At 36.8% G+C, this 72,089-nt stretch overlaps 4 protein-coding genes across 8 annotated transcripts; 2 read left to right on the top strand and 2 right to left on the bottom strand.

Moving 5' to 3' along the window:
• Nucleotides 1-33,944: 33,944 nt before the first annotated feature.
• Nucleotides 33,945-39,888, bottom strand: LOC121297182 (cyclin-G1-like). 2 transcript variants are annotated; one of them, XM_041223291.1, is made up of 7 exons: nucleotides 39,644-39,887; nucleotides 38,946-39,212; nucleotides 38,467-38,720; nucleotides 38,210-38,288; nucleotides 37,984-38,082; nucleotides 37,385-37,585; nucleotides 33,945-36,410 (listed from the first exon to the last, which is right to left on the bottom strand). In XM_041223291.1, the coding sequence occupies exons 2-6, from the start codon at nucleotides 39,210-39,212 to the stop codon at nucleotides 37,397-37,399; spliced, it is 888 nt and encodes a 295-aa protein (XP_041079225.1). In that variant the 5' UTR covers nucleotides 39,644-39,887; the 3' UTR covers nucleotides 33,945-36,410; nucleotides 37,385-37,396. The 2 variants fall into 2 exon arrangements, with proteins under 2 accessions (XP_041079225.1, XP_041079226.1); XM_041223292.1 differs by lacking the exon at nucleotides 37,984-38,082 and having other exon boundaries at nucleotides 39,644-39,888.
• A 424-nt stretch (nucleotides 39,889-40,312) lies between these two features.
• LOC121297627 (cyclin-I-like) lies at nucleotides 40,313-45,357 on the top strand. Of its 3 annotated transcripts, none has more exons than XM_041224086.1 (7): nucleotides 40,313-40,912; nucleotides 41,856-42,012; nucleotides 42,195-42,329; nucleotides 42,794-42,868; nucleotides 43,021-43,161; nucleotides 44,291-44,379; nucleotides 44,795-45,357. In XM_041224086.1, exons 2-7 carry the CDS (start codon nucleotides 41,899-41,901, stop codon nucleotides 45,030-45,032), a joined length of 792 nt encoding a protein of 263 aa, XP_041080020.1. In that variant the 5' UTR covers nucleotides 40,313-40,912; nucleotides 41,856-41,898; the 3' UTR covers nucleotides 45,033-45,357. The 3 variants fall into 3 exon arrangements, with proteins under 3 accessions (XP_041080020.1, XP_041080019.1, XP_041080018.1); XM_041224084.1 differs by having other exon boundaries at nucleotides 40,616-40,912; nucleotides 44,291-44,521; XM_041224085.1 differs by lacking the exon at nucleotides 42,794-42,868 and having other exon boundaries at nucleotides 40,532-40,912; nucleotides 44,291-44,521.
• A 3,228-nt stretch (nucleotides 45,358-48,585) lies between these two features.
• Nucleotides 48,586-67,596, bottom strand: LOC121297626 (septin-8-A-like). Of its 2 annotated transcripts, none has more exons than XM_041224082.1 (11): nucleotides 67,456-67,596; nucleotides 67,366-67,419; nucleotides 61,906-62,020; nucleotides 61,227-61,422; nucleotides 59,333-59,519; nucleotides 57,961-58,122; nucleotides 57,523-57,619; nucleotides 56,185-56,353; nucleotides 55,831-55,963; nucleotides 55,198-55,388; nucleotides 48,586-49,588 (listed from the first exon to the last, which is right to left on the bottom strand). In XM_041224082.1, exons 2-11 carry the CDS (start codon nucleotides 67,393-67,395, stop codon nucleotides 49,534-49,536), a joined length of 1,335 nt encoding a protein of 444 aa, XP_041080016.1. In that variant the 5' UTR covers nucleotides 67,396-67,419; nucleotides 67,456-67,596; the 3' UTR covers nucleotides 48,586-49,533. The 2 variants fall into 2 exon arrangements, with proteins under 2 accessions (XP_041080016.1, XP_041080017.1); XM_041224083.1 differs by lacking the exon at nucleotides 48,586-49,588 and adding an exon at nucleotides 51,742-53,919.
• A 790-nt stretch (nucleotides 67,597-68,386) lies between these two features.
• LOC121297498 (ankyrin repeat domain-containing protein SOWAHA-like) lies at nucleotides 68,387-71,614 on the top strand (the record flags this gene model as incomplete). The annotated part of the gene is made up of 1 exon (XM_041223846.1): nucleotides 68,387-71,614. A coding segment is annotated over one exon (1,863 nt), but the record flags the coding sequence as incomplete, so codon positions are not given.
• Nucleotides 71,615-72,089: the final 475 nt, after the last annotated feature.

The raw sequence follows: 72,089 nt of genomic DNA, 5'->3' as shown, positions 1-72,089 counted from the left end.
ATATATATATATATATATATATATATATGTGATATATAATCTTATTATATATCTATTCTATTTGGGATGAAAATGATGCACATAAAAAAGTATAAGTGAGTATAACACAATACTACTTGTTTGACACAATGTTACGAGATTCATCACAGTTGTAATTAAACAGTTGGTAAAATTGTAACATAGTTACAATGTACATTTTTTCTGTAGATCCTGTCTGGCTTTGGGAGGTTACGCTGTAGCAATGAATCTTGATGAATCTCTATATTTTTATCCCTGCCGCCAGCAGTAAGTAAGCTCCTTCACCTCTTGTCAATAGAATAAATACCGTGCGCAACTTCAGACCTGTTGCCATCCACAATTTGTATGATAATTATAATTTTTTCGATACAATAAAGCGCAGGTTAAGGAAATACAGTTTAAAGAAAACAAGACTAGTTTTTAGATTGGCCTGACCCTCATGGCATCTTTTATTTCATGATTAGAGGGGTTCTGTATGGCATACACAATGTGTAACTCGAATCTTGTGACTTCTGACTCTTTTAAGAGTGATTGCAGTTGGCACATCAGTAGATTTAAAATATTATCTCATAATTGAAAGCAGCAAACGGCTGACATAGTTAAATGTTTTTATAAGCAGTCCTCTGATGAAAAAGGAGGCTGCTGTGCTTTCTCCATTGACAAAGCCTCTGTATTAATCAAAATATATCAGATTCTATTAAAATAGTTTCACTTAAGGTAAATGCTATTCTGGAGTTATATTGGGTTTTCCTAGGCAACCACTAAGAAATCTTTGAAGAGCTAGTAATTTATAGGCTATGATATTTTAGACTTAATTTGTGATTATTCTAAAGCAGAGATGGAATAGGTACATTTAAATGATTAAATACCACAAGACCTTGTTAGAGGATTAATTAGTTTAATTGGAACCAAGGCCTGGATTGGAAAGGCAAAAGTTGTCTTCCCCTGTATATTTGTTTTAATACTGTGTCCATTGCACAGTTTAAAAAATATGCTTTTAAGAGCTAAAATCTTTCTGGAAAGCAATGCAAACATATTGATATACATTTTAAAGTGAGATTTGAGTCCTGCTAATTGCAGTTGCTATGTATGCATTCTTCTGCTAGGAATATTTGTTTAAAAGTATAATCTTGGCTGTTCTACATTAAAATGAATTAGCTATGAAATAAGATGTCTTCATCATGCCTTCATAATTCTACTTGGTCTATCAATTATTGTTCATCTATTTGGGGTCTAAACTGAATGTATGATGCCAGTGATTCAGTTAAGAAATATTTTGAACTGAGTTTATCCTATAATAATCAGATGTTCAGGACTGCAAGGGACTGTCGCCAATTGGTTTTGAAATAATTATGTTGTGCATGTAGTGTAAAAAACTGTCCAACATTCACCCTAATTTATGAAACATTTATAAAATGACTGCCAATGTTTAGCAAAAATGTTGTGCCACTAGCAAAGATATACTCAAAGGAGTGGTGACAGTACAATGTCTATGAAAAGAAACCTACAGTACAGGGTCGACTACATAGTTTCGAAACAATCTATGTTCTGATGGCCACTTGCCCTTATAGAAAAAAATAAATCAGGTGTTCCCTGTTGAAAGCTTTACCTTCCACCCTGAGTATTTCAGGTTCTGCCACAGGCACATTCGTTCCATCTCACTACCCATGGTAAGGTAACCTAGCTATATGTTTGCTAATGTAAGGCTGTCTAGAATCATTGTGTATTCCACAAAAAAAAACAGAAAACAGGACTTTTGTAAGTAACTAATTTTACAGCAACAACACAAAGATGATTTGTAGTTAATTTAAGGGAGAAGGTACAGAAAAATGAAACGATGTTCTCTGCTTCTAAAAGAACACACACACGCAAATCTTACACACCAGATAAACTGTTATATACAGCTGTCAGAACATGTTGTTCTTTTCTGACTATGGAACACAATTTGTAAAAGCAAAGCAAACCTACATTGATTAGTTAATGTTCAAAGATAGGTAGCAGTGTTTCCTGCAGGGCCACGTTGACAAATAAAGTGAGATATTGGAACATCATGCATAGAGTGTTGCTTGTTATTGTGGGAGATGTCATCTGGTGTAGTTTGGGGTTCTGGCTGCTAAAGCTGTGCAGAATGAGGTCTCTTATTATAAGAAGGACACACTAGATGCAATTTTATAACCTCATTATTAAGGCTACAATTTCTGCGAAATGTGTTGTGTATAACTGTAGTAATTTTGAATGTGGCAAACATTATTTTTTCTGCTTTAATATTGCACTTGATTGTGAAATATCTAAGATTGTACTTTTTGAATTGTGTTATATGTTCTGGGAATTTCAGTCCACAGGACAGAACTATAAATAATCCTTAAAGGTGATAAAAAATAATTGTGCAAAAATGCCTGTTCAAAAGGGTAGAATCTGAAGTAATGGATCTCAGTGCTGCTCTGAACATATCCAAACTTTGGAGAGTGAACTTTATTAGCCACCCTCTCTCCTGCTACCATCAGCTCATGTGACCTCTCACCCTACAGAAGAAAAGATTCATTCACACCAACCCTGCCACTGATCAGCACAACACCGTGCAGCATGGATGGCAAATGGTGCCACCGTGCACTAAAGGTGCTTAATAAATAGCTTAGAGCTCACTTCCAACCCACTATAGTGACAGACGACTTGACACCAGACAATAGAAAGCTCCAATCTGTCCCATCGTCTTCACAGCATAAGATGCTAGTTGCATCCACAAGAACCTTGGTAGCTTTAAAGCTGTTTAAACTAACATCAGAAAACAGAAACCATCACAACCACAACGGAGTAATCATCAATTCTATATCCTGTGCTTATTGATGAATAAACCAACAGAACTCAAGATTGATTTGTCACTCATGAGCCTCAGCAAATGCATTTCCTTGATTTTGTACCTTGATGTATTAGGAATGTAAAATATCACCTGCCTTCCCCAAATACAAAGTTCTGAGGTTAATCATGATAACATTTGTATTGTGAATCCAGGTTTAACAGATTCAGGCTGCCATGTGCATTAATTTTCAACTGAGGTTTCCAATTTTCCTCCTTGTCACAAGGCTCCACCTCACCTGCTCACATACCAGTAATGTCTTCTTCCAGCACATCATCTACCCTGTTCAACTAGAGGTTTCCAGGGAGAAAAGCTCAAATGGAAGACCAGTTAGACAATACTAGTATTCACAGAACCACTAATCCTTTTTATTGTTGAGTTCCTGGTAAGCAGGGACAACAAACACAAAGCAGATCATGAAATAACTATTATTTAGCTAAAGGCACAGCGCAGATGGTAAGCACATCTGAAAAACTCTATTTTAGACATTCCATCTTTTTGAAAACTTGAACGTCAATCACTAAATGACCCTTTTCAGACAACAATGCTCCTCTGAACTTCTCTCTCAATGACACAAGTACACAGTGACAAGTCCCAGCTACAGTGTCACTAACTCACATAAACACAAATCACACAACAATATATAGACAGAAATAAGTGTTGTGTTGTTGTTTTTTAAGGAATTAGAGAAATATATTCACGGTTAAGTCATGTTTTTTTACCAGAATTTATCATGTAGGAATGTGTCACCAAACAGTGTATATACCCGGCTAGCCTCTATTCCAAACAAAAACTATTATACAGAATATACCTGTATTTATACAACAGTTTACAGTCATTCTGGGAATATTTCAATACATGTTGCTACTATTGATGAGAATGTAATGTGTTTTTTTTTTTGCTTTTTTCTCATGCGCCAAATTGAAAACAGTTGTCATTAAACATGAAAGATTGAAACATCCAATTACCTTATAGTGCATACTGCCTTATAGTGCATTTCTTTCTTCATATCATCACACTTTTTTACCTTATTTAAAGAAAATATATCCCTACAATTCGTTAAAGGTTTTTGTTTTAGAAAGATTAGTTCAAGAGACACAAATCCATGTTAGAAACACATTTAACAATATGCTAGCTTTTTTTAGCCACCAGAAACTACACAGTAGTACAAGTTGCAATCTGTTAACAGCCATCACAGACCGTTAACAGGGCTGGAGCCCAAGTCAGTAAGCCAGATTGTTACTGCAAACCTTAAGATGCTATGTGGTTTCAATATGGTGTGTGAAAGACCAGACTCTCTGTTGATGACAATGAGTAAGCAATGGGTAAATATATGTCTTTCTCTTCTGGAGGTCTGTTCTCAAAACCATCACAAGTGCAATAAGTTTGGTGACCTTGCCTCAGTTGCTGGTTGGGTGGCTGTGGAGAGCTTTCAAGTCTATATTGATGTTCAAAGGCAGAGCTTTTTCAGAACGCTAATTTGGGTTCAGCCCAGAACAATGACCAGCCATAACAAGCATACCATCTCTTCACATCTCCATTTTCATCAGACCTTAATTTCCAAAGAAAAACACAAAGAGGTGTGTCTTATTTAAATACAAAGTCATCATTTTATAAATACGACAGCAACGATTGTCTGGAAAGGCGTTTCTGATTTGTCAAAAATCAAGCGAATCAAAATGCTTTATTTAATGCTGTCATTTGTTTTCAATCACAACAGTTGCTGTCCTGACTGAAAATCCTACACCATATATCCACATTACTTATACAATGAGTGATCAACACACTTTGAAACCATGTGATTGCCATACAATTCATTCACAATCATGTTTCCAAAACATGATGATCGCCTTTTACATAGGTAGCGTGAGTAGGATAGCTGTAATAGTGGGATGTGAAGCAACATCAGCTGACGTGTTAATTCAATTAGCTGTACCCAGAGGAAGCTACATCTGTCTGTGGTGGGTGCAAGCTGGGATATGTTTCATGTTCTCATACACTGTACTGAGCAAAGTAATTAAAAATAGTTAGGCTAAGAAGAATATGTTCACCTCACATGCCTTATTGGGTCAAGCTGCTGGCATATAAATTAGCTGTGTAAGTGCTGAGCATAATATTCTGGAGAGAAATAATATAGCATGATGCTGTGGACTGTAGTCTACAAGACAGCCTTGGTAAAATCTTTTGTGTTTGTTTTTGGGGTTTTTTTTGGCAGACCTAGGTATCTATAATTCATTAGTATAGTATAATATTAAACCTAATACAAGTATCGTAGTTTTGAAGTTTGACCCCATACATCTGAGTCTTAAAATGACTGCATATATAACTCTCTGATGATGTTTTGACAATTGTTTTGACAATTGCCTCCATAATTGTTCATCTTAGGCCAGCAGAAGGCATAAATCGATCATCTGCATTGACCTAATTTCAAAGTGCAATGGTCATTTAACTTGATGGTTGTCATTCTTAGATATTCTGTTTATAAGTCAAAAGACAACATTCTATGATGGGCTGAAACACTACCAACAACAAAGCATGAACAACATTTGTTGGCATGTTTTGCAAGCGACTGTTGCCATTTTGGTTGAAAGCTAAGTTCTAGTTTTTGAATGGTTTATAAATGTTACCTTACTTTTTATATTATTTCTTTTAATATCATGCTGTGACACACTCTGTTGCAAGGTGACGCTGGATATTGATTTTTTTTTTTTTTTTTTTTTTTTTTTTTAAATGAACATAGCAGATGACACTTACTAAATTGTGCTTTACTTAACTCACTTCAGATACAGACATGGGAGGATACAACGACACTGAATTGCTCAAATTCAATGACTTCTGGAAAGCAGTTATTTGGTTTCCCAAAAGACCCGGTAAGAATGAAATAAATGGGTGGTTAATTGCTGGCAAGATTTTATACCTACCTGATTTTTCAGATTATGCAAGGATCACTTTTAGGTGAGCCAGTTTGAAGAAATTGTAGTCCTCTGCAGAAGGAAAGAAGCTAAGCCCAAATGCTGTCCCTCTAGTATCTTCACCCATCCCTGTGAAAGAACTGAAAATAAAATTGGAAAGTGCTGATAAGATGACCCTTGACGATCATGGCTATGCTTGGATGCAGCTATGCAATGAAACCGGAGAGCCTGAAAGCAATAAGGAATACAATAAAGAAGATTACATCTGTAGGAGGTTTGATCAGCACAAGGCACATTTAGAACGGCAATATCTGAACAACGCTATACTGCAAAGAGAGAGGTTGAAGAAATACATAAAATAGAAAAAATCCTACAAAATGTCCTGTTTGAGGATCGGCGGGGCCCACCTCACACTAACAAAGCACTTTAGTCATGCTATGTGGTCTTGGAACATGATTTTTTAAGAGAATTAGGCTATCCACTCCCTGCACTCAGGACTCTGTGTAACAGAGTTGAACTTTTAGCTCCATCTGTTGTACAAGAATAGATGAGATTTGCACTGAAAAATCTCCTCTCACTTTCCTGCCAAGTTCTAGACCTGCTACTCTTGTTGGGAGTTAGAGATGGTAGGATGATATATTCAAATATAGACTATAATATATATATATAATATATATATATATAATATATATATATATATAATATATATATATATACAACTGAATTATTCGGTTCATCTTTCTGTGAGAAATAGTGAGATATGGTAAAATATATACTGTTTATCTTGCAATGTGTGAAGAAAAGGAGAATCCTTTCATTGGATGGACTTCAAGCAATACACCTGATGGGCATCTGAAAATTCTGCAATGTAAAACACCTGTGTATAACTTACTTAGAGAGAGAGAGAGAGAGACTGGAAAATAAATGTGTCATTGAGGGGAAGTCTGGTTTCATTATGCTGTTAACAGTTTAAACACAAAATAAATATTTATTACCTAGCAAACAAAACCAGAACTTTGCACAATATCAGCTGAGGGCCACTACTTGTGCTTGCAGGTGTGCTGCCCGATAGATCTTTGCTGCAGTAGAAGGCTATCAATGGCATATATTTCAGCTTTTATTTAATCTTTATATTTGGAATACCAGTTATATTTTTCTCAAACTTTTTTTTTTTTTTTTTTTTTTTTTTTTTAAATGGTTCAGATTCTTCAGAGCTTCAGGCACCATATCTCAAAATTCGCTGTCAAATTTATTTCAATGTGGGGCCTTTTGATCTTCGACTGCTGGAGCAGCAATTACTCATTGCAATTCAAACTTGTGCCTGCTTTAAATTTGTTTTTTTTTCAATTGTGCCTGACATTAATGACTGCTCCCCTAAACGAAATGTTATAAATCAGTGAATTCTCCAGTGAAAATGAATTCAAATAGAAGTAATAGTACATTCATTTACTTAGATAATAAAGTAACTTTTGACACTGAAACAGTGCATACCTTTTCAAATTCCACTTTTAGAAGGTGTGGATAAATATGTATTCTTAATGATGCAGGAGTATTTAGAACCCATGAGCCAAAGTGTTTATACGCAAAATGGTAATTTGCGTTTTATAATACTACTGTGGAAATCTAAAACCTGAAGAGTACAGCAGCAGCCAGGTTTGCGGCAGTTTAATTACCACTCTGTATGCTTTGCTAGTTATGTATATCTTATCTGACTTATAAAATGGTGTTTCGAGTAACAGTCTTCTGCATTTGAAAAAGATCCCCATTTTGGAAGAGTTTTGAAAATGGAACCACGTTCCTCCAACAGCGGTATTGAATCAACACTGCCATCCTTAGGCCATATTAGGTACTGAAATTATCTCAATGTTATGTAGGAGAAATTAAAGGCAACACAGCACAGGGAGACACACCTGTGCTTGTAATTAAATGAGAATATGTGGAGTTATTTAGTTGTTAATAAAATGTATTAGTTTAGTGTTCAGTGCTATCGACTGTACTTAAAGGTTGTGCAGAACTTGAATCTAAAGGTTTAAGCAGGCAGAAGTAGGTCTGCTACAGGCATTCAATCTGTGATTTTACAATGGTAGCCCAATCTGAACTGTTGTACTCAAAAGCACATTCACTTGATAAAGGCAGCTGTGCCTTGCAATCAGTTTCATTGAGGTGCCAGTACTAAATTAACAGTTTTTCCACATGTTACTGTAGAATTGCTATTGTATGGTTATACATTACTTCAATGATGCTGAGTTTTTAATACAGTACTTCACTATATAGGCTGTATATTGCAGTGTATCAGGAGACTATGCGTAGCTTTCTACAGTTTTAATTATCAATTTTGCTGTTTAAGGCCACTATACAAATGTGTTATAGTTATTTAAATTTAGAATGTCAGTGGTAACACTGCACTGATTGCCAAAAAACATCAGGTATTTTCATCTTGTTTGTTTTGTGTAAAGCTCTTTTTCTAAAATCTGCATTAACGATATTGACACCGTAATTGGGATATTGCATTCGAAGATGATCCCCCCCCCAGGATGATTAATTTACAAATGATTTACTTAAAGTTTTCATTCTCTACTGTTGCAATATAAGCAGGACATACTGGTACAGAGCAATAATGGATATTATTTATAGTTAATGTTTTATAAAATGCAGTCTTCTGCGCAGTAAGGATTAAAATGCTTGCTTACAGATAATTATGCAAACCACCAGCAACATATCATTCATAGTAATTGTTTTCTCTTCTGTTCATTAAATGCAAACAAGATTAGAATTATAGCAATGATTCTGCTGCTAAATATACTTCTTAATCCTGCTTGCCTCTGTAGAGAGAAACAATTGTTGAAGTAATATTGCTGTTGAGTTTTAAATCTGCATAACTTTTCATTTGGGCACCAACACTAAAAAGGCACTAGAAGAAAGCAAAATGTTTTCACCTGCCACGGCTGATAAGAATATTAAACATCCATTAAACATACATGAATCTGCTTAATGGCAAGTCTCTTTTGTAACTGCAGCACTGTCAGTAATCATGGGGTCTATTCAATGGATCTCCACAGTGGCCAATTCTGGTTAAAAACTGTCACTTTTCAGCGATATGAAGTCTTCATCAATGTCATAGTGTATATGACTAAATACAGCATTGGTTCAAGGTGCAATAAAAACTGAAGATGTTACTCCATATGTCCAAAGTGTTATTCACAGTGAACTTATCAAATCAAGTCTTAAGGCAGAAAAATAATAATCTGTAAGGTTTAGATCTTTATGTTTACACCCCAATCTACCATCCATGATTAATACTGCTGCAGATCCACCCAACTGGCATTTCAGAACTGTAATAGAAACATGAAGTTTATATAGAAATGTAGTACTCAAAATATTAACAGGATTTCTCAGCGCTGCACATGTTTAATCGTTGCAGTAGCACAACAATTGCCCATCGACATGTGTTAATGATTTCACTGATGAAATAGTTCCATTGACACTCAGATCGAACTGAGAGTGTTAGAAGATAAAACTGATGTGTAAAAATTGAGCTTGGGTGTTACATTTTGCAAGCCAGATTTAAATGGACTTTGATCATCATTTTCCAAAAAAAACTGTCCTTCTATGATACTGACCAACTATTCACTGGGGTTGACAGCTTTAGCGAAAATCGTGTTTATCCTCAAAATTTACCTAAGGTGAGACTAGAACTAAACTTTTTTGACAGTGTGCAGTTAATTAGATTTTGGTTCAGGAAGTTTGGTTTATTGTCCAATTGCTGCCTTTGTTTATTCTTAACTTGATGATGTAACACAATATATATTTTTGGCACCATTTTAAAATGTCTTCTGCCATGTGGTCTATAAGGATTCTTGCCCTCTCACAGCTGTTTGTGAATATTGTCTTTCACCTCTTTAATCTTTTATTTATGGCTTCATTCAGTGTCCATTTAATGACTCTTATAATATTATTATTGTTTATTTTTTTATTCATAGTACACCTGTACTAGTATGCTATGCTTTGGTTTGCTTTGCCATGTAAGGCACTATAGAAAAGTAATGTTGTTGTGAAGCACTGGGTGAGTCATGCTATGACAGTTTGCTGATCCAATCTAAGCACAGTTCACCACACTTTGTTACAGTGACCCCTGCTGGTCAGATGACCAACGAGCCTAGCAAACTTCCCAGGCTGGGCCTTGTCTCCAGGGGTCACTAGCTTTTGATCTTCAGCCCTCCTAAATAAGTAAAAATAATGATCAATATGTAAATAAATCAAATTAAATACTAGCCAAACACATGCAGGTTTATGTAAATGTCTTTTTTTAAAACCTTTTTTTTAAAAGGTTTAAAAAATGCCCTTGTATTTTCACAGAGAACATTTTGGAGGATTAACAAAATCTGTTTTAATACTGGCATTGTTAATCTTTCATGAAGGCAAGATGAAGGTCAGGAGCGAATAATCAGCTTTTGAATGTGTATAATGAAGCCTCTTAATCAATACCATTAGGATTCTTGCTGTGTTTCAGTTATCACTTCAGGCAGTAATATCCCTGGGGCAAAGAATCTGTGTGTTCCCTCTGGTTTTGATTGGCTGATGATTTTGGGGTGCTAGTTTCCTAGGACCTGGTGTACATTATAGGCTGCATTTACTGTTGGAAATCTGGAGTAATCTGAAGGCACCTTTTAAGATAATGGAAATCATTTGCTGACATACTTTTAAGTAAAATGACAATCTGAAAGTATGGCTGCAAACTGAGCTTTCTTTAATCTAGTGCTAGCAGGTGTTCAAAGGAGCAATTAGCAAAGTTCCTAATTAAAGTCATTATTTAACTGTTTTGTAACATTTCTATATTATTATAATTCTGTATTTAGTTTGTTCACAGCAGAAACAAAAAGCTTTGATTGATATTTCACATTGGAAATCCTAGACAGGAGCCCCAGAACATGCATGTTTAATACCGCATTTACAAGGTATTGAAAACCACATCACACATTATGTATGAGCTCAGCAGGTATGAGATTTGGGTTGTGATTGTCAGTGGAAATTATTCACATTACACAGTATCTATGGCTGCAGCAGGCTCACAGAATCCTGGATTCTAAACCTCTAAAACATTCAAATGTCACATTTTGCTATACACAGCTTTGAAAAACTAAAACGTTTATGCATAAGCAGAACCATACAATGAACATGCCCCCCCAGCCCCAGAATATGTACCAGTATTACAAAAAACAGAAAAGTGGGTGGGAGAGAGGTTGACAGAAACAATCATCAGAAAATGCAACCTACTGAGCATTCCTGAGCAAAGTGACAGTGAGCCATTTAAGAGACTGAGAAGCAGCCACAAAACAATTACTTATACAGCACTGCTGAGATACAGCATGACCAAAGGGAAGACTAGAGGCTTTGAGCTGCATTCATTTTCTTTTACAGTTCCAATGCATTAATACCCCTTGTGGTATCGATTCATTTGTTAATAAGTCAACATCCTGCAATGAAATTAATAATTTACCTGCAGATGCAATGGGAAAAGACAGCTTCTTAAATAGCTTTTAAATAGCTGCTTTACCTTAGTCACATCAGCTCAGTCTCCCAACAGTTACAAAGGGGAGAACTAAGGAAGTAACATTCAATGGTGCTGGACAGCCCTCTGCTCAGAATTTAAATAAGACCATCAGGTACAGAAGCAGCAGCCACTGATCCAGTATCACCACTCACAAAGTGTGAGCACAATGTCAAAGATCTCAGTGTCGTAGCTGGAAAGTGAGATCAAAGTAAACCTGCATTTCTTTAATAGTATATCAAGTTTACACAGCAATTAAACACAAACTAACAGAAGAGTCTACAGTTCAGCATGAAGCAAAACCAATTAGAGCTACTGGCGTTGTTGAAAAAATTAGACTTAAGCTACATTGTGTACAGTCAAAATTACAATATAGATCCACACAGAAACACTGTGCATTGCACAACAAACTAGACCAACAAAAATGTGTCGTGTTTTTTTTTTTTTGGTTTGTTTGTTGTTTGTCAATTAAAATGCCTTTTGATGCAAAAAAAAAAAAACAGTTCAATGCTTTCCAAATGTAAATATAGTTTTGCTTTTGTTTTTTAGAACCAGGTAGAAAAAAGCACTAGAATCAACATGCTAACAAATAGAAAGAGTTCATTTCTCATGCTAGTCTTCAATATTGCACTTCTCATCTGAGAAAAGTTTGCATGGCTAAGATATCCTGACAGAAAATAATGTGACCGCACAACTGTGAAAGAGCATTCTTGTTCAGGTGGGTCACTATGGAGCAAACCAAGCAAATAAGAGTTCATCCAAGGCAATATAAGAAGGTGTGTTAAGTTCAAAGAGCAGCCTTTGAATGTGTGCATTTGGGGTGTTTTGATGAGTGCACACAGCTGAGTGCTGTCAGATCAAAGCATATAAGGATTCAGAACCTGATCATTTAACACATGCATGTTTTTGACAGGTTAAGTACAGTTTTATTGCATGCTACCACTCAGGGGAAACTATTGCATGTATACTGTATTGTATAGTTTGACCAATAGTCTATAAAATGTAATTGCAGCAATGGAAAAGTAAAATACAGGTAGGAGTCAAAACACGCCCTAAGCATTTTTTGTTGCGCTTTTAATGAAAAAGGCCCTGGCAGCTTCTGCTCCAGATTTCAAGATTAATGCCAATACTGATGAGCCATTGAAGGAAATGACTGCTAAATAATCCGTATTGTCAGTAAATGTGGCAAGCTAAGAATTTTCACATTAAATCAATGAACACGTGAACCATTAGTTAAAATACTTCATAGAAGAAATGTAAACTATGCTTCCATAACCAGGATTAATGGATGCGTAAAACATGCAACCACAATACGCTTTAAGCCCCCCTGGGGGACCTTGGTATTTTTAGATTAAAAATTCCTGTAATAATGACTGAATTAAACAGATGAAGGTTATATGGGGGCAGACGTATTGCTGGTATAACTTCAATGATATCTCATAAATATGTTTTTTTACAACGCACAGAATGTAGTTTTAAAACTCAGAGAGCATAGAATTGTTTTTCTAAGGTACTGAACACTGAAAACCGATGAGACATTGAAACAGCTTTTGTAACTAGGATATTATTTTGAATATCCTTCTTTCTTTAACATATTTGTTAACGTCTAAGTACGGAAATACTTGTTACTATAATAAACACCCAATTCTGTGGTCGGATTTGCCTCTAGTCATTGCTCTGCTTGTCCACTCTTTTAAAGTTTTGCTTTAAATCTTTTTTTTTCTTTTTTTTTTTGTAACATTGTACTATAACAGGCCTAAAGCAATATCACAAAAAAAGGTGGGTTTATTTATTTAGAGAGCTTTTTGTTTTTGTTGAATAAATATACAGCCAGCTTGACATTCCTGGAGAGTCTTGGAGCTTTTGTATTTTTTTTTTTTTTTTTTTTTTACTGTGCGCAAATGAGTAAAGCTTTGAGAATCACCCTCTGTGTGTAGAAAGAAGCATGGCACATGCTACCTACAGTAAGTTACCTTAAGCAGTAGCATGGTATTAAAAGAAAATGGTTAACACTAGAAATGATACACTTACAACAGAAATAATAATAATATGGAACAGGTAGTGTTGTGTGATGGACTAACGATATGGATTCTGATCTCTAAAAGTAAGAACTGGGGTTCAGTGGTTAAGGACGCAGGTAGTACAATGGGACAATTTATAACATTTAATGAAATGTTATTAGAAATACATCATGCTGCACCTTTAAGGAACAGATTCTCCTTAACAATTTTTTGCTTATCAATTTATTGGAAACAGAGTCTATTCATATGAACTGTGGAAAGTGGAAAATAAAATTATAACCTTCTTTAATCTGTTGCTATGCTCTCTCGACAGTCTGTAGAGCTCCCTGGGACCCATTGTACCGTCATCAAAGCAAGTGGTATTCTAAAGAGTCTTTGGAATACACTGTGAATATTAGCCTGACTAAACTTGTAGTAATGTATCAAAAATCCAGCTTGTCCTGTCCTGTCTTTATTTCATTGGTTCTTATCACATTACTGCAGTTAACAGGCTACCAGACTCTTTTCCGTTCCTTCCAATCAAACTATTGAAACAAGCCATCCTTCACAGTCATAAAACGATGGAATGTACACTCGATTTGCAGTTTAAAGATAAACTGCAAGAGAAAAGTTTCACAGCTGACCCATCATTTATGAGCTGGTTCATATTTCTTCTTGCTCTTTTTATTTAAAGGAAAACAGAATACACTGTTTGTAGAATAATATTTTTGGTCTTTTCATCATTATAGAAGTGTTTGGGTGAGTTGGTGCAGTCCCCTCTGGTACCTTGCTAACTTATTATGAATATATATATGACGAAAACTATCAAGTTCAGAAATAAACAGAATGCATCCTGCTTTCTGTCTATTTGCAGCGATTTTCTTTATCTGATTATGCATTCATTGAAGTTCAGAACAGTGACAATCCATGTACAGGAATCCACACTTACTCATCTGCTTGCAGTTGCATTGCATCTTAATCCAGGGTAAAGTGGGCTGCAGAAACTGCAGCCACAGCAGAGTTTATCCTTATTTCATTAAGCCGGTTTTCCCACCATGGCAAGAAGCGTTCCAATTGTTTTTATTTTCAACTTTCCCCAGCTTAATTGAATCTTATTAACGATGGCATTCAGTGAAGACCAGCAATGAGTGGACAACAGGGCTGTTAACCTCAAACAGCATTGTAAAAATAACTTCAATGAAACACTAAACAACACTGTGGTCTTGTCCAACAGTGTAGTGCAGTGTGCATTTTAATAAAATAGGATCCAGAGACTCCTTAAGTCTAAACAGTTTCAGAATACTAATGCACAAATAAGTGTTAGCCTCCATGTTCTCTATCCAGGGCCTTGCAACAACAATACTGTAATGTACTGAGTCTGCAAGTCCTCTACATATCCTTACCAAACTAACTAGTTCTGATGCTTAGTGGACAGGTTGGATGTATTGGAAAATAGTTTATCAACCTAGTTTGGTAAATCTTTGTGGTGACATGGATGAAAAACATTAAGACCATACAAACTTTTTACAGGAGCAAAACAAAATCCAGTGTTAATTATTTTAATACAGTGCTGATGATTCCTTGAAAGGATTCATTCTGATTTAACAGTCCCTTGTATACTGTTTACTGTCTGGTTTTATAGTGAAACCACCATGGTACACAATAGATATGTTCCTAGATGTGAATTGTGCCATAACAGAGATTATTCCAATTTGAATAATCTTTGTTGTGAACGTGAAGGCATGAATATGAATTGTAATTTGCTGTAGAGGAGTTCATTTTTTTTTCTTTCCACTGCAATGAAATCACAATGGAATAATGTGTGAAAGAACATCAAGCAAGGTTACAGAAATAATACCTACACACAGCTGGTGCTTTGCCTTAGTAAAATAAATGTATTAGGTTATATCTAGGGCCTCTGGTTTTCAGGTTTTATTTTTGATTACCTGATGTCCCTTTAAACATATTTTGAGCCGATTCGCTTTCTTAATCAAACACTAATTACTAAAGGAAGTTGTTTCTTTTTACCCTCATATCTTGATTGAGTTAAAAAACAATGTGCATTGATCTCACCTGATTCTATTTGAACCTAGTTTTTGTTCTGGCTCTAATGGCCGAATTCAGTTTATTAATTTCCACTGCGTTGGTTTCTACTAGTGAGCCACTAATTTAAACAATCTGGTATTCAGTTAAGGCTTAACAACTATTAATTAAGGTTTAAAGGAAGGGAGAGATGGAAAATAAAAACTGAAAACTAGAAGCCCTAGTTATATCATAGCATACCACCACAGTAGCAACAATGCAGCAAAGACATCAGGTATAGGATTCGATTAGTTTTGCCACCAATGTCAATTAGAGGTCAACCAAAGCCAGGTGACTGAGGACTATCTTCTACCCCAAAGTCAATCCTTGGCACTACCACTTTCTCTTCTAGCAGAAAGATAACACTGTGAGAAAAACTCTGGTGATCCAGACCTTAGAGTAAATATTATAATATGTGCAGTTGATACACATTTTTATAGTGGCTCATACTTGTCATACATAATTTTTTGTTGCCATGGAAATGACAAGAGACAGACAGATTGATTAAATAAAACATGTGTCACCATAATAGATCTGAGACCAGTCTCGTCAGAACCGTTCTCAGGTGAACTGGCCTAAGCTCTGTTGTCGTCTGAACACAGCATCAGAATCTTTTAGCAGTATAGCAAGATTGGTGTACTCAGGGTTGGGCTGGCTTTGTGGTGTTGCTACATAAACCATAAAAGGCTAGCTGTGCTCTGATTGGCTGAAAAGACATTGATCTTTGCCTATAAATAAATAATCAGACATCTATTTTATTCTACATGTCATTGCTTATTACTTATTGCTTAGTTGTTTAACATTGTATAATGCTCAGTCGTGCTGGATATCAAACTGGCACATGCTGCAATAATGTTGTTCTCACAGGGCTCCAAAGCTGACAAGACGTTCTCCAGGTTGGGTCAGGGAGCGTAAAATTTGAAATGTGCAGCTGAATGTATCAAGCTGTCTTGAGCAGCACTGTTTGTATTGCAGCATGTGGCTGTCACTGCTGCTTTTCAGCGTTTGCTTACAGCACACGTTATGCCTCAGCGAGTTTTCAACATGTTAGATCCCTCTGGAGCACAAGGATAGCGCACAAGCTCAAGCCATGTCACTCAAGGCACCCTTTATAATAAATGAGAAAACGAAAATACTGTATAAGAAATTAATATCGCCAATCGAGATATCTAATATTCTGAATTATTAATTGGAAAAACTCTGTGTGCCAAGAAAGCTGAAACAAAACAAAAGAAGCATTTCAGTGGGGATGAAAACATTTACAAGAAAATAGAAAGCTGATATTTGAAACATATCCTTATATACTTCAAATATGTCATATATGTTTCAAACTGTACGGCGCACTATGCCTTTAAATCTGGTCTGGGTCAATGACGGTTTCTTAAGGACGACAGTGGCAGAATGTAGCTCGGGAGTGGTCTTGTGTATTGCTCGTTGTAAAAAGATTGCATTTATTTATTTTTTCCATTCATTTAATTATTCTTCTGATAGTAAACACTGGGATTGCACTGCGGTTTATAGTTTTAAGTTTTGTGTGTTGCTATGTTGATTTGCAACTGCAGTAACTAATTGCAATCACTTCAGAAACCCCATAACATTTGTATCTTCTGCCTGAATGCACAAAAGCTATTTCCATTTCAAACCATTTAAATTCACAGAAGTTCTGAGTCAATGTTAAAAAGGAGGTCAGTGGTCTCGAAGCTTGACTTAAACCACATCCGATGTTATTGAGTATGGCTCATCCATTTAATTACCACCATACTCCTTCAGGAATTTTATGAAACACCTGCTTTATCTATATTTAACTGGGGGGTGGGGGAGCAGTGTGTTCATAATTAGCAGCAACTCATTATGAATGGCTTAAAAAAGAAAGGGTAATAAATAATGCATTTATTTGAACTTCAATGGTATTTAGCTGTTAAAAGTTATTCTGGGTGAGGTTAAAACAATCCTCCGGAAACATCCGACCTGACACATGAGAAACAGAGAGGTGATCATCCATCACTATGTGAAGATCCTGCAGTAAGATTGCTAATGCTCTTTCAACACTTCTGCTATCTACTCCCTGTGGTCTGATGACAGCACACTCAAGGTGGTTAACCAGAAATGCCCTCATCCGACTGGCTTCAGAAACAGCATGCACTCTAATTGACAGTCACTCGGTGTTAGGTGAATCATATATAATTCATAAAACAGCAAACTCGTGAATTCTGAATAATAGTCAGCCGGGTGACACAGGGTCTTGCAAACAGCTGACGGCTCTTTTTGTTAAACAGAATAGAACTGTAAGAATTAAAGGACGTTGAAGGAAGTGCTTCTATCACTGCACAGGTTTCGGTAAAATTAAATAGCTTTCGTCCACACGCAACAGATGGGCAAGTGGTTTAAAACCATTTCTTTTGATTTGCTTTAATTATTAGCATTCATTACAGTATTGTCCAATCAGAACCTACAGAGATGGGGTTGGGATTCGCTTTTGAAACCAGATCAGTCTCCATTCATGCTGTAAAAGACATATCCCCCCAACTCTTTGCAACAGCTTGTTTTACTAATATATTCTGCGGATCATGGCTGCTCTTTATAGCAATGTACAATTGATTGTTTTTCATGCAGTCGGCTGATTTTTTAAATTTACACTTCAATCTTTTTTAATGCTGTTATCCAGATTGTTTTTGCTGGTGATCTGAGCCCATGTAATCTGCTGGGAAAAGTGAAATGTCAATATCATGATCCCTGGCTCAAACACTGGCTCAGAAACAGTTTTATCTCTCTGTAATATTTATTTTTGTATCTAATGTAATTGCTGTTACATTCCGAATATTGGTCTCTATATGCTACCTGTCACGGTTTTCCTATTTTATTTTTCATCTGTAGAAAAGAATACAGCAGAAATTTTTATAAACACTGATTCTGTTTTAGAATGTCATGTAGGAAACCAAAATGTAGAAACAACACCCTCCCTCTTTCATAGCACTCTAATTGATTTGAATTCACTCCACACCTTGGGCTTGAAATACACTGGTTAAAACATTTAACTTGGAGCAAACCCATTGAAATGAACTATACTGTCTGCATCTCACACCTGCTCATTATAATACTAACTATCTTTTTGCATAGGGAGCAGTAGGATTCAAAACTAGAACTTGCTGACAACCCATTCTCTGCCTTCTGAAATTGTCATCTTATTTTATCTGTATAAAATAGTAACAAGGCTTTGTTCTACTCCAATTGCATCTTATATAATGCTTTTGCAGAACTTAAAAGGTTAAAGTTGTGTTATAAATCATAGGGGAAGACTTAAATTAGCCCTGGCGAGACATATGCCATTGCTGCCATCTACTGAAAATCATTTCCAGTGCTGGATCTTCAAAATCCAATGATTTATTGAGTGTTTCACATTTGGAAGCATCTGTGTAGGAATTAGGAGCTACAGTAAATACATTTAAGTCTCCACTCAGTTGTATCAAATTGTATTGACAATTGTATCAAATTACAAAGTGTAAATTAAAATAATACCAGTCATTAAAATACCTACCACAGCATACTAATCCAAAGGGCTTGTTTGCTAACTAATAAGTATTATGTTTGGTTCAACTTGATTTTACAGAAAAGCTTGACACCCTTATAAGTAGTGCATGATGTGCTACTGATTACATGCAATGTAACACTATCAATATTCACAGCAGCAAGTGGCATTTCAAAAAAGCAAAATGCTTGATATGCCCAGATGTACAAACTTGAATTAGTATGACCTCATGTCAATATCAGTGTTCTCAACGGAAAAGGAAAATACACAATGAACTGTGATATTTTTTGAGCTCGATTTTAATCTCAAGCCAGTGTTCTCCTGCCACAATTCAGCTTGAGTGGCACGCACCTGCCTGCTGAAAATCAATAACAGGAATATAAGTGGTTTGGCACACTGTTCAACTAAAAGCCAGTAGAATACACGCTTAGTGTACATTGTACAAGCCTTTACAGAAATGAAAGGGTCCACAATTTGAGAGGATACCGACACGTTTACATGATATAGACACAAAACGGATTTCAAAATGGACTGCTAATACATGACTGAATAATTTCATCTTGGTAGATGGTGCAGTTAGTGTGTGGTATTATTCAGAGCTAAGGACAGACAGACAGACAGATGGTCCTGGTTTGTAACATGAACTCAACTTCTGACTCACTGTATAACCTCTGAGAGCAAGTCACTTTACCTTTGCCTCATGTCTGCCCGGGAGCAAAATTGGACCCAAGCAGGACCGTGCTTTTAATGAGATGTAGCATTTCATCAGGGTTACTCAGGTGGGGGTTGTGAAATGGATTCAGGTCTTTCAATTTGAAAAGTAGATGGTGATTGAGTAAAACCATCGTTCTTATAAGATACCAATTCCAACCCATTCGGAAACAGAGAATACAAGATACCAATGTGAGCTAGTCAAGGACACTAAAAATATACTAAAGCACTTTACCTGTAGCAGTTTAAAATGTTGAGTAAACCTCTCTGCAAATTGTTTCGATCTTCTGTTAAAGACACTGCAGTTCCTTAAGGAGACACCTAATGAGTAAAGACCCCAAAGCCTTACATTTATAAAAGATTAATTCTCAAACTGAACGCAGTAGGGATTCAAGGAAACACATGTACATGGATTAGGGAGTGGTTAACATGTAGAAAACAGAAAGTATTGATTAGAGGAGAAACCTCAGAATGGAGTGTGGTAACCAGTGGAGTACCACAGGGATCAGTATTAGGTCCTCTGCTATTCCTAATCTACATTAATGATTTAGATTCTGGTATAGTAAGCAAACTTGTTAAATTTGCAGACGACACAAAAATAGGAGGAGTGGCAAACACTGCTGCAGCAACAAAGGTCATTCAAAATGATCTAGACAAGATTCAGAACTGGGCAGACACATGGCAAATGACATTTAATAGAGAAAAGCGTAAGGTACTGCATGCAGGAAATAAAAATCTGCATTATAAATATCATATGGGAGATACTGAAATTAAAGAAGGACTCTATGAAAAAGACCTAGGAGTTTTTGTTGACTCATCAATGTCTTCAACTAGACAATGTGGGGAAGCTATAAAAAAGGCCAACAAGATGCTCGGATACATTGTGAAAAGTGTTGAATTTAAATCAAGGGAAGTAATGTTAAAACTATAAAATGCATTAGTAACACATCATCTTGAATATTGTGTTCAGTTCTGGTCACCTTGCTACAAAAAATATATTGCTGCTCTAGAAAAAGTGCAAAGAAGAGCGACCAGAATTATTCCGGGTTTAAAAGGCATGTCATATGCAGACAGGCTAAAAGAATTTAATCTATTCAGTCTTGAACAAAGAAGACTATGCAGCAACCTAATTCAAGCATTCAAAATTCTAAAAGGTATTGACAATGTCGACCCAAGGGACTTTTTTGACCTGAAAAAAAACAAGGACCAGGGGTCACAAATGGAGATTAGACAAAGGGGCATTCAGAACAGAAAATAGGAGGCACTTTTTTACACAGAGAATCGTGAGGGTCTGGAATCAACTCCCCAGTAATGTTGTTGAAGCTGACACCCTGGGATCCTTCAAGAAGCTGCTTGATGAGATTCTGGGATCAATAAGCTACTAACAACCAAACGAGCAAGATGGGCCGAATGGCCTCCTCTCGTTTGTAAACTTTCTTATGTTCTAATTGCATTGCATGCTTGACGACAGGGGATAGATATGTGTGTGGCTGACCTTTTGGATGAGCTTTGTTAAAATGGTATGTAATGAACTATCTCCAGTATTTGATTGACTTGTATAGTACTCAATATTGAATAGTAATAATATTCAACAGGAAATTAATGTGGACCTTTAACATAATTAAACTTGAGTTCCTGACATTTGAGATAAAGTGTTAAAAATATTTTTTTAACTGTAAATACACCTCCGCAGTCCGACCTCTTGTTATAAAATCAATAAATAAATAGTATTATTTATTATTCATTTCTTAGCAGACACCCCTATCCAGGGCAACTTACAGTTGTTACAAAGTATCACATTACAAATAATAGCAGTTACAGAATAAAATCAGTGGTAAGAGCAAATTCAAATGACAATAAGAAAATAAGAAATACAGTAAATAATTACGGTTACGAATAAGAGCAGTTAAACTTAAAACATTTTTTTAGAAGAGTAAATTCAATTAAGAGTAAGTAGTAAGTACAGCTCATGAGTAATAACGATTTCAAATCAGAGCAATTACAAAAAAATGTGACTAAGGTTACCTTTAAGAGTAAAATCAAGTACAAGATACAGAAAGTATAATTATGATTGAGAGCAGCAGTAGAATACAGCAAGCGTGGCGCAGTTCAGTGCAAGTAGAAGATGATGCAAGTGCTGATACAGTTGGGTGCCATATAGTCAAGTATAGTCGAGAGGTTTACAGATGCTGTCTAAAAAGGTGTGTCTTAAGGAGTCAGCGAAAGCTGGTCTGTGACTGAGCAGTCTTGATATCCGTGGGTAGGTCGTTCCACCACTGAGGGGCAAGGGTGGAGAAGGTGCAGGCTCTGAAGGCAGGTGGGTGGAGGGGGGGGGGGGGGGGGTTACAGCTAATCTGCCGGTTGCAGGGGAGCAGTGGGAGGCAAGAGGGTGTGTAAGAAGAAGAACAGTCTGGAGGTAGGAGCATGCAGAAAGGTCTAGACAGTGATAGGAAAGTACAAGAGTTTTTAATTGGATGCAGGAGGTGATAGGAAGCCAGTGAAGGGAGCGGAGCAGCAGAGTAGAGTGGGAGAAACAAGGAAGGGAAAAGACAAGGCAAGCAGCAGAGTTTTGGATGAGCTGGAGCGGATGGATAACAGAGGCAGGGAGGCCGGCCAGGAGGGAGTTGCAGTAATTAAGGGACAGTACCAGGGCCTGAACTAGGAACCGTGTGCAGTAGTCGGTGAGGAAGTGGCGAATTCTGCGTATATGTTGCTGAGGAAATGAGACAGGATGCGTGTCAGAGTAGAGATTTGCTGAGAGTAAGAGAGGGAGGGGTCGAGGGTGACACTGAAGTTCTTGGTGGATGAGGAGGGAGAGAGGGTGATGGATCCAAGAGGAATAGAGTTAGAGATCAGAAGTGATGGAAGAAGAGGGGGGAGAAAATGGGTCTGATTTGGAGAGGTTGAGGTTAATATGATGCAAGTACATCCAGGAGGAGATGGACGAGACACAGATAGAGATACGGGAGGAGGTGTGGGAGTCAGAGGGGGGAAAGGAGAGGAAGATTCGGGCATCATCATCATAGAAATGATACAAGAAGCCATGGGAGGAGATGAAGGGACCCAGGGAGTGAGTGTAGAGAGAAAACAGGGTTCCCAGGACTGAGCCTTGAGGGACGCCTGTAGAAAGAGAGCAAGAGGCTCTCCATGAGCAGTTACCAGACTATCCAGACAAGGAGGAGTGTAGCCTACCATGGACAGGATGCTATGTTTATATTTTTTATTGGTAATTGATTGGAAATGATAAACATCATAAAGAACTGCCAGATGCTTGAGAAAGTGGGAAAAGTTTGCATACTGCATCAGGAAATCAAACAAGATCAATGAGCACAATGATCACACAAATGACAGTTGAGTTGAATGTGATGTGTGGGAGCTTCTCTTCTGAGCATTGTTACGGGATGTACAGCTCAGAAACCAAGCCAGAAGGCAGCCGACAATTGCATAGTGACAGGATCATCTCACCCACATCATGTTGAGAGAAACAGAAGACATCATAATGACGTTAAAGGCTAGAAAGCATTCAGTATATATTTTTAGAAACTCTGGGAACTTAACTGGGCAGGCTGGTCACACAGTTTTAAAACACAGAATGGAAAGCTATATAGTATATAGTAATAATCTTTATTTTTATATAGCGCCTTTTATAGTGGACCACCGTCACAAAGCACTTTACAAGATACATGACTAGGGTGTGTGAACTATGCATCACGTCTCACCCGAAAGACAGAGCACAAGCAGGTTAAGTGACTTGCTCAGGGTCACACAATGAGTTTGTGGCTGAGCCGGAATTTGAACTGGGTACCTCCTGGTTACAAGCCAGTTTCTTTAAGCACTGGACCACACAGCCATATTTACAATATACTGACCATGCTTCCGTTTAGGCCCTGAATGTTCAACATAGTCATATTTTCACTATTTCCAGGACTTCCATTTAATAGTATATTTTAGAAATCCGGGACTTACAAGTGTAAATATAGATTAGTATAAAGGTCCTGAATAAATTATTTAAAAATATAAATATCTAATATATTATATATTTATATAAGTAGTATGTGTGTGTGTGTGTGTGTGTGTGTGTGTATGTATATATATATATATATATATATATATATATATATATATATATATATATATATTATATATATATATATTTATTTGTGTTGAATATTAACACAGACTTATATTTATTTTTCTACTGTACGTAAAAAAAACCTAGGCATAAATGTTATAATGTTGAAAAACAAATAAACCTACCTGTAATGGAACAAAATCCTTAACAACCATGAAAAATACTGCTTATTATTATCATATTTTACCATACCATATAGTTCATAGTTTATAAAGGCACTAACCTTCTGGCCTGTATGCCACTTTTTATTAACACAACTTTATGAAGAGGCATGTCAGGTTTCTAGCCTCAGTCACATAACATCAGCATCACTATTATACTTGACTGTAAGTAAAATACATATACTGTAATTATGACTTCACATTTTACAATGCCTGTGCGCTATGCACCATTACCACTTTCAGATCTATGAAGCCATGATTTACTGTAGAGAACAGTGCCAGCAGGTGACCTCATAATTATTCATTCTGATTGCCTGGTGTTTCTCTCCTCTTTATAAAAAGCATTGCCCTAAGTTAAAAATAATAATAATCTTTACATTTGATTTGATATTTCTAAAGAAAAGGAAAAGTTTAAAAGTTATAATTCAATTGAATTTTCAGCTGGTGCTTGTTTAGGTTTTACATCGTTTTACATGGCACAAAACCTTCTGTTTTTATTTCTAAACTGTTAAAAGCAACCCAGGGCACTTGGGAAGCTATTATTTTAACTTAAAGTGTAATCTGCACCCATAGTAGTGGTTACCAAACAAGACATTAGTAGCCATGTAATTACATGGTAATAACTAGATAACGGCCAATGGCTCTTTCCCTTACAATGGTAACCACTGTGTGATTATTACAACATAATAGCATGCCCATGTAGAGATAGATTTAAAGATAAGGGTTTAAGAATAGTGTTTCATAAAGCCTTGAACTGTTGAAAGAACGATCCGTCAGTTTAAAATACTGTAGATCTATATACAGCTTTTCCACTTAACTGTATGATAAGCATGTCCAGTTCTCTATAATGTTGTAGTTGTAGGCATTCAGGCAATTCAAATGTGTTTTCACTTCCTTCGGTAATGGATAGGTTATTCCAGCACAGAAACGGTTAACCAAGTTAATATTACCTTTGCAGTGAAACAACATTAGATCATACGTGGGATGTTTATAAATTAATAAGCGTCATTTAAAACGCCTACATATTCCTTCTGTTTCATTGCTTTGTGCTAATGATTTCAGGTTTTAAATGACAGTAGTTAAAGTAATCATGGTTTTCAATGATCTTTTAACAGCATGTACTTTGAAACTCTTAAAGAAACTTGTCAACGTTTTCACTGATTGTATGCACTGACTGTATGGTGTCTTCACAACTGGATCTATTAAAGATTCCACATCAGATTATAGATAATAAAAACATGAGGATGTTGGATAACAAGAACTCTTAGAGACTAACTTTGTTTTTTATTTGAATTTTCAATTCCAAAGCTAATTAGTGTCGCATTTAAAGTACTCTGAAACAAATGTTTCGGTGATCTTTTGAACCGGGTTCTAAAATGAAAAAAAAAAAAAACTGTTACATCCAATTAAAAAGGCAGCTCGAAGTAAAAAAAAAAAAAAACCTTGACAGATCTGCTAGTTTTGCATGTGTAACACCAGACCATTTTCATATCTTTATTATTTTTCATTTTTTTTACAAATATCGTCAACACAAAAGGTTAACAAATGGATCGTGTGACTAGAAGAGGAGCTTCAGAAGTTGTGGAAATTTCAAATGTCCGAGAATAATTAGCGTTATTATTCCTTGTTTACAATTACCCACCGGTCAGAATCTTTAGATCCCAAGTTAATTAGCACCTCAATTTAATTAGATGACAGAGCTGGGAGCGAATGTTTAATTACCTTGCTGTCAGCGGGGTGCTGCCAAATAGAAGCTGTCTCACCAATTAAAATCTGTTGATAAATGTATAAAACTTTATTGCAGGGAAATGTAATGTGTTTTTTTTTTTTTTAATATTCCATGATTGGCTGATCACACACAGAGTGGTTTGTGACACCAAACAATGCTCGATGGTATACATTAGAAGGCAATTATGTTCATGGAACCAGGGTAAGTAATATTCTATATGGCTCATTAAATCGCATCTGAAAGTGATAGGGACCCTAGAATTTTGGCAGTGATTCAATGTATTATTCTCAGTAGATAAGGTTTGTGGTGTAGTAGCATCTCGGTCAAGACTGAAATAGCAAATCCAGACATGGAAGACTGCGATTCAGCTCTTCTTTAACTCTCCAACAAAACAAAAGCAGCACCCAATCTGCACATATCTCAGTGCATACACATGAATCACAACCTGCTGCGCCCAGACTCCTCTTTGCACTGTGCTCATCCTTCTCTGCACAAACAAGCAACAAATCCTGACATGTCTTCTCAGGTGGCTAATTGGCTGACTGATCAGCCAACCAGGAATTGCATGCCTAGCATTCTCGGGCTGATCAATCAGATAATCAACCACCCCAGAAAGACACCACACTGAACCAATTACCTTAATTAACATGTGGCAGTGCAGAGTGTGGCCATCTTGGCCACCCACCACCACCCCCACTCCTGAGCTGCCTGCCATAAAAACATATATTTTAATGTGCTGGGCCTCTGCTCTGTCACAAGGTTATATGTGCAGGACACTAACTGCTCATAATTTATGGAAAGGACATCTTAAAGCAGACCCCACAGCAAAAGGTTTCAGATGTTTCTCCAATATAATTACAGTGTTAAAAGGCGTTAAAAGAGAGCTATCATTCTGGGGACCACACAAGCTCCTTGAGAAAGGGAGTTCATTGCTTCCCTCACAAGCACTCCATCTGTGGCACACTGCAGCAAAGCAGAAGGTCGAAATGACTTCCAATCTCAATGCTGTTTAAAGATGCAGTCAGGTATCCAAGTTTCGATCATCTATGGAATGGGCTAAAATTTCTCTTGGGACACAATTGAGGATTATAACAGATCCTTTCCAATCAATCAGGCAGCTGGCTGCACATTTGAAAGCGGTTGGCAAGTGAAGGTTATAGAACAGCCAGCAGCTGTGCTGCAACAATAGGTCATTCTTGTACTGCAGTTAAGTTGCAGTAACCTGTAACTTTCTCATTGGAAAGAGGCTCACTGTTGTTTTCAGATAATGGACGCAATAGTAAAAACACAACCCACAAACCCCTGCAAGACTTTTTTTATTCTATTTTCATGCCTAACTGATACACACAGAGTTATTCAAGTCTAAAAGAAATGTCCACCCTCTGCAAAACATAGCCCTGTTCCAATGAAATTTGACAAGGCAGTAATGAGGAATATTTCCCACAAACACATTGCATTAAACATTGTTGATGTGTACCTGCAATCTTTGTAACATGAGTAATGTTAAGACTCCCCCATTCTAGTCAATGAAGTTTAACATGAATATATTGCATTGTTCCCATACAACACCTTTTCCTTTCTAAAGGTCCTGGAACAGACAGAAGCATTGCAACTAACAGGAAATAATAAGTCTTTACTTGCAAGGCAACTATTGATTGGCCTGGTTTCTGGTAAGCAAGGCAGGTTGGTGGTTTTAAAGAGACTCACGACTCTCAATGGACAAATGGGAAGGAAAGTAGGTTAAGATGCACGTATAAACAAAACTGGAGGGGAGACTTGTCCTTTAAAGAAAGCAAGGTAAATTAACCACACAGTGTCACCTATTGTGAAGGTCTCCTGGTTGCAGCTGAAATGTTCTGCAGCAGCACAAAAGGATTGGGCTTGATCAGTTTCTAATAGAAAAATGTTTCTTAACATTTTATAGCAACACTTCAAAATAAAAACAGAAACTCCAGTGGGTCTATTTGGAAGCAAGTGTGAAGAAAAGGTTTTTGGTAAGGCAGAAAATAATATTGACAGTATAAATCTTCACTAATGCCTCCTTCCTGCAAAACATTTCTACCATTAAAGAGGTTTTATTTCATTTAGAGAATATGCTTTTCTATTTGCTTCAAAAAAAGGTCCTGTGTTAATTTCACTTGAATAAGAGTTTACTTATTATTGCCATATGTATTTATAAAAGTAATATTTGTTTTGTGAATACTGAGTGGACCTGAAGCTATAGTCATTAATTAACTACCTATGTCATTTTACAAGTTAATGCTTTTAGTCTTTACATGTACACCTGTAGCTGTGTTACAACTGTAGTTTAAAATAGAATGCTGCCATCTGAATTCACAGGAGTACTGGATGTTTTGTGCTGTAACTTGAAGCAATGGCTACTGTTGAAACCTTACCACTGAATGTGCCTACTCGATGTTCAGTTCACATTGAAAGCCTACATCTAAAGGAAACAGTGGGTATATGTTTTTTTTGCATAATATGGTGATGCAAAATAATACTGAAAAACAATGAATTCCTTTGAAGCTGTTTTTTTGTTGTAACACTGCAGCCTGGTGCATCAGGTGCATGTTGGGAGTCATCCTGGGGCATTTTCTAAGAAAAGAAAAAGCACTGCAATATCAAAAGCAGTGCACACTTACCCTGGGTGGTTACAATACAGAACGACAAAGTGCTTCCAAATGAATTAGCCTGTCTCTTCTCTGCATGCCTCCACATCTTCTGTATCCCTGTGGAATATTTTCTGTTTCATTTTTAACCTTTAGAGTCTTTGGACCATTTATTTATATGTATTTAGTTGTATGTAGTTGAATGACATTAAACAGTAAATCATATGGGTGTCATACATATTTTACATGCCATTGTGTGTGTGCTATCCATCTCGATCATATTATTATGCTTATGTATTCTGCTTATCAGAGTAATAATATTGATGTATTGCATATTTCATAGCTAATACCCAGAACAGGATTTAGATTATTCAAACTGTATATTACTTATGCACAGGCAATATTTAACTCCAGCATCGATAAAGTATTTGAGTGTTATAAAACTAGAAAGTACTTAATAGAAGTAATTGCTTGATTTTTTTTTTTTTTTACCGTGGGATTTCATTTCCTGTTTCTCTACATGAAAACTCTTACACATCTCCCCTAATTTGTGTCACTGTCAAAACCCTAAATCACTATGAATCATAAGAGCAACACTATGCATTTTAAAGTGCCAATGCTCTTGTTCACATTACTCTTCATTAAAACTGTATGGGTCCACTAATGGATAGACCCTGTTCTTCAGGCATCTTTGCATCAGGGCATCATTATTAAAGCATGACAGCCTCCAGGCTAAAAGCAACAGCTGTAGATTGGTTTACATTATTTTAGAAATAGCTAATCAGGGTGTCAGTGGGACAATCAGAAAACTTTTGGCTGGAGAAACCTGGGTTTGAATCTTGACTTACTGAAGCGAGTATAGGAGCCTCAATCCTTAATACAAAGTGGCACACAATTTGCCACAGTTGACATTGGTCCCCTGAAGGGTAGGTCTGTGGTCTGCATGAGGGGAAGCACACATTGACACTGCTTACACTACTGTATCCCCTGCTCAAGAATCCAAGACATCATAGCAATAAATAGGAAATAAATAGTTTCCCATTATAACAAAAAATCTATTTCTGGGCATAGTGTAGTGTTTATGAGACCAGAATATGGTTGAATCCAATAATGTATGTGAGATCAAAAAGGCTTTTTTTTCTAATTTCTGCATTGCAGTTATTTCTATCTGCAGTACCTAGAAGGACAAGACCATTTCTGCCCTGAGCTCAGCCACATGCTGTTTGATTTTTAAAACTTCTGGGATCAGCATCTGAAAGCATGCTTTAAAACATTTAAACGCTTTAATAACATACAACATGTTTCATCAGTCACAAGAACTGGTAAACTTATAAAAGCTATTGTCTGATCTTTTACATGTTCCAGATGAATACTCTTTAACACTAACTGTCATATTAATTTGTGCATGGTGTGCTGTGAGTTTGGCTGACAAGCTACATGTTTAGCAAGAGCAGATTCCTGGAGCAACACTGCCATCTAAGTACTGTTGTAAACAAGCATGAAGAAAAGTTGACGATAGTGGAAAATATTAATAAATATTCCATTAATAAAGTATCTTTTTCCAGTATGTTTAAGAACAACTTGGTGTGAAGTATCAAATATCAGTTATCTAATCTATTTCTCTTGCTTTGTAGAATCTATACAGCATTTCTATAATAGTGTAGACATGTAAAAATAAAAATAAAAAAACTAAATCGGACCTCCTCTCGCTCGGAAATATTCATATTGTAGCGTGCACGGGGAAGGCAGCAGCAGGGCTGGTAGGTGACGTAATCACATACAAAGACATAAGCCCGATATACGCTCCTTGGAAGGGAGCCGGCTCTTTTGTACAACGGTATCGGCGCTATGCTTTAGGGGCAAGAGGTCCTGGGTTCGTGCCCGCCCTCCGCCTGTGTGTGGATTACCTTGCCCTGTGTGAGGAGCCTGCCTTGCGGGAACCGGGAACGCTACAATATGTACTGCCTTTGTGGGGATAAAATCAAACAGACTTATCTCTGCAAGTTCCTAGTGTGTACCTTTAAGCACAGAGCAGTTGCCAATGCCTAGTCTTAAGTTTATGATGAAGTACTACTGGCAGCAAAGATGCTGACCTAATTTTTTACTCCAGTGTATAGCTGTTATACCATTTTGTCTACATAACTCAACTAATGGAAAAACTACTGAAAAGGTAAGTTTAAGGGTGAGGTTGTGATGGTTTTCCTATTGAAATTATTTTTAATTAGTCAAGGTTACTCCAGAATATCATCTGGCCTACTGCCACAGTTAGGGAGGACACACTGTAAATTAAAAAAGGGTTCAGGTCCAGCTAGGAACAGCACTTCAGTCTTAGGTAATCATTTTAGAATTTGGGGGACACAAACACTGTATGTGTAACTCACTGTAACCACTCAGTGGAATGCAAACCTCATGTCCCACAATGAACCATAAGGGCATTTCAGTAAAGCTGTTCCACCAATTATCACCTATCAATAACTGTCTTAAAAACACAGCACAGCTGGCTCTTTGACAACAGTTACAATTATCAACCCATGGAACAAAATATCTGGTGACATAAAACTTCTGGAATAAGTGGGACACTTTTTTCCTCACTGAAATACATTAATGCACTACCTCTACTTTACCGCTGGGTGGTGTAAGTAGATCTTATAAACGTGGCCTTTTTATTTACTTCGTTTTTTCTTTCCATTTATTTCTTTTCGAACAAATGTGCTTCTTCAACTGTGTAAAAAAAAAAAAAAAAAAAGCAAAAACACAGACCTGTAAACATGTTATTTTATGTATATCATATATTTATTTTATAATATACGTACTTGTTTTCAGAATGTAAAACTATGTGAAAACGTGTCAAACGTAATGCAACCGTTCTGTACTGTTACAGTTGAAATATAAACGACCTTACATTTGAATGTAATTACAATACTAAACAATACCACTTTCTGCAAAGCTCCTGTCTGGCCTCCATGAATGTTGCAGAAGTCAAATTATTTGTACAAAATGGAGCTTCACGTGACGAGTTCATTCATGCGACAGTCAGACGCTTGTGAATTACGTCATCACGCTATAACGTCTGTTTGAAACAATATTTACAAATAAGTAGAAAGTGGAATATAAGTTTTCTCAGTCATAATCGACTCAACAAATTGATAGACAATCTCCAGCGATTGCACCGAGTCACTGATTAATATTTTTTTTTTAGGTTTTCTTTTTAGGAAGCGGAATATTTGGGTTCCAGCGTTTAAAGATAATTGGCAAAACAAAAACAAAAAATCATATTTTGATGAAAGAAGCGGTGTGATTCCTTGTAAAACGCCATGGGTTCTGTGGTACCAAACCAAGGAGGACGTGTATATTGAAGTTAATGTCCCCCCAGGAACCTCTTCCAAAGAAATCAAATGTAATCTGAGCAGCAAAGAAATATCACTTTCTGTGAAAGGACAAGAAATCTTCAAGGCAGGGTTTTTACTTTCATACGTCATAGTATTATTAGTATTATTATTATTATTATTATTATTATTATTTTATTATTTAGCAGACGCTTTTATCCAAAGCGACTTACAGAAAATTAAACAAAATATAAAAGTATAGAAATTACAAGCAATACAAAGCGCGAAACAAATACACATACACAATATATGCAAATTAATTGTAAATAAAGAAAATACAAAAAGCTCTATAAATAGGAATTTACAAATAAGTTAATTGGTTTCTTGAGAACTGAACTCTCATTGACTTAGAGTTGAATTAAAGAATCCCCTTTGATAGTTCAACTATGATAACTTCTACTTTGTTGGACCTGCACGTATATATATATATAATATATATATATATATATATATACTCGATATATATATATATATTACAAAATTAATGAGTATTACATTATAGGGAAAGTCATGTTGAGAACGGTTGTTCTAATTTACCAATTTCTATTAGAAATCTATCTATTAGAGATTCTACTAGTGAATTATAATATTGTCTCATGCATATGTAAGATATATAAGCCTATCTATGCCAGATGTAAGGGATTTTACAGTTTATTTTTGTGAACATGCTTTTTTTGTTATTGCAGTCTTTTTTTTCTACACAGAATCCTGGTTTCGACTTCAGCGGTGCCGATATTTCTGGGAACTACGCTGGAGGTGGACACTTGCGAGTCCAACTCTCAGTCTAGGACATTGTGTGGACACTGGGTAACTTGCAGCTTTAAAACATGTTTCACAAACAAACTAATCTACAGCATAATGATGAGTGGTGAAGAATGTAGATGCTTTCTTTTACCTCTTTAATGATTGTAGGTGTCATTAAACAGACAGCTTCAGAAGACATTAAAGCAAAATTACTAGCAACTCTAGCCTGCCTCTGTGGTTTCTGGGTCTCGTGTGTCTGTTGGTGCAAGAATTTCATTGCAACCACATATAAACCCACTTCTTCCTGTTGACCCACAGGTTTTTAAACTTAAGTTTTACTGATTCACCTGAGTTTTGTTAAATGCGTGGCTCAGCAGGTGTTATTAAATATGTGTTGCACTGGAAATTGACTGAAACTACCTTCAGAGAGGAATATTAGTTATAAATGAGATGTCCAACCACATTGTGGAGCAAAGAAAAATGTATGGAAGTTAATAAAGATTAAGTTTGTAGTAATTTACTTTTAGTTACTAGGTTTAAAATTTTGCATTTTAGCTTACAAAGATGTCTTGCGCTTTCATTGGTACAAAGACTAATTTGGCTTCTTGCGTTGTCAGATTTGTCTACTCTGAAATAATAAACAGATGTTTAGAAAAGCAGAACCAAACAGTACTGTTAGCAGGGAGTCGATCAATCAAACATCCCTGCAGCGCAGTATTGAATCTTCCCAGTACTAACTTCCCCAAAGTCAGTCAACCTTAAGAACAGCAGAGTTGCAGGTAAGTGCAACATGTGTAGATTCGGCTGATCTGGTTTGTATTCATCATGTGCTCACTGTACCAGTGAATTGTGTTCGTTTTATATTCCGTTTTTTTTTCTTAAATACTGGTTTACAGGGTATCTTAAATGTGTCAAGTTGTGCTGGTATACTTTGAGGTTGAAAACAGAGAATCATTCCACTTCCTGCACAGGTGACTTTTCAGGATACAGCTGTGCAATATAACTGGTGAGAACCAAGGATTTAAAACATGAAATACTTACACTAGCTGCTCATTATTGTACAGTGACCCTTTTCAGAGTTACACCACACAGGTCTGCAGTACTTCTTGCATTTTAAACATTTTACCAGGAAAAAACTAAATCCAAAGTATTTCCATGAGCTTCCTGGTGAAATATTTGATCGAGTGACCTTGAGACCAACTCTTGAGTTAAGCTGTGGGAGTTAATAAAAAAGAGAACTCCTTTAACTTACCAGTAACTGCTTCTGTGGTGCCCCGGATAATTCAGATTGTAGCTAAAGTCACAGTCTTAGCTTGGTTCAGTCTGATGTATTTTACATTAAACTATTTGAAACTTTTTTGTTTGTTTGTTTGTTTTTTGTTTAAAACATATCCAGATGTTTAAACATCTTTTCAGGTGTCAAATGATTTCCTATAGGTCAGGTCATGATCCAATTTCATTAAAATAATTATATGATTAAATTCCATGTAGGCATCACAATTGTTCCTATCAGAGGAAAATAAAACAAGGGATCACATTTCAATAGTTTTATTGAAAGGTCATACAGAAAAAAAAAGTGAACAATACTTCGTTCATGACAGTCTTTACCCTGAAAACAAGTAATTTCCCACAAGTCTGCCACATTTCTCAGCTGGCGGACTATAAGCGTAAAGCTTGGAAATTCAACATTGCACGTCTTTCTAAGTGAGCAAGACACCAGCTTTCTATTGTTTCTATTTGTCTTAATCTTAAATTGTATTTAAAAGGAATTTCAGCAACATCAAGGCACAACAAAAGCATACATAGTTTCAGTTTCATGCCTTTGTGGGTGTACTTCTTAACTATCAAAATGCTCTTCACTCAGTAGGAGCCACAAAAAAAAAAAAAAAACATTAACTTAATTGTAAAGCCAGATTTCAGGTAAAAGTATTTCGAGTGACTGATACAAAATGGCTTTGAACAATTTCTGGTTAAACCATCAATTTACTGTTCATCATTCTATTCTATACCAAAAGGCAAACAAAACAAAAAAAAAAAAAAAAAGGGGGGGGGGGGCAATTTTGGAGAGATACTGCCTGCAAATGTACCTAAACTTCTAAATGTTAATACGATATTAATTGCAATAACCTAAAATATGCCTCTAACTTTAAATTTGATAGCGGTAACGTAGGGTACAAAAAAATTTAAACACTCTAGGCTAGTCTGGTGTGACTACCATGATCTAGATCACTGTTTAAATGAGCTTTACAGAGGCATCACTGCACCTCAACATAAGCAATATGATGATAATGCTTAAGAACATTGAACAACAAAAGAAAAAACAAAAACATACACTGAAAACAAAAAAATGTTAACTGAACAGGAGTCTCCCTAAGAGCCACTTAACATTTTAGGTGATTAAAAGATGTGTTTTTCATGTTAAACAAATACAGGTGCTGTTAAGCCGCGCCTACAACTTGAAAAACATGTAGTGTTGTAGGAAATAGAGAAAACAGGTTGTCAATCATTTGGGCACCAAAAAGAAAATGTTTGAGCAGATGTCGCTGCTCTGTGCCCCTCACTACACCACTCCTATGAGTGGTGTATTTCATCTGCTGTAAGGATCGCAATTTAATATCTTACCTAAAAGATAAAACTCGAACAACTATAACCTTGGGTAGGAGTGTGTATTAGGATTGCTCAGCTACCTAGGGTGGAAGTTTAAGGGTTTTGGGTTCAATTTTCTTGGTTTCTGATGTTCTAATCATTTAGCTCACAAAACCCTTCTTCCTCCTCTTCCACATAGTGGACTGAGGACCTAGGTGGTTCATAACTTTACTGCTCTTAAACCCTCATCAGTGCAAAAGGCGATGTAACCAAGAACCATGGCACTGACTAAAGTGAAAACATACACAAAAATAAGCCTTCAAAAATCAGTGAAGCAAAGAACAAGGCTGAATAAATATGCTATACATAAAAAAAAAAAAAAAAAAAAAAAAAGAAGACCCAAGTCTATTTTCATGATCTAAACTGAAGCAGACCTTTTTACTGTACTGATGTTATTAAAAGTGATCAATTATATAAAAAGGACAGTGGCATTTAGATCTGCTGCAGTGCAGATCATGAAGAAATAAACCCCAGTAATAAAGCGTACATTAAAAAGGCAAAACAAAACCTTAAATACTACATCATACTGGAAAAAAAAACACTGAAATACTTCATCCATTTACTGCTTTTTTTTTTTTTTTTTTTTTTTTTTTAAATTTAAGACCAACCTTGTTCTTCAATTTACATGTAATGAAGGCTTTACATTTAAACAGCGAGCTTCTTCAAAAATTATATAGTTTAAAGGCTATTACCAGAGTTGTTTTTTTTTTTTTTTTTTTTTTTTACATTGATGAAATTAATCCTAATATATACAACAGCTCATGGCTAAAATGGAGCACGTGCTGGTACAGTATACAAACATAACAGAAAGGCTCTTTGTAGTAGAGTCTAACCATCATCTATACAATGGCTCTTCATCACAGCTGTTCAAAATGCTTAGCCCTTTAGTGGTAGTAGCCAAATCTGTAGCATAATACAATCGTACTCAAAGTGCAAATACTGCAAAAAAAAAAAAAAAATGGACAAACCAGTTTAAAACTTCAGTTCACTTAAGTTAAACTTCCATGTCAAACAACTTTAGGAAGCAACTTTAAGAACATGAAATTTGCATGATATAGACCATTGGATATCACAGCTTTTAAGATCACTATCCAAGAAGTGTTTTTACATATACTGTAGGTTTATACAGTGTTATCACTTCAAAATAACTGTACAGGATGTATATTTTAGCACTTCTTGGCTGCATCAAATATGACCAGAATACCAACTTCCCCATAAACAGTGTTATCCCAAAAAAATAAAATGCAATTTCTAAACATCTGCCTGTACTAAAATTGTTCTTTAACAATTTCATCTGAGGTTTTTCTTGAACACATTAATTCTTCAGGCATCAAGTACCACCACATCAGCACCTACAAAATAAAAATAGTACAGTATCTATCAATACAAGAGGTTTAATATAGTGCTCCTCAATCATTGATAATTCATAATCATATTGGCAGTAAAATGTACATGCACCATTTGTCACAGCTCAGTTTTTCCAATTGTTTTATACAAGTCAGACAACAAAATAAGAACGAGGGAGTCATGTATGTATTTAGTTAGAATATGCATGCAACATTATGCACACTTTATTGGGACAGATTGGGCTCTTTAATGAGAACCACAAATCTAGCATGCAGTGAATGACAGCACTGAAATGAGACCGCTCAGCAGCTAACCTTTCAATCTACCTATCACTAGCAGTTCAGCCTTGAGGAACAGCTCAGGGATTCTCTCAACCTGCAGTCGGACCTGCTAGAACTTGCTAGGTAATTCTTGCATGCAAGAACTTAAATCATTGTACTGTTTTAATATACTTTTTGCACGTAGAGTGCTGAGAACACTCCACGACCCTGTACTCATTTGTGCAACACAAGCTAAGATCTGGGTGAGAATGCTGAATGCACTGGGATGTTGGCAGCTATTCAAGGTTGTGTTATGGTATGAGGAGTTCTAAATCAAAAGGTCAGAGCAACCAGCTGTCGCCTGCTGCTTCTTCCCAGACAATATAGTGCCTGAAGATGAGCAAGTTTGGAAAGAGTTAATGGAATAAAATGAGGTAAACTGGCAAGCAGGACAGTGAAGCTTGGGAACAGAAAACATCAGTAGACGCTAGAGCCTCTCCACTTCCCAGGAGAACGGGGAAGATCTATTCTTTGACTTCCGACTTAATATAGTGCCACTATTACCAGTTAAGTAATGAGACTTTTGTTGTTGACTACGACTGTTGGTGGTAATGTTTTTAAATACACATCTTGCAAGCGTGAATTCACTTTGATTACCAGGTATTCAAGCTGGTCCAATGACTCTGGACCTCTCATACTGTAATGGAGTCAGAAGGTACCTTTTCTCTTGGTTACGCAGTCTCTGGAATCGTTGGAAGGTGCGCTATCCTGTAATAACTGTGCTTCAGCTGCCGAGCAGTCCTCCCCGATACGATCCACCTCAGTTTCTGATTGCTTGGCTTGGCACACTTGGGTGAAGAGTATTCAGCAAGGCATTTAGCAACCAGCTCTCTCCAGTAGAACAGCTCTCGGCACGAAATCTAGAAGAGCAAAACACATACATCAGCTAAACACTATCCGCAATTTACAACATTTTATAAAATGCATTGAAGACTGGAGAACAGGAATGTAAGAGACTAACATTTTAATACTGCAAGAGAGTTAAGTTAGGAGCTGCAAGTGCAATACAGCCAAGGCAATCCGTTCTGAACCAATACCTTGTGTATGAAGACATTAAATGGTTGACAATCAGGAATTGATGTCCAGTGCTTTGGTATCTACCCAAAGTGAACTACTTTATTCTAATCTATTTAAGTTCTGGAAGGTCTTAAATAGTTGCATGGTATATTTTACAAGTCTTGGCAAGCCTGGGTGTAATCAGACTAGTCTCTGCAGTATGTAGTTTCAGACAGGCATGCCTGTTCCCAACAACACTTACATTGGACTGCTGCTGGAGACTCTGCAACAAATCTGCCAATTCATGAAGCTTCTGCTCTTGGATCTCCAGAGCTAGTATAGCCAGAGCTAGCAAAGAGGGCTGGAAACACAGACAGAAGCATAAAGCAAAATTAACCATTTAGCTACTTCCATGTTACATATTAAAAGTATTACATTCTACATTAACTCGCAGTTCAGAAATGAAAATGAAGTTGGTTCTTTCTTACCTTTGCTTTTGAGAAAGCAAAGCAGCAGTGGCATGCTTTTAGCTGAGCTTCAAGCCGTTCAACGTTCAGCAGCTTTTTGCTGTTAAGACAGGGCGAAAAACACAAAGTTTAATATTCAAAGTCAGAACTCCCACCTTGAGAACTGCAATTATTTTGGAAGCAATTTGTATCCTCAAATGCCATTCAACATACCACTTTCTATTTCCACATTTAATTGGCAGTGTTAGAGTTGACACTTCAAGGTTATTTTAGCCTACCTTTCAGAGACGGATTGCTCAGTGATGTGCGAGTGATACAGCCTCAGCAATTGCAAGGCAGTAGTAGATTTTATTTTCCAGTAGAGTTTCTCTATTATGATTTTCTCCATTCTCATCATGTCTGAAACGGTGAATCTCCGCTGGCTGATTCGGATTAAGTCACTGGCAAGCGGGACATTCCTCTCCTCCTCCACAGATTTCACAGCCAAGTAAAAACAGCACAGCCCAACGCAGGATAAATGCTTTGGTTGCACCTAAAAGAAATTGATCAACATGTTAAAACTAAACCAATGCACAGCAAAAATAGAAGTTGTCCTAATCAATTTACAGCTGTGACTTAATAGTAACGAGAATATTGAATATTGCCTTTTGAATTTGTATTCCACTTCCAACTAAAATAGCAGTATATCAATACCGCTCTGTGCAATATAAGTAAACTAATTCCATTTTTAAGTTTACAGTAACATATTGTTACCTACCTTCATTTGAGCCAAGAACCGATCAAGCAGATTCACAGCAAGAGAGAACGTCTCTGCACTAAAGCCGAAGAACCGAGTTAAAGATAACAGATCTTTGATTTCAAAATCTCTCAGCCTGGCCGTCATTCTCAAGCCACTATCGTTGGCCGATTCAATTAACCTCAAGCCACACAGTTTGGGCTGGTATTTTGCCTCTTGATCCAACAGGGCCTTCAGCTGTATAGCGAAGGGCAAGGCTTCAGATCCCGGTACAACAGCGTCAATCATCTAAAAATATGAGAAAGACACATTGAGAATAACGCCTTGAACGTTTCTGAAAAAAATGACATGATCTGGAGTGCATCCTCGCAGGCAGACTTGAGTAAATAGAGTGAACCAAGCTTCCCAACTCGCAAGGTCCCCTATCCGACTGCGTGTTAACTAAATGCCAGACATGTCTCGACTTGCCCTCACCCATATGAATGAATGAGGAAAGCGTATTTCAAACAACATCTATAATCAAATCTAAGAAATCAACCAACACACACCCAAATACAATCTAAACTACTGATGTATGACATAGCACATTGTCGGTTTTTAAATAAGTGCTATCAATCGCAGTGTGCTCGAACTTAGTTAAGTTTGCGGATTCACCCGTAATCTAACTAAAGCATTAGAATATGCAAGTACTTAAACTAAAAACAGCAAAATGAACTTACCTTTAAGACCACTGGTGAAGTTGTTTTTAAAGATGAAAACAAAATATAAACTTTATAAATAAATAATAAAACAAAGATTTAATCTTACTTTTTCCCAAAAAGGTTACTTAAAGAAGCGACCGCAAAGTATGGATAGTATTAAATACCTAAATGTTTTAAATGTGTAAGTGTATATATATATATATTTTGTTCTTTTTCAGGTTAAGCAAACTTGTTCCTTTTTTTTCCCCCCCCCTAACACACCACCCCGTACCCTTGGCTAAAAGCAAAAAATGTCGGACTTGCACAACTATATAAATCTGCTCCTATCACAAAGCCCAACCTCTGCTGGCCTGTGATTGGTCACTTGGAGTGCACTGTGGAATTTTGCAGCACCTTATTTGTTAATACGGTTATCATTCAAGTTAGTGACCACGCCTTCTTTGATGTCTGATGTCTGACCTAGTGACAATCTCACGTGATCAGCCACCGGTTTAAAGCAGTACAGACACTTTTCATCAACACTGACAGCGCCAGTCTTGGACTAGACTAGACTGCACAGTACACTATACACAATTGACAGTATCATAATTTATAATATATGTTTTTGTTATTAAAGTCAATAGCATGCATAATTATTTATTATTTTTTATTATTATTATTATGGGGTGGAGAAAGCGTATGAGACCAATACCGACGTATATCTGGTAGCGGTTTCAGACACCGATCAGCACTAATCTTGGCTTGGACTAAAAGTAACATTGGATGGTCAAGATTAGTGCTGTTTGGGGGGGGGTCTGTAAAACCAGCAGCAAATGTTTACACCCCCTGTCTTTAACACGGCCTATCTGACCCATTATAAAAAAGTTTTTGTGGGGTGTTTATATGGCAGCTGCTTCATTTGTTCCTCAAACAACTCACGTAGCCAAAGTGACGCTGAATTGGAGGAGGAGCTGTGGGTTTGAAATTGTATATATACTGTAATACCAAGAAAGAAAAACACCAAAAATATGTTCAATATTTTTTTTTTTTTTTTTTTTTTTTTTGCACTGCCTTTGTTTACATTTGGTTTTGTATTGCTATAGTTTTGACCGCTTTTTATGATGACCCCACTGTTTTCGGTTGGAAGTGAATACAACAAAATATCGAATATCCCCTTTTGCATTCAACAAAGGTGTTTTTTTTATTTTTTTATTTAATTTTTCTTTGTTCAAAAGCCAAAGGAATAATAAAGGGATTTATTAAATGTGCCGTAGGTCAGAGAAACTATTCGTGTTTTTGTACGGGGAGGTAAGTTTTGTTTATTAAAAAGTAACTAAATATTGCATTAATTTATTAAACTACTCTGAACACCGAGCGGGATGACCCGCCCACTACATAAAGATTGACAACGGTTTATGTAGTTAATCTTGCAAATTCTAATTTTTTTATTTTATCTTTTGCTTAATTTTAAATGTAGAATTTTTATGCATTTTGTTTTGTTTTGTAAACCAAAAAAAAAAAAAAAAAAGCTAACGTCATATTATTTTCTGGCTACGTTGCTTCGCTTTAATGTTGTTTGCTTTCCTAAATTGAAAGTAAAAAAAAAAGTAAACACGATTCCAAAATTCGCACTTTTAACATGCCAGTAGTTTAACAGAGCGTATATATTATGTACTTGTTGAAATGTCCCTGCATTGTGAAATACTTTATCAAGTAATTATTTCCCTAGATGGGTGTCACGAAAGTTTTATTGCCCAATCCATGTTTTTTTTTTTTTTTTTTTTTTTTTTTTTTTTAAAGAGCACTTTTAAAGTTCAGCTATTTGTCAATAAATTAAGGTTTAGGATTACATACAGTACAGTTAACAATCCATTACAGGTTGTACATTTTAAAAAAAATTAATAAATAAAAAATTGTAAATTGGTTTGAGTAAATGCTTGTGCAGCGGGGACGCTAAAGACGTGATGTTTTTCATTTGCGGGGGGGGGGGGGGGGCGATGGTTATAGATAAGGTTTACTCTGCTTTTGCAAAGCTCATTTCATCATTGTACTGTTTACATTTTTTACTGTACTTTCAAATAACAAATATTGTACACAAAGCCTGTACAATATAAACCATAGGCCTTCATCAGTGTTATGGGTTCGAACCTGACGTCATTTGTTGCCCATAAACTTGACTAGCAGTTTATTTTTTCTAAAAACACACACATTTTTACATTTTAGTTGTGATGTACTATAATGTATTTTCCAGGTAGCAGGGCCCTCAAAGGAAACTGGCCAGTCTTGGAGGTGTTATGAAGTGTCCCAGGTTAGTGGAAAGTCAGAAGCTGGATTTCCAGCTAGGAGAGGCCCTGGCCAGGGAAACTCGACTCTGGAAGGCATTGGTCTTCAGGAATGGCAAGATTCAGGTAAAGCCAGATTGCTTTGTTTCTCGTGGCTTCCAGGTAAAACTATGACAGTAGAAGAAGCCAAAAACAAGGTGTGTGATGCAGAATGTTCTCAGTGAAAGTATGATTCAGTTTTGCGCAGCATTCTGACCTGTGTACTGTTTTTATTGTTGTTAATGAGATTATTTGTGTTTTCCTATTAGGGTACAGATATCTCTCCCACACAGCATGATGAGGTGGTTTTGTGGCTCTTGGAATTGTGCTCCCGCTTTCATTTTTACCCAGAAACCTTTGCTCTTGCAACCAGCATTCTCAACAGACTTCTGGCATCAGTCAAGGTGAGAAAATCACCCACGTATTCTGAAAAGACATTCTCCAGTGGCAAGGTAACTTTAATCTGCTCCTAAATGGCACAAATATAAGCACATTTGGACTGCAGGCACAGTAAATAAACCTTTATTTTTACCACAGGAAAAAAAAGCTTTTGCTTAAGTAGCAAAATGGCAAAATAAAGTTTTCTGTTCAGTGTATTCTTTTAGAAAAACGAAACTTGGTAACCCTATTGCATTTCCATCACAAATGTACACTATTTATATTTTCTTTCTTAAATGCATTTTTTTGATGTTATTGCTACAGTAACAGCAGTAACTACAGTAAAATTCTATTCTACTCCCGCTGATTTCAAAATGCAATTACTGCTTATGTCTTTTCATATTTGATATTGATATATAGTGATTGATCTATCATGTCAATTGTTAAAAGTAGTTCATACAGTATTTAAATACAAATACATATTTTCTAGGCACAGCTTAAATATCTTCGATGTATTGCCATCACCTGCATGATCCTTGCTGCAAAGTCCAACGAGGAGGATGATGTAAGTTTTTAAATGCGATGTGTAGCGATCACTAACTCATAACTATAGTGTACAGTATGATTATTTTATGATTGTGCGTTTAATACAAAAGAAGACTGCGGTTTGATGGAATCTTAGCTTTATTGTGTTTTTTTTTTTTTTTCGTGTAATAGGTGATTCTGTCAATCAAGGACCTTGCAGTGCAGAGTGGATGCAACTGTTCTCCAGCTGAAATTCTGAGAATGGAGAGGATCATATTAGACAAACTGCACTGGGACCTTTACATTGCAACAGGGGTTGACTTCATAAACATTGTAAGCAATACAAAAAAAAACTGAAATGCTGAAACACATCAAGGAATTTCAGAAGTCTGCTTTAAATAAATAAAACAGATGCGGAAAAAGCACAAAACTGTGTTTTTATATTTATAAAAAGGCAATTGGATAGGTAGTTCTCAGTACAAGCCAGTTTACTTTAATTGGGCCGTGAGATTGAAGTATAGACCTATCTTCATGGGAAAATGACATCTCAGGGATATTTTCCTGGTGAAATATTTAAATAAATAAATAAATAAAATATAAAAATAAATTATTTGAGTCTGCTACCTTGGACTCTTTGACTATCTCTAGCAACACTAGCATTTCTCACAACACTTTTCTTGAACCACAATTAAGAAATAGAACATTTCAGTGGAAAATATAGTTTCTTCCAAAAATCAGATTTCTTTGTAAACCAGAAATCTAGAGTTAAGTGTAATTACTGTGGGGGTTGTTTTTTATGGCACCACGTACTGTATAAATGCATTAATTACACCGGAACAAGGTTTAGAAGCCACCTTGGTCTCTAACAGCATTTTTTTTTTTTTTTACATTACACACAAGAATGCACTAAGACACGTCTAAATCCTATTAACAACTACATTCCTCAGTTCAAAAAGAGATGTTACAGACAGTGTTCAAATTGTTATTGTGGTAATGCCTACTCTAAAGTAAACATAAGGAAATTGAGACGAACCTCCAGTGGGTTGAGTTCTGGGCATCTGAAGTCACTAAAGAGATTAAAAATGACCATAATAGTAAAAGATTCTTACAACTATTCTCTACAGCTTATTGGTCCTTTTCAATATTATCCTTAACATAAACCTTCATGGCCCATTTGCTACACAGTGAAGCTTTAGAAAGCTGCTAACAATGTTGCAAATACAGTACAGACAGCAGGATGAGAGAAACAAGTCTGGCAACTACAAACAGGCTGATAAGTAAGACCATGTTAAAACCTCTTCCATTGTTCAATACAATAACAGTCTTGATTGGTCGATTCACATAGTAAAAGGGAGGACTTCCCAACAGCCCTGATATTTCAATGTTGGGTACAAGACAAATAGCAAGCTTAGTGCCGATGGCGGTTATAGGCGGTGGAATAATGAGAATCTCTGTGTTCCAGTTCCATGCCATGGTGATGTCCAGCCGACCCCATCTTCCAGACCTCCTAGTTCAGAAGAACCCTTCCCTCCACGCTGCGTTCTTGACCAGGCAGGTGCAGCACTGTATGGCCTGCCACCAGCTGTCGCAGTTCAGAGGCTCCATATTGGCCTTAGCAATCATAACTTTGGAGCTGGAGAGGTTGGCTCCAGATTGGTTCTCTGTTTTTACTGATCTGCTAAAGAAAGCACAGGTAGGAGTGTATCTTAACTTCAATGACATTTAACTTGCACAAGATGAGCATTTCAGACTCAATCTGTTTTATTTATGTATTTAATTTCTATATTATCAAATCTGTGTCCACCAATGTGTTTGTTCGATTATCATTATAGGCTATAAAGCTGGAACCATACAGATTTAAACCAGATTGGGTCCAAGACCAAAGTGTACACGAAGGTATAAAATAAAACATATATTATACAATGCACTTATTAATTTTTTGATAAGTTTGTATTTTGCATTACAGATTGAAAGTATTGAATTCATCCGATGCAAAGAATTGGTTGATCATCATCTCAGCAGCCTTGAAACATTCCCACCAAACGCTGTGTACATTTTCCATCCAGAGAATCAAGACATCATGGCCAACCAGATGTCTTTTCATCCAAACAAACAAGACCTTGACCAGCCAGATATCGGCAGTGCTGTGCTGCATTCAGGGCTTCCAGTTCTCTCGAGTTGCCAGCCTGAAAAGGTCCAATTGAATGGAAAAGCCATGGAGGTTCATGAGTTTTATGGCTGATGTCAAGTACCTCTAGTGTGAAGGGATTACATCTGAGGTTGGAAGAAGCAGTGACCATTCAAAGATGGTGATGTGTTAAAAACTGGAGGAAGTACCCCTCTATGTCCATCCTGCATTCTCCATTAAACTAAGGTAGCCTGAAATGAGGAAGAGGATGCTAAGAGAGAGAAGATATGCATTCTGACCAAAGAGTATTGCTTTTAGTACTGTGCATTTTTTGTATATATAATCACAGTGCCTATAGAAAGTTTACACCTCCTTCAACTTTTTTTCACATTTTGTTGTGTCAGTGCCTCAGAGTTTCATGCATTCAAATGAAGATTTTTTTTTCCACTTATCTACACACCATACTCCACACTGTTAAGGGGAAAAGTACTATATATATATATATATATATATATATATATATATATATATATATATATATATATATATATATATAAAATACAAAACTGAAAGATCATAATTGGATAAGTCTCCACCCCCCCTGAGTTAATACTTGGTGGAAGCACCTTTGGCAGCAATTACAGCTGTGATTCTGTTGGGATAGGTCTCTACCAACTTTGCACACCTAGATTAGGCAATATTTGACCATTCTTCTTTACAAAACTCTTCAAGCTCTATCAAGTTCCTCGGGGAGCATTGATGGACAGCAATCTTCAAGCTGTGCCAAAAATTTTCGATTGGATTTAGGTTGGGGCTCTGACTGGGCCGCTCAAGGACATTTACTTTTTTGTTCCTTAGCCACTCCAGCGTAGCTTTGGCTGTGTGCTTTGGGTGGTTGTCATGCTGAAAGGTGAACTTCCGTCCCAGTTTCAGATTTCTTGCAGAGGGCAGCAGGTTTTCCTCAAAGACTTCTCTGTACTTTGCTCCATTCATTTTCCCTTCTATCCTGACATGTGCCCCAGTCCCTGCCGATGAGAAACATCCCCAAAACATGATGCTGCCACCTCCATGCTTCACAGTAGGGATGGTGTTCTTTGGATGATGCGCAGTGTTGCATTTGTGCCAAACATAACGCTTTGCTTTTAGGCCAAAAAGTTCCATTTTAGTTTCGTCACACCACAAAACTTTTTGCCACATGGCTACAGAACCTCCTGAATGTTTTTTTGCGTACTTCAAACGGGATTCAAGGTGGGCTTTCTTGAGTAATGGCTCCTTCTTGCTCAGTCATCCAGTTCAGAGGTACGGCCTGATCTAGGCAGGGTCTTGATGGTGCCATACTCATTCCACTTCTTAATAATCGTCTTGACTGTGCTCCAAGGGATATTCTCAGCCTTTGATATATATATATGTTTTTTTTTTTTTTTATATACCCATCCCCTGATCTATGTTTTTCAACAACTTTGTCCCGGAGTTCTTTTGAAAGCGCCTTGGTGCTCATGGTTGAGTCTTTGTTTTGAAATGCACTACCCAGCAGCGGGAACCTACAGGAACTGCCGAATTTATCCTGAAATCATGTGAATCACTACAATTTAACACAGGTGGAGGCCATTTAACTTGGTGTGTGATTTTGAAGGCAATTGGTTACACCTGAGCTCATTTAGGATTGATATTACAAGGGGGGTGGACACTTATCCAACTATTTTTATTTTTAATTAATTTTCTACAAATTTCTAGAATATTTTTTCACTTGGAAGTTGTGGGGTAGGATGTGTAGATAAATTATATAAAAAAAAAAAAACTATCTGAATGCATTTTAATTCCAGGCTATAAGGCAACAAAAGGTGAAAATTTTGAAAGGGGGTGTAGACTTTCTATAGGCACTGTGTGTGTGTGTGTGTGTGTATATATATATATATATATATATATATATATATATATATATATATATATATATATATATATATACACACACACATAACTGAAGGCATATGAAAGAATTTTTTTTTTTTTAAGTCCTGTAAAAACACGTTCAGGGAAGTTTTCCGGGAAGTTAGCTTTTTAAAAAGAAAAGTTAGTTTTATAAAAACACTTAGAATAATTCCATTTTTACATCATTTAGCGTTTATGTGTGTAAAACATTATTATAGAAAGCCATTTTTTTGTTGACCTCATAATTAGGCTTGGTATACTGTATATTTTTTAAAACAATTTAAAATATTTAAAAATTATTTTTATGTATGTACTTTTTTTTTTTTAAAGCTTTGAGTAAACAGCAAGTTCTCCGTGCCAATAATAATACTGTCATACTCCTTTTGTAATTTCTCTATATACACTTTTTAAAAATAAATACATTTGTATTTTTGTGCAATTCAGAATTTGATAGCTTTTAAAGCTTGACATTTATATAAACTTTTTTTGTATGTTTTATTTATGCTAATGATGGCAATGTTTAACATTGCAGGTCTTGAAATGAAACTCAGCTTTAGCATTTCTTAATCTGCCTGCAATTTACAATTATGGGAAACTGATGTCTAGCAAAATATATAGTCTAAAATAATATTGTAATGAGCCTTAAAAGTCTTTAAATTGTATCTTGTGATGTAATTGTACATGCTTTTAGGTTTCCCATCATGCATAAGCAAGTTTAATGTGATGCTAAATGTGCCAGATTGTCTTGATAAGCTAAGCCATGCAGACAGAGTGAATTGTAGAAACTCTGGAATGCATTGTGTTTGTATATGTGCGAGGTGTGTTCTTTTAGTTTTTTTTTAATGGCAGCTGAAAGCCTGTTGTACACTTCGCAGACTGTACTATATTACCTCTGATAAGACATTTTTGAAATGCATTTACAAGAAACTATTTAGCAGGTCAACCTTGTCCATTAATTATATCAAGAAAGTGTCTTCTCTTGGTAGGTCAGGACTGAAAAAAAAAAAAAAAAAAAAAAAGCACTTTCTATTTTATTATATTACTGTGAAACTTTTACCTGTATTTAAATGACAGGCAGCAATGTTGTTTTACTTTATTTTTTACTGTCATTCAATAAAAAAGATATTGATATACAAACTTTTTTTTTTTTATGGTGTCAATATTATTTCAGCTCTTTTGAAACAAGCTTCATCTAGTCTTAAGTCTGACTGACTTAAAGTTCTGCAAATGTACTGGTTATATTTAAATAGACGATGTATTATGCTATTTTTTTTTTTTTTTTTTATGGCCTCTTGCATACAGTATACACCAGTATTGGACCGGAGTAATAGTCTGATATCATGGTAGCAATCTTCTGGAAATCAGACATGAGCTGGTCTCAATATGTACACTTTTCTTTTCAACTTGTCTAATCATTTCAGCAAAATACACTTGGTGTCTTATTGTGTTTCGATTACAGGATTAGCAATCAGAATGTTAATGGTTTATAAATTATCCAGAATACAACTAATCTCACTTTTTTCCATGAAAAAAATGATATTTTTCTAATAGAAATCAGCCAAAATGTACTAATTGTAATTAGTGGAAGTTTTGAAATTAGAGAAAGTCTAACCTCTTTCTTTTAAGAGACACTGTGCTGTATGCCAGTATTTTAAGATAAACCAAATACAAATGAACACAGTTTAAAAACAAAAATCTTTATTGGCAACAAGCAGATGTGATACAAATCTGTACCATTTATTTATTTTTTTTTTAAATCACTTAGTAAATGTTGGCTAATATTAGAAAGGAAACAATGTAGATGAAAGATGCTATATTCTTTTTAAAAAAATGAAAGTAATTTCCAATCTTATCTAGGGCTTCATGTAAATTCACGCACTTCCAATTTTAAGTGCACAAAACACTCAAATACTGTCCGATCTTAATGGGGAGCAGGGGTAGTGATTTAAATAGTGTTTTGTCAATAAACCTTTAGAAAAAAAATACAGCATCTTCAACAAAACAATTTACCATCACCTACAGACAGTTTTCTTCAAGAGACTTTTCTATCTACAGCAGAAAAATCAGATCAATGAACATCATGAAGATTCACTTACAACACAGGTCTTAAACAATTGTCCAAAAGGCTTGAACTAATGAAGGTTATTGTCAGCTGTGTACAACAAATAGATAGATAGATAAAGTGCTTATTGCTGAGGAATACTGGTGTATTAAACAGGTTTTGGATAAAGCTTACATTTCTACCATTACAGCGCAAAAGATTCTAGCACAAAACGAACAGCAATACAACAGCTTTAGCAATCAGTATTTGAGAGGCAACAGCTAAAGAAACATGTTAGTGTAAGCCAGTGTATACATTAGGAGTCTAATGCATTTCTAATAAGTGCTTGTAAGAGCAAGCTTTGCAGTTAAGAAAACATTTCACAGCAAACTATATGTTCCCATGCATTAGCATGCTTATTAGAACTGCAATGGGTTTGGCAATGACACAGCTTAACAAAAACAGCTCAGCAGCCGTTGTGCTGGATGCAATTAAAGAGTTTTATACGGTCACATAGCACACATTTAAGTGGTGACTTTTGGAAGCATAAAGCTGAAAGCACCAAGTTTATCCTTCTGCATGGGGTGTTTTGGCTTTTTTAAATCTTCTAATTAAAATGTCTTCCTGATGTTAAGGAGCACGCACTTGGAAGACTAAAGAAGCTACAGAAAAAACAAAACAGCAAGTCAATAACTAAGACAGTGGTTACAGCTTGTTCAGCACTAAGCTATAGGTATCCATGGTGTACCTAGTACTTAATGATTAAATGCATGCTGATGTATGAGGGCAGTTCATATACAAAATAACCTAAGCAGCAAAACGCTGGAACAGAACATGTCTTTTGAGTTCCAGGTTTACAAGTAGACAGTTCTGGTGGACAAGAACACATAGAGTGGATGTGTGCATTACAGCTGGCTTCACAGACCCTGATTAGCACTAATTTTGTCTTGTAATCAGGGTCTGTCAAACCAGGTAATAGTATTCATATATACAAATAATGGGCATAGTACTTTTAATGTGCTTTCAATGAAAAGTATCCAAATCACAACACTGTCCTGTGAAGCGAGTTACCACATGCCAGACCAATTGCTCAATTTGAACCTGTTTTTATATATATATATATATATATATATATATATATATATATATATATATATATATATATATATGAAAACATGTGTGATAAACCTGAGGAATGGGATACTTCAAAAGCATCTTTTGAAGGATACATTAAGAATTGCATGCATACTGTATCCACTTGCAGCCAGGATATGATGTTGTGAAAGGCTACTGTCAGTGCAATCTCATTGCAGCCTACAAAATTTACAGAATGAAGTTGAAATGCCTCATTTTAACCCTAATAGTTACAGTACAACCAAGCATTTTACACAGTGATTTTCCCTGCTTTCTGAAGTGTCATAGTTTATTTGACAACTTGTAATTTAGAAAGATTCATTGTTATGATAATGTTTATAAAGGCAGCATGGGGTTTTGGTAATTAGCAATTTGCAAATGAGACTAGAAAATGGTGGTTAACCAAATGATAAAATTGATATATATATATATATTATATATATATATATTTTTTTTTTTTTTTTTTTTTTTAAACAGTCTCTTGTAAATACATAATAATATGCACAAACACATTCTCTTCCAAAGAAAGGCTTTTGTAAATTAATTTTCTAGCTGTAAAGAAGCGTGTTAGTGGGTACCTACAAATATGTTAAAAAAAAGTTTGATAAAAACAAAACACAGTGGAGATCGGGATCAAAACATTTTGGTTGTGATCCTCATGTAGAAAAGCTCTTTCTCATATTCTTTTGCATAGTAAATGAAGCCATAATTTCTCAAGATCACTCACAACCCTTCAAGGCATGCTATGTGTCTGTTGAATATGGCTGAAAGTTACAGCATTTAAATCACAACTATTTTAGGAAATAATGGTAACACATTTCCATACATTATCTTTAAATAGATAATAAGGACCAAGCACTCCTTGTCAAAGTGAGCTAGTTGAACTAGTATGAGATCATGGAATACACTGGTGTAACTGCATATGTTTAGTATCGGTTAGGTTTACGGTCCAGGCTTGGCTAATAATCAAGCACCTGTTAAGCGATACTTGTGGGATAGATTTTGGGAGTGTGAAAACAAAAGATTTGGCAAGCTTAAATACATGGCTCCTGAATTGTAAAACTAGCCTTTGATTAACATACTATACTGTATACAGCTTTGAACTGATACGAGTAGATAGGCAGTAGCCAAGATATGCAAAAGCACTGGCCTAGCAAAGTCTGGAGCTGAACTGGCAGAATCGCTGCTTTTATAAAAACAACCTACACAACTCCACAGTGTCACATTACACCATTCGCTTTTATCAAAAGGTAAATGGCCTTGAACTTGAAATGGATTAAATGCATTCTGTAAATGAAATCCTGTTGGTTAGGGGTATATTGTGTTTTTAATTTTGTTTAAAAAAAAAAAGAAAAAAAAAAAAGCCTCTGCAATGGTCTGTAATCTGGAGCCAGGTTTTTAAACAGTGTCAGCATAAAATAATGAACAATGCATAAATCAAGTCGTTCTTCACATTGCAAAGGCAAAAACGCTGTATAGATCGTATAAAAATGAAATCCACTTCCAACCTATACACACACACACATTACTAGCATTGCATTAAAAAGCAAACAGCCGTGAAGATGGATGAAAAGATAACACATAAATGATTTATTCCAGCTGGTGGTATTGACTGAACTTCTCACGATGATGAGCCTTTACCAGGCAAACGTGTAAAGATGTTAAAATGTCACAAAACACCCATGATTGTATTGCTTTAATATCAAAATTGGTACATGGAGATGATTTAACACAATAAAATGGTACACAACAACAGCGATTCATGAAATGACCATAACATGCACGATATCATGTATACACATTAAAAAGGCATATAAAAGAGTTTTGCTTTTTTTCATAACATGTTTGTCTTAGACTTCCAATCTTACTTTGTGAACATGAATGGTTATGAAGGACAGATTATGCCTTTTCACAGATGATGGGTTTCAATGACAAACAAATTGCAAGAACTTTTAAAAAGTGGACATTAAAATACAACCCCCCCACCCCCATCCTACAATAGAATATTGTATACAATAGAATATTATGAAAGTACATGATATAATGTATTAAAATGTGGTGGAATCTGTGCAACAATATAAACCCAACACCACCCACTCACTTCAGTCCCTCATCTGTAGAAACAAATATGTTATTATGTTGCGATGACCAAGAGTACTTAACTGCATGCCAGCACAAACATTAGGTACAAACGTGCCTTCCCTTGAGAACGAGCACAGACCACACACTTGCAAAAGTAAGCAATGATGTTCCAACAATATTTGAATCTGTAAGATTTCAGACAGGACTGGAAATCCAAGATATACATTAGGAATGGTTGAATATAAAAGAATACAGTACTTGAGAGTTTGATAAACACCAAAAGTAAGATTTTAAAAACTTCAGGAACTTAAAGACAATGCATGTCAACTTTATTGTTTTTGTCTATATTCACCCTCATAATAGGGACGGTTTAGCTAAACAAAACAAGACAGGTTAACTTAATCAATACGATATGTTAATTATTCACGGATATATAATGCTGCACTTGTGATCAATAACCCCTATAAATACAATTTAAAATATAATAACAAAAAAAGGTGTGAACACTGCTAGTACGATAGTACGATTCTAAAAAAATTTAAGTGCATTTATGGAAGATATACTGTAGTTTTGCTGGATGATTCTCAAGTTTGTCATTCCTCCTGTGCCAGATAAAAAAACTATGAAAAAGAGGGATCCTAACAATGATCCTTTAACTGCAGTACATGCTGGTCCGGTATGGGTTTTGTATTGGTGTTTTTTTCCTTACTGATAACACTTAAAGGGCACCTCCCTTTTTTGACTAATTGAACAAAACTACTTTGAGAAACTAGCCTCAGCGGCTCTTGGAATACCTGAGCATTGTGTTCTATAATAGCATAGACGGTTGCAAAAGTTAAGATGCTGAGACAGTTGTGGAAGACTAGTCAAAACAGTTAAAAAAAAAAAAAAAAAGTTTCTGTCCTCAAGGCAAATTGACATGGTTAAATAATACTTTCGAAGCGACGCCACTTCCATTTTCCTTCAGTTAAAGTCAATAACAACAAAGCTTACTGTAATTAGGAAGCAGGCAGTTCCTACAGTCTCAGAACCTTACATAGTACAGCACGCCAATGTGAGGTGTATATAATATGTGACTTCTTCATCACAAGAAGAAATACTTTTGTGAAGAATTATGTGTTATTTTGTTTGGTTATATATTCAACTTAAAACATTTAAACTATGCTATCATATTATATGCATTTAGACCTGGATTGAACAAAGAATATAGATGTTTTATTGTCTCAAGAAACATGTACATTTATAGTTGCAGTAAAATGTATTTAAATTATTCAGGTCTTCATTGGCTCAATTTAATTATTGATTATTGCAACTACTCAGGAGCACAGCAAAAACACCTTAATACAAACCCATCTAAAATAAAATCAAAAACCCAATTTGAACAAATTGAACTGCAAGTATCACTATTTTTTAGACAAAAGGAAAGTATACAGATTCATGTGAAAGCCTGACAGCGGGAAGAATATGCTCAACTCACAAGTCCTTTATAATTAATCATCAGCCACAATGAAGAGAAAGACTCAGGATTTAGCTACAGCAAGTAAAGTGGATACGGCTTTCTCGTGAAACTCTATGTCCCTGTTAGTTATTAAATAAAACAAGCAACCGCATTGATTAAAATTTGTTACATGGACAGCCTTCATAAAACAATCCCACCCTCTTCAATGTTTTTTTCTTTGGTCCACTTACAAAAAGTCATTCATGAAGGAATTGCGAAAAACAGAATTCATGGTGATGGAAGAACAATCCTTTCCTGCTTCCCTGAATCATTAATTAACTGAAAGAAAACAAGAAAAATAAAAACAAAATGTAAAAACAAAACTCATGAAGGGAAATGGTGAAAATCAATGGGAAAATCAGGAGTGTGCAAAATGAACAGGTATGAATTTAATGAAAATGGACTGGTCCAGTACTGCAATGTGCATAACACACTGTTGCTTTTTTACACACTCACACAATTCATATAAAAAAAATAATTAAAATCCATGCATATATAAAATATATTCGTGCAATATGTTAAGTATAACTGAAAAATTAAATGAGTAATATTTAAGTTTGAAATTAAAATTAACTTTCTATTCTTGGAATCTTGTTGCTCTTTGGTGTTGTGGTGGTTCTTCTCCAAAACCAGCCATCAAACAACAATGCATGAAGTCTCAGAATCATACAGTAGATGGCGACAAAATACTTTGGACATGGCAATAATTAAAAGTCTACAGCGCTTAATAAAACCGCCATGATATATTATCTATATTACACGGTCTAAAATTCAAGCAACACAAATCATCCAAAAGAAATATACTGATTTCAAAACATTCGTAAGAAATAAGAATAGCAGTTTTAAGATGAGTGACACCATTTGAAATAGCTTAAAATATTTTAACTAGTGGCTTCTTGTTTTATTTAATTTATTGTATTTTTTCAGGTCTCTTCTGCCCAGTTTCCCCTCGCTTCCTGTATTCTCTCATCAGTCTCTTTACTCTCTAATTGACTTCCCCATGTTTGGCTCCTCTTCTCAGTTCTATAACTTGCTACTTTAGAAAAATAACTTCAGAAGAGTACTTTTCTACTTTGGGACAGTCTTCTTTTGAATGCACCATGCCATGCATTGACCCATGCATACTAAGAAGCGTTCATTCAAGGTAAATCTATTTTAGCCAACAAAAAACACGTAATCTGGATACTTTCCAAATCACACCATAACAATGTTTTAAAAGACAATGCAGAACAACCTTATGCAAGAAAACTCTGACTACTAAATATCTGCAAACCTGGACTGTAAAACATAAATGAAATAAACTTCTGTAAAGAACACTACAAACCCAACTTGTATGCGCTGTTCTGTACAGTAAAAGCACCAAAACACACACTGTGGTTCAATACTTGAATCAGAATTTAAAAAACATAAATAAAAAGCTATTGTTCCATTACAAGGAAGATGACGGCACTACTAAAAGCTACTAAACATCTGACTAACCCTGGTGTGTTGAAGACTGGTGAATAAGATGCGGTTAGTGCAGAGGAAAAGAAAGGAATGAAAATGTAAAAATCTTACTTTTTCTTGTCTTTGTCTTTTTTCAGCGGCTGCTGCGATGCAGCCTGTAGAGACTGCGCCTGGAGTGTTTCTGCCGCCACCTTCCGTCTGTTGAAGGCGTTCATCTCTTCCTCCAGGTCTCGCCTCTTCTCCTCCACCTTCCTCTTCTCCTCTTGGTGCATCCTCTTGAGCTGCTCAAACTTATCATGTAGCTGTGGGATGAGAAGTTAACAATATGCCTTAGTGCAGTTACAGCGTGGGTTGCTATTAAATACCCAATATACCTCTCTGAAGGACAGAACTCAGCCCAATCTATCCAGTCAACCTGCTCAATATAACAAGAGCCTTCACTTCTCTAGCTGGCCCTTCATATGGTAAGGAAGCACATTGCTCATCCAATCCCTGTCCTTACCATCAGACTGCTGCCAATGGTGTCAACTCCAGCTTTTGCTCAGACAGTGGTTAATATAACAAAACAGAGACCCACTAGTCCATTTAACCCCCACTCCCATATCTCAAAACCCCTCTTGATTAAATTACCTTTATCATGATCAGCCAAATCTAGGGTCGAACCCAAGATGCAAAGTTCTAAGGAAACGACCCTTTTCACACAGCCCTCCCATGCATGAGGCATACTCTCTGTTGCCCTCTCACCTCTCTCTCCTTTTCCTTCAGCTCAGCCTCTGTTTCTTTGACCTTGTTGACAAACATCTGCCTCATCTCCTCTTCCTTGTGCTGCAGATCTCCCATGAACTCCTTCCTCTTGGCCTCATACGTTTCCTGTAGACTGGATCAACACACCAAGTCTTCAACATCAAGAGTCCAGGGTTTGTGTTTTTAGATCACTCTGAAAATGTGTACCCTCCTTCCCCATTAAGGTGGAAGTAGTTACATAATTCTAATGGTAAATCTATTTACAAGCTATATCAGATATCATCCTTAAATTAATTTACTAGTATTAATAGCATCACTGAACATGCTGAGAGAGAGACAGGCTGGAATATTTACCTGAACGGTTGGCTGTCAGGATCTGTGTCTTTGAAGCCCATCTCCTCCAGTTTGCAGCGCCTGTACAACTCGTAGTGGCGAGCGTGCGTCTGTTCTCTGAGATCCTCCATATTGACCCGGATCAGCATCTCCCTCAGTTTCACGAAATCACAGTGACTCTCGTTCTCCACTGTTTCAATCAAAAAGAAAGTCAGTGATGTTTTTTACCATGCGAGTAAGATCACAGCCCATCCAAAGCTGGACAGGTTGATGTTAGAGAAGTTAGCGGAGTGTCCCGGCTTACAAGGTAACTTGTGAGGACAACCCAATTAGCCTAATGCCTTAAAACATCCTTACATTTAAACAAAAGATCAGGGATACAACAGCACTTTCTGGCTTTATGAATCAGTAAACCAAAGGGAAATATAAACTGGCCGACAGATGGCCTAGTGCAGTTAATGGGTTTTCAAAGGTCATAGAACTGCTAGCAGCTTTGGTAGAATCTATGAGACATTTCCTGATCTTGATCTTAACAGGCAGGCATCCTGCTCTTTAGGGATAAACTCAAACTTTGTTTGTTTTCCCCTCTTGCTCAAAGATAAGAAAACAACCCCTCAGCTCATTGTCTAACTCGCTGCAGCGACTGGATTAGACCACCATCGAAACGTCTGCTGTTCTTCCAACCTGCTTCGGAGAACCAGAACCCCCGCTGTGCTGATCAACTGTCTTTATTAATGTCTTTTCACTTCTAAACTATTTTAACTGCTGACATTCTCGGGAAGCAGAACCATTTCCTGCTCAAGTTATAAACAAGTTCAGACAACATGCAGCAATACACCTATGAAAAGGGTATCTCAAAAGGTGACATTTCTAAACTGTAACTTTAAGCAGTCCAGTAAGAAATGTGGTGCCCAGCTGTGGTCTATTAAAGTCTCAGCCAAGTGATTAAACACAGAAGTCTGGTTTCTATGAGGGTATATATGTTAAAGGTAAATATATTAAACAATATAATGCAGTATACACTGAAAGCATCTGGCTTTATTTGTTGACTGCTTAAGGAAGAAGTTGCTGGACCTTTCTGGTCAGGAGACATCACCTTCTGGTTTTGCGTTACCGTCAGAGAAGAGCCTCACATGAAGGGTTTGCTTGTACATGTGCAAAAATTACTTGGTTGCAATAGCCTAAAAAAAGCCAACATCACTAGGTCATTGTAGTCACTTGAGATTTAACTATTTTGTCCTTTATCCCACTGCTTACATGAGTTCACACTTTAAAATCATATCAGCACAAAGGTAAGATTACAACTGAATCACGTATGCCCCTAATTCTGTGATGAACTGCTGTCTGAGTTATACTTACCCTGAACAACACCCCAAGGGTACTGTCTGGCTCGAACCAGCTTATTGCCCACTTTCACTTCTTCTGTGCTTCCAACAACAGCAAAAGGAAGATGGGCCTGAAATTAATTTCAGAAAATGGTTACAATTATAGGTTTACATTGCTTGTTACTGTAAACCTTTGACTAAAATCAGTAAACATTTCACTTTCGCATAAAGCTTGTTAAATCTGTAAGACACTACTGTGCAATCAAACTGATGCGCATGTTTATTTTAATGAAACAATTAAAACAGCTGTGGCATGGCAGCATGCTAAAGCCCACTGAACAAACCAATTATGTTTGATTTGGTTTATAACAAGGGATTAAAATCACTGGGCTCAACAAGAATTGTAAAATGCCCGACCACCCTCCCTCCCTCCGAAACTGCACAGCTGTATAAATAGTGAATCTCTACTTACATTCATTGAAGCATTGATCTCTGTGACGGCCTCATCATCAGTTGGAAACTGATAGATCTGAACTCCATTGCTAACAAGCTCACTCATTATCTTGATCTTAAACTTGTGCAGCTCGCTCTTAGAAATAGTATCAGCCTTAGCAATAATTGGGATGACATTCACCTAGGACAGGGGGAGAATCGTTTAGATGATCATCACTTCAGTATCAAACTCATTTGCCAGGACATCTTTACTAAGACAGTGTTCACACTGCAACAGCAATTTTTAAGCAAAATATGGTAGTACATATAGTTTTCATAGCTTAGACTGACAAGAAAGTCATTTTATGTCCGATGATGTGAAACCAGGAGCCTGAGTCAGCTACTTTAACATCAGCTTGGGCAACACTCCAGCATTAGCGACAGGAGAAAAAAGCTGCTTCATTACTGCAAGTAAATGAACGTGTCAGTTTGTTTGCCTTTGACAAGCCTGCCAACCAGGAAATCAGAGAATACAATTAAAAATCAAGCTGCTGCTGTTGCAGATGCATCCACACACAGTGTGAAGCAGTACCAGGCAGTAACACATTCTTAGTCACAATGGCCAAGTCCCATTGTTTGACTCACTTATTAATCTAATGCTGCTGCAGTTAAATTCTGAGCCCTCTTATTACATCTCCTATTTAGGGAAATAGATTAACATACTTTGGATTTAGATTGGATTCCCAATGCAAAAGGAAACACGTCTGCAAACCATTCTAGACTACCTCTGCTGTTCTAATTATTCCAGAATACAGACCAATACTCAGCAGCTCCATGCCCATACATTCTTAGAGAAAATATTTTGTTACTTTTTGCTGCAATACAAAAGGCAATTTGGCTGTGCAGCACAACATATAACACATCAGACCCAGGCCAGTTAATGATCGTTATTTACAACTTCACAACAGACTTTACTTACTGAAATTAGACACAGGCCTGGATTCAATAAAAACTATAGCAGTGCCATATCCATTATAAAGTACAGCCATGGCACTGCTACAAACCTTGATTGCATGCAAGCCACAGAGTGAAAATCTCTCCAGAATGGAATTTATTTGACCATTTTAGCATTCAGCCAGAACCCAAACCACAGAACTGTAGGTGTTGCAATTCAACTAATGTTGTGTAATTTGAGTACTTTGAGCAAACCCATCATTTACACATATATCTGCCCACATTTTAATCTGAACTAAAAACAAATCCTTTGAACAATTAGGAAAGAGGACAGAATCCTCTAGCTACAGCAGCTCCCTAAACTCTGATTAAATTCAGGCCAGGGTGCAGTGGAACATTCCATAGCAATAACCAGTGCCCGCTATGTTTGCTGAAAAAAATGTGCTCAATTTTCATACCTTGCTATCCAGCTTTTTCATGGTAACTAAGTCCAAGGATTTGAGGGAATGCCCTGTTGGAGCGATGAAGTAAAGGCAGATGTGAATTCTTGTGTCATGGCAGTTAAAGAGGGCACGCTTGATCTTCAATTCTTCTTGTAGGTAGTTTTCAAACTGTGTATCAATGTAGTCGACTATGGGCTTGTAGCTGGTCGAAAGGCAACGAGAAACATCATGAGAAATAAAAGCAGCTTCATTTTTACATGGCTTCAAATGCATGGACACAGAACAGCTTTCAGGAATTTTATACCAATTGCCAGGGATGGAAAATAAAAAGTAACAGCTGGTACAATTAGCTTGTGCCTAATGACCAATGCAACTTAACCTCAGCAACCAAATCTGTGCGGTTTCATAAAATACACTATAAATCATCAGATTCAACAATTCTAGGCATTTTAATTTTCTCATTCTCTATCTTACTGCCAACTACTTGGCAAATTAAACTGAAAAATATCAGACTCAAATATCAAAAGCAACTCCAGGCAAGAGAAACTCACAGCTACCCACAATCCTGTTTGGACATGTGATCAGACATCAGGCCAGAAGCTGCAGATCATGGAAGACAACTTCTGATGAATAGATACAGTAACTTGCGCAAAGGTACCAGTGTTGCAGCCGCGACTCACAATGTAACCAAATAAGCAAGCACTGAAGGACCCAGTTGTTGTTTTTTTTTATTTTATTTTATACTTGAGATAGTCACAAAGCACAGCCAGTATACCTTGAAGTTTACTGTTATTCAGCTCCCAAGTATCTCAATGGTTTGAGACACATCAGATGTCTGCTCCTTTTACATAACCATAACAGAGTCACTGGTACAACATTTCCCATGTTTACCAACTTCAAAATGAGGGCTTCTAAACAAGTAAAGTACAGCGGACTAGAAAAACAGAAAAATAGATAAATGTCTGCTGATGGAACACCGGACTTGCAGCGTAAGGACAGTATGTGTGTGTGTGTGTGTGTGTGTGTGTGTGTGTGGGGGGGGGGGGGGGGGGGGGGGGGGGGGGTATATTCAAAAATATATAAGCTAGTTTGGGTAGTATTGGTAACCAATACATTTAAACATTTTCACAGAGTTAATAGATGACACAGGGAGGGAATTGGTGCGCAGAAAATTATTCTGTATATGTGTTCCATATTTACGGAAGGTTTTAAATGTCAGTCCACGTTCCCCCCCCCCAAAACGGACTTGTTTTCCACCATGTTGGTCCCCCCCCCCCCCCCCCCCAACAACACCACCCCCCCCCACCCCACAATGCAGAAGAAAAGGGCTTGATCTTGTGAGTGGGATTCTTTTTCCTTCTCCTCATTGTTTGCCACTCCTACTGCATTTCAATGGGAACAAGAACAATACCACTTTTGATGTTAACAAAACTGCAGTGCCCCTTGATACAGGCTCAGTTTTGTACCACAACTCAAAGTTTAAGTGTTAAAACTACTGTTTTGATTGTCAAACATAACTGAATTATAGCTTTATGCAACTACTGCTGCAGTTCTGTTCCTCTTGTTTACTGTATATTACATAGTCAGATGAGTTCACATTGATTATTGCTCATTCTTAAGATCCACACAGAATATTACCTTATACTAGGGATCTCACAAGGTTTAAATTTACTTTAATATGACAATTCATTCAGACAAACCTGTTGTCTTTCTAATTATACACATACAACACATATACATGTATATATCCTTAAATTAATTTAACTAAAAGTATCAGCCCGAGAAAGCCACGGTTCCATTCAAAACTACCAGCAGAACAAAGTGGTCAAGGGTTCTACCCATTACATTTCTTCTTTTGATATTTTCTTTCACTGCCCCATTTTAAAATTTACAGCTCCTACATGCATACCTCTGCTCTTTGTTGATCTGATCTCCAAACCCCACTGTGTCTACGATGGTCAGCTTCAAGTGGACGTTGCTCTCCTGCAAGTTGTACGTCCTCGGGCGAAGGTACACCCCGTTTTGATAATGGCTGGCTTCTTCATTTTCAAATGTTGTGTTAAAAAGGGTGTTCATTAACGTGGACTTGCCGATGCCAGTTTCACCTGAAAAAGACAGAGCTGCATGGTCAGGCTGGGAATTACACTGCACTTGTATGCTGCCGCTGACCTACAACTGCCTGCAGAACTACAAAGACTCTGAAGTACACTAGACTAGAGAGGAGAGCAAGACTTTAAAAGGGTCCTTATGATCTTTTGTAATTTGTACATGTAGGCTTTGCTTTTAATATGGCTCAGATTATTTATAGGCCGCGCACTTCTAATGCTTGAGAAGCAAGAGAGATGTCTACAATAATACTAATGTAAGAGCATAAACTTAAAAATAAAATGAAAAACCTATGATCGCAAATCCATAGATACAGTGGATCAGTGGAAGTCAGTGGACCTCAAAAAATTATAGATTCCAGTTATTTTAAAGAAAGCTTATGTTCTTAAAAAAACACACAAAACGATCATTATAACATTAGAACTTTACAGGTAAATTGGTCACAGCTATTTCCAGTACTTTAGCAAGTGTTGGGTACTCACCTACACAGAGTATATTGAAACAGAAACCCTGTGCTACTGATTTACTGACCAGCTGGTCAGGAAGACTATCAAACCCAACATGGCCACCAAGACTGAGATTCCGCTTTTCTTCATTCTGTTGAGAAAAATAAAACAAGTTTCGATTTGCATATATTTTCACACACTCTGTAGGGGTCGTTAGGGACTTCATGTTGTTTCGACTCACCACATTCCACGCATTGTGTCGATTACAGCAGAGCATGGGAATCAGCCTGCAATCACACTGTATTACTGACACAACTAAAATGCATAACTCATTTAACTCAGACGAGCTATTCTGTTAAAAAGGAAAACCATTTTACAAAAATAAAACTAATCTTTGCACATAGTGAGAGATAGTGTGCAGGGACTTGAAATAACAGGAGACAAAAAAAAACAACAACACTTCTAAATATCCCACGCAGAACTCATTATAAATTTTATTCTCACTCTGTATTCATGCTGAAATCTCTTTGTGGCCCCATAAACATGAGGAACAGCATTTCAGTCTGTTTTCATTAAAACATGAAAGACTGCACTTCATCTTCTAGCAAGCCATGTTTCCCCACTCCATTTTAGTGACACACAGAGTGTATGAAACAGTTTACATTCTTGCTGGCTGATGTAATGCTTAGGTCCTTCCGCTTACCCAGTGCCTTAGCCGCTACTGGACCCATCAGAGTTCATTCTTCAAGAATATTCAAGATCTTAACTAATTGTTTTAAAAACAATGTTCACAAATATTAGAAATAGAAAAGGTACTGCAAGGAACTTAAAATATTAATTGACAAACATTTGGACTTGAAGACATTATTAATAATAATAATAATAATAATAATAATAAACTACAAATACCACTATTAAGCGTTTTAAAGTTGTGGATGAAATACAGTCAGTATCAGTTTTGAATGAACGACTGGATGTTTGAAAAAGCAACATTACATTTTAGAGCAGGCAGATTTACAGGTATATTAAATACAAAACAAGCCAACCATTGCATGACCTGGACTAATTCGCAAGCAGGTACTGTATATTGCATGGCCCAAACACAACTTACTCACAGGCACACCTATGCTAGCAAAACTGCAACGAATTGCAACAGACACAGGTTTACACTGGGATTATAATGACAAGCACTGAACCTTGTGTGTGGAAAACTGCTTTACAGAACACTTTAGACCTATAAATAAAGGTATTATCCTGAAAATTGGATTTCTTGTACCATGCCAGCAGTCTGGAAGCCTGGAGGATCTGCTTGAGTTGAGCAATCAAAAGAAACCCAAGAAAGATATTCAGTTCTGTTGCTCTAAATGAATGCATTTAACTTGTCATTCCATTTCACACTTATTACACTAGGCATGGCAATGAGTGTGATGAATGCAGGAAAGATCGGGGTATGATTTGATAAAGCTCAGGGTACCCCTCAGACCCATCCCCTACAGGGGGCTGAAGAGGACAAGCAATACTTGTCTCCAGAACCGCAACAATAGAACAATTGCGCTTGACAGACCTCCACCACAACAATGCAGTACAACAAGACTGCTAATTTCTCGTGCACAAATTGCACCCTACAATTAATCACTTAAATAACCTGTCACTTGAACAGTGAGGGAGTGAGTTAGCAACACTGGCTTGCGGTCTCAAATGCCTTCTGATATCCTGCTGTGCTTTTTCATTTGAAATATCTCTAGCTATACCTCTGTCTATGCGCAGTAGCAAGAATAAACAGTAGTCAATGAGAATACTTCCACATAACCTTTGTCACCTCCAGGGACTCTCTCAAGTTGACTCGGTAGACTGTGTTTTTTTGTATATAATTTGTTCAGGATCAAGAAAATATACCCAATCCACACAATACTGTGGCTTAGGGGTGTGTCTGTTGTACTATTGCAGTGAATATTAATTAAAATTATACACAGAAACTATAAAAACTAACCTTACCTAAGGTAACAATAGGTAGTGCAATATGAGTGCTAATCAGGGTCAGAGAATTATACACACTATGGTTTGCATGGGATACAAATAAAAAAGGTAATCTGCAAGAGAAGAACTGACAGTATATACAGGCAGCAGGTATGGCACACACACACACATACATACATACAAGTTTGCAAGTGTGCCTGTTACCACCTGGTTCAATATCCAAATGTATCTGAATTCTGTGCGTCTACCAAATCAAGTCCTGCCTAGAATGGACTTCATGTCAAAAGCAATTAAGTAATGCAGCACTATTTTTGATCTTAATCTCATGAGACAGAAGGGTCACTCTAGGATGAGATAACCCAATCCCAGAGGAATGAAAAGCCTGGCCCTGTAATCTCACTTCCAGTACTCAGCTTGCTGCTGCCACTTGGGAAGACAGCTACTCCACTCCAGTACAAACCACTAGCACCAAACATAAAGACCTTCCCCAGTCTAGCTCAGAAGGGCAGGGATCCAGTAAGCAGTCAATTATTTAAAGTGTACTACAGTGTTTTCTCCAGTCTTTGAAAATGTTTTGGCTAATGCCTTCATCAGTGCTCCAAAATGTTAATCCGCTTGACTTTGTTACTTCTCAGAATTGATGACTAGGTTTTCTGTAAGGCAAAAACACTGACATAACAAGGTCAGGTGTGTCTTACGAAGCTCAGTGACACCAGGAATGGATAAAACTGTTACGCAATGGGAGTCTTAGTTCTATCCCAGCTAGCACCTATTGCATTTCATTGCCTTCCCATTTGTGGAAAACAGTGAAGCAAGTTTCTTATCACAGTCTGTTCACACACAGACATGGTAGAGCACTAATTTTCATCGCTGACTTGTGTGAATGCACTATGTAATTGTTGCTCCAACTGCAATTAGCCAACATCTGCAATAAAGTGGTAGCTGGGGCTGAAAGAACAGGTTTCCTGGCTGGTGTTCACACTCTCCCTGTTCATGCCCCAGCTATTGCACAAGTCAATAACACCCTGTGCACATTTCTTTGTGATGACAATACACTGTACAGTACTATTACCTATGAATGTAACAGTACAAGCGATTTCCAATCAACAACATCAACGAACAAACAGCATTTCATTTGGGCATTTAATGTATGCTGGAAAATGCTCACTCATATTAGGTCAGCTATGTGGAATTAATATGAGAAACTTGAGGCTTGAAAATTCCTATGCATTATTTATTGGTACAGCGTCTCCATGCAACTTACTGTGCGTGTCTGCAGCCTAAATCATTTTCAACAGTTGCACCTTGCAGAACAATTATTAGTCCCTGCATGGGATGCATATCCCAGGCATACAGTGCAGGTGGCCATACACAGGACTGTGTCACACTACCACATCTACATGCATCTAGAGCACAGCTTATGAAACTTGTTAAGAGTTTCAGAACAAGTTATTCAGGTATCTGTGGGTATATGGTGGCACGCGTTCTGTTTATCCACCTTATCACACATGCATGTTTACGTAACTCCAAAGAACTAACTGTGATGAAACATGCAAAGCCCTGGTTTAACACAAGTTACTGTAAGTATCAGAGCCTAGGTGACTCGGGGGCATCCGTCCATCTGTCTTTCTGTCTGTCTGTCCATCAAAGTGACAAGCATATACATATAGGGATATTTTTTCATTATGAGGATTTTTCCGCTTGTATTATTTACAGTCCTGGGTAAAATAATTTGATGGCTTTGACATTAGCCATTGTTAATCCACACCCAGACTGAGTCTCTGCTAAGTATATCGTCAATGGATTTTAAAGGTGCAGAGAAGTCAACAGTATTGATTGTGGCTTATTATTACCATCACTTTGATCAGCTTGTAACCATCACACTAAAACTTAATACACAGTAAATCACTTAACCTCATTTCTTAGGAATTGGGTATCTGAGACTCTGGAGGTTTCAGTGTGACTTCCACAACAATAATGTAGGGCAGCTCAAGGCAAAAATCACACACTTTCCAAACCTGAGCTAATTCAGCATTAGCATACAGCTATGACCAAAGCGGTCCAAATTTTCTACAGTTCCCAGAACCACACGTTTACAATACTGTTCTCAACCATATAGTGATAAGCACAGCAATATGAATTAATTGTCAGCAAAGCCAATAGAGATGTGCAATATTTTATCAGAGTGCCCTACCAGTTCAACAACACTATGAATTTACAGCCATCACAAAAAAAAAAACAGTCATCAGTTTCAATTGAAGCATTAGCCTTAATCCAGTGCTTTTGAAACCCAATATGATCAGATGTTATTTACTGTACTGCAAGCCACATTTTAGTTCTCACTCAGGCTGTGGTGACCTGGTGTGAAAAAGCTGTTCACTTATTTGTGAATCCCCCTACTAATTCTTACAATCTATCCATTCATCAAATCCCACTACCGCTAAAGTGAAAGCATGCACTATTGTATGAATTTCTGTATAGATTTCCTCTATATTCACCAAATTTGAATATCTAAAATCAGCTGTACAACTTAAAGTAAGTTTTTTTTGGTTTTGTTTTTGGGGTTTTTTTTCCCCAATCCATTTCTTCACACATTTAGTTTTTATTTTATTTATTTTTTTAAATAAGACTACAACACTAATTATAGCAATTGATAGATTACGCTACAGTAAACTTATAAAAGGAAAACACTGCTTTTCATGAATGATCAATGCAAGAGTAGGGGTGCCACCTAGTCATCGCTGGTAATAGAATGTGGTAATATAGATAGGGAACATGTCTACTATTATACATCTACAATAATTCCAGTGTACAACATACATCCACAGTACAATGCACACGTTATTGACCTGCTTTCTGTACATTTAAGAACACAGCTAAACCTGAACTGCAATTCAAACTTGAGCAGCGCATTACCTATACATTATTATTTATTTATTTATTTGTTTACCTTTTGGACAATCAAATCGATATATTTATTTATTCACACTACTGATAAAACAAACAAACAAAAAATTACCACATCTCGAATATAAATAGATATAGGAACCGTGAGAAATTGGTTTTTACACCTAAAGGATACCTACAGCATTAACTTACGCTACAATATTTAAATTATATCCAGCTGGGGCAATCTACTGGTATTGAATAATTCGTTGATTTATACGGAAACTATAAACTGCACATACCCTAACGTTTTTTAATACCACCCTTGCGTCTCACCCATGAGGTCTGTACAGTCGTAGTGGAGACACACAATGCTATGCAGACGCAGGACATGTCTGTAAATATGACTATGACACTATGTGTTTGGTAAATCAGTGTTTGCGCATCCTGGGACCATTCTGAAATAGCCTGCAGAAAACAAAACCAAGCCCCGGCCAGTGACACATCAACATCACCATGAACCAAAAACCGAGCGAAGCAAGTAAACCACTGCTAGTAACGTACAACAGGAAAACGCAATTATTAAAATAAAAAATCTCCCAATCAATGCGTACAAAACTCAGGTATACTTACTAAAGGCTTGTCTGTATCAGTGGCAGCCATGGCTCCCGTGTGTGTGTGTGTGTGTGTGTGTGTGTGTGTGTGTGTGTGTGTGTGTGTGTGAATATTCAATAATCTGGTTCAAGACAATCTCCCGTCTTTCTCTCTATAGAATGATACAGTGTAACCGTTCAATGGATCCAATATGGCTACTTCCTGGAAACTCCCACTTTGCTCAGGAATAGCAGCCCTGGTCCTGTGCATACTAACCTGGGCACAAGAATATTATTGTGCTAGATCAGTAAAATCATATTTTGATATCGTTCCGACAGGTTTTGCTTTATGGGGGCAAAAAAGGCGTAACAAAAATGCGATGGGCATTTGACTCTTTCTCACAATAATGAGTGAAAAAACCCGTTTTCAGTACTGTTCCCGAGGGATTTTACAAGCAGGTGACAGCGGTCCTGGGATTTGTAGTTTCATGACGTGGGACGAATTGAGATTGCTATTTACAGGCACGGTGCATACACAAGTGCACCAAATTATCTGAAAACAAATACATCCTGAATCCAATCCATTATAGAATGTAGTTTTTGAACTAAAAAAAAAAAAAAAAAAAAAAGGTATTACCTGAAAAGTTAGAATCCCTAAACGGGCTCATCCGGGACTTTTTTTTTTTTTAATTCAGAATTTTTGTTATTATTCTAAGAACAGTACTATTCTAGAATTGCGCCTCAATAATCATTTTAGGTTCAGTCGACATAATAAAGAATAGGTAAGGTAATAGGGGCATGTTTGCCTTCTAAATGAAAATGAAATTCAACAAATACAAATGTTCCATTTTAACATATCTAAAGAAGCCCATTTATTCCTGGCAATAATATACACGTAATCTATTTAATATGTGCTCCTTAATGCAAATTGAACAATAACTTTTTGAGCCTGGCGTGTTTAAACAATACTAGACCAAACAATAGACTACACTTACCAGCATACATTGTGTTTGTCTCCTAACCCTCTCTTCGCCCGCCTACTCAAAGTACAATTGGCATAAATTCTTCCCAGATGGGCTTTCGCCCCGGAAACTAGAGCAGGTAGAACACAAAGTTGCACCAGAGATCGGCCGAAAGTTTTGTATCGGCGGAGTTTTGGACTGATCCTTACACAGGTGGGCAGGGTGGGTTTGACGCAAGAGTCAGTTCTAACATTCTTGCTGAATGAAGGTGGTCGAGTGAAAAACTCCGAGCTGCTTAACAATTTTAAAAGTCTGCTCAATGTTGGTAATCCTGACGAAAAAAAGCAAAACCGGGAGTTGTTCAAGAGGTTTGTGAACAATGTTGCCGTGGTGAAAGACAAAGAGGGGGTAAAATACGTTGTCGTCAGGAAAAAATACCTGCCTTTTGTGAAAGACGTTTCGGAAGTACCTGCACAACACTCCGACCTGGGTGGGAGTTCAGAGCGCTTAAGCAACTTGTCATCTGATATAGGTGGCGACCAAAGCCCTGAAGGTGAAGCAGGTAAGATATTTCGTTCTGACCTTCGTAACAATAAACTGACCGCTTTTCCGAACTCTGCTGACAGTCTGTTGGGCGAGAAATTAATCGACAATGCTTTCAATGTTAACACGCCGTCGACATTACTAGAGAGAAGCCAGGATCTGTCATATACCGAGAGTACTGGATTTATTGATGTTGAACAAGGGAAACCACTGCGCACCACACAAGAGGTGTCAACAAAAGAGGCTGTAGAATTCCATGAACCTAATCTTCCTGGAGACATGACGCGCTTAGTTGACAAAAAGGGCAACGCATCAATTTTTGCTATTGTGGCAGTGCCCGATATCCCAACCTCTCAGTCTCAACCAAGCCATACGTGTAATAATAAAGTTGAGTCAATGCTATTAAAGTACAACCAAGGTGGGACATATAATAAAGGAGCCACAACGCAAGGTGCCCAAAGGACTGCTCAGAAGCCATACATGCTCCCTTTGAGATGCCTTCCGCCTGAGGTGGATTTTAAAACGCAAGTGGAAGAGCAGGTTGTTTTAAGACCAAAAGAAGACAAGGTGAAGGCCCTTGTGAAGCTCCAAGCAGACCGTGATGCATACAAGTCTCCCCGAATGAAAAGAAGACAGATCGAGGAAGCAACCACTCCTAGCTCTCCTCATTTGAAAAGGATATCCAAGACTTTGAAACAAGGTGAGGAAGCCAGGTACTCTGACATGGCCCCTCTGGACCCTGTAGAGCATGAGTGGCTGGTGAAAGCTGCAGCAGGACATTGGAACCAGCTTTATGGGCTTCTTCTAAGGGATACGAACTTGGCTGAAAAGAAGGACTTCATGTCTGGGTTCACAGCTCTCCACTGGGCAGCCAAAAGTGGAAACATTGACATGGTGACTAAAATCATTGACATCTCCAACAGAAGGAATACGAAGTTGGACGTAAACTCTAAAACCTATGGGGGCTACACACCATTGCATATTGCTGCTTTACATGGCCACGAAGATGTCCTTTCCATGCTAGTCTTGGACTATCATGCAAACAGCAACATAAGAGACTACAGTGGCAAGAAGCCATACCATTATTTAAGGAAGGGGGCATCATTTGAGGTGAAGCAGCTCCTGGGAGACCCACAGACACACCAGCAGCAAAGTGTCCACCTAAAGAAACCCACAAAGGTATCTCATTCCATTCTGAGCTCCACTAACTCATTCCTGGGAGTTATCAGTGAAGATGGCCACATCCCTGAGCTTCCTAAAGGCTTCAAGCCATCCTCTTTAAGTAAGCTGTTTATTCCCCCCACAGTGTCCAAAAAGAAAAGCAAGCACAGGTCAGGCTTTGCTTCTGTAAGTGAAGACCACGAGGATGAGAAAGAGGACATTGTCAAATGCAGACCTGTTTCTGAGTTCTTTCCCTGAGTTCAGGGTTAAGGATGGCAGCTGTTTATATTGCTGAATTCTTAATGAGGGATTTTATATGGGTAACAGGCTGTAGTTACATCATGAAATCAGATCACCTGGAGTCCATTAATGGGATGAACCTGGATATTCATGCGTTGTGTGCAGTCTTCAGGGGATTTTTTTTACAGCATTGAACATTTGAAAGTGCAGCTTCTATGTTAATACTGTATTATCATGAATTGAATGGCTAGTAATTGTATTTTCTACCTACTATACTGTGAAAATCGAGTCTTCGGCTCTCTTGGTGAGGTTTTTGCTCCAAGACCTGCAGGTTGTGGATTTGACTGCATTCCACAGGTTTTTGATTTTTAAACTATCCCCAGTGTAGAATTTGCAATAGATATATATATAAATTTTTTTTTTTTTTTTTTTTTTTTTAAATAAACTTGCAATTGTTATTCTTACAGAACTATTGAATAGCTATTAATTAGCTGAATTTAAGCACCCTGAAGTTCTGTTTCTTCCTATGTAAAATGGAGAGATGGTTGTGGGGAAAATGCACATGTAAATCAATAACGAATGTTCTAATTGTCTCTTTTGTATATTCAATATTTCTAGTGTTTGTCACCTGGGTTCTCGGCTGGGCTTGTCACAGTGATCAGATGAATGCTGCGTGTAATATATTTACATATGACAGCAACAAGGAGCTTTGCATAGGCATTCTGAGATTTTATCCCAAGCCTACTTGTTCGTAAGATAAATTAGATTTATTTTTTTATTTTTTATTATTCAGGTTCAAAATATAACTTGCTGACAGGACTGAACTATGCAAATGCTGTACAGCAGTCTGCCTCATTTTAGGACAATGGAAACTTTTTGCCTATTTGCAGTTGCAGACGTGTCCGTTATTGAAACTTTTGAGTCGGCTTTAAAATGCTGCTTTCCACACAAAAACACTTGGATCGTTATTTTTGTTTGTTTTGGGGTTTTTTGTTTGTTTTTTAATGCATTTAGTGGTACAGCTGGTTGCAAGTTGCACATCTGTGAGACTGTAACCCTTATGTTGTGCTTTATAGGGAACGTGATTCATGAACTGCTCAATAGTGGAAACTATTTTTGGTAGCATGTTGGTGATTTAAAATTCTTAGAACATGCAGAGGCACATCGTTCTGTATTAGGCACTTCTGTTCAGCTGAATTATTGTCTGATTTATGCATGGATATGTAACACTGGAAATAATCATGTTTGGGGATTGGGTTGTGGCTAACACTTACTGTTTGTGTACGAAAATGGAGCCAAGTGAAATAGATCTGAATCTCTGTATGTCTACCTCCTAGAATCAATAATAAAAATGTACGTACGTAGCATGAGTCCAGCCCTTGTTGGTTTCTTTTTGCAACACACACTGTATATATGTTGTCATTTAGATTATACCATGATTTCATGTTATATTTAACATGCTTTAAAACAGATATATGTATATCTTTATGACACATTCCAAACATACCAATTTTAAGCCTATATACCCTTACAATTAAACAAAGTCTATGAATTACGTCTTTATGATAGTAACTAACCTTTTTTTTTTTTTTTTTTTTTTTTTTTTAAACGTTCCCTATCCCTAGCATCATATTTGCTTTCTCTGCTGAACATTTGTTTTATATTTTCTTAAATATCTCTGCAGGTTCAGTGCTGTTCAAACACACTCTCCGCTTTGTTTTGTGGGCGTTTTCTGTCCCCTCTGAAACTGATTTTGTAGAGAGAATTTCTATTTACTGAATCAGAGTTGCCACAGTTTCTGGGGGCGTACAAATTTAAATGTTCCCCAAGTGGCCCTTTCTGACTCCACTTTAGTTTA

The sequence above is a fragment of the Polyodon spathula genome, chromosome 22 (assembly GCF_017654505.1).
Source record: "Polyodon spathula isolate WHYD16114869_AA chromosome 22, ASM1765450v1, whole genome shotgun sequence".
NCBI lineage: Eukaryota > Metazoa > Chordata > Actinopteri > Acipenseriformes > Polyodontidae > Polyodon > Polyodon spathula.
The sequence above is the reverse complement of the archived record's forward strand: the minus strand, read 5'-3'. Positions and strand labels throughout refer to the sequence as shown.

Excerpts from the sequence above, each read along its gene's own strand:
- LOC121297182 (XM_041223291.1), bottom strand. The coding sequence starts at position 39,212 with ATGATTGACGCTGTTGTACCGGGATCTGAAGCCTTGCCCTTCGCTATA. Across the intron at positions 38,721-38,945 it reads GGTTCTTGGCTCAAATGAAG|GTGCAACCAAAGCATTTATC; the intron begins GTAGGTAACAAT and ends AATTTCTTTTAG. Across the intron at positions 38,289-38,466 it reads GAGCAATCCGTCTCTGAAAG|CAAAAAGCTGCTGAACGTTG; the intron begins GTAGGCTAAAAT and ends CTGTCTTAACAG.
- LOC121297627 (XM_041224084.1), top strand. The coding sequence starts at position 41,899 with ATGAAGTGTCCCAGGTTAGTGGAAAGTCAGAAGCTGGATTTCCAGCTA. Across the intron at positions 42,013-42,194 it reads TCAGGAATGGCAAGATTCAG|GGTACAGATATCTCTCCCAC; the intron begins GTAAAGCCAGAT and ends TTTTCCTATTAG. Across the intron at positions 44,522-44,794 it reads ATCTGCTAAAGAAAGCACAG|ATTGAAAGTATTGAATTCAT; the intron begins GTAGGAGTGTAT and ends TTTGCATTACAG.
- LOC121297626 (XM_041224082.1), bottom strand. The coding sequence starts at position 67,395 with ATGGCTGCCACTGATACAGACAAGCCTTTA. Across the intron at positions 62,021-67,365 it reads CTGATACAGACAAGCCTTTA|AATGAAGAAAAGCGGAATCT; the intron begins GTAAGTATACCT and ends TTTTCTCAACAG. Across the intron at positions 55,964-56,184 it reads CCTGACAGCCAACCGTTCAG|TCTACAGGAAACGTATGAGG; the intron begins GTAAATATTCCA and ends GTGTTGATCCAG.